This window comes from Hypanus sabinus, chromosome 23, assembly GCF_030144855.1.
Source record: "Hypanus sabinus isolate sHypSab1 chromosome 23, sHypSab1.hap1, whole genome shotgun sequence".
Lineage (NCBI taxonomy): Eukaryota > Metazoa > Chordata > Chondrichthyes > Myliobatiformes > Dasyatidae > Hypanus > Hypanus sabinus.
This window is the reverse complement of record NC_082728.1, coordinates 25,866,017-25,926,964: the sequence shown is the minus strand read 5'-3', so window position 1 is coordinate 25,926,964 and position 60,948 is coordinate 25,866,017. Positions and strand designations below refer to the sequence as shown.

The 60,948-nt window shown below is 41.0% G+C and overlaps 2 protein-coding genes across 6 annotated transcripts; both read right to left on the bottom strand.

Annotated features, from left to right (window-relative positions):
- Positions 1 to 373: 373 nt before the first annotated feature.
- Positions 374 to 23,541, bottom strand: LOC132380055 (large ribosomal subunit protein eL38). Its single transcript, XM_059948559.1, has 6 exons — positions 23,462 to 23,541; positions 16,589 to 16,735; positions 16,410 to 16,446; positions 10,108 to 10,168; positions 2,296 to 2,418; positions 374 to 450 (listed from the first exon to the last, which is right to left on the bottom strand). Exons 3-6 carry the CDS (start codon positions 16,410 to 16,412, stop codon positions 425 to 427), a joined length of 213 nt encoding a protein of 70 aa, XP_059804542.1. The 5' UTR covers positions 16,413 to 16,446; positions 16,589 to 16,735; positions 23,462 to 23,541; the 3' UTR covers positions 374 to 424.
- Positions 23,542 to 31,279: 7,738 nt separating this feature from the next.
- cdc42ep4b (CDC42 effector protein (Rho GTPase binding) 4b) lies at positions 31,280 to 54,249 on the bottom strand. 5 transcript variants are annotated; one of them, XM_059948558.1, is made up of 2 exons: positions 54,112 to 54,249; positions 31,280 to 36,464 (listed from the first exon to the last, which is right to left on the bottom strand). In XM_059948558.1, the coding sequence occupies exon 2, from the start codon at positions 36,229 to 36,231 to the stop codon at positions 35,227 to 35,229; it is 1,005 nt and encodes a 334-aa protein (XP_059804541.1). In that variant the 5' UTR covers positions 36,232 to 36,464; positions 54,112 to 54,249; the 3' UTR covers positions 31,280 to 35,226. The 5 variants fall into 5 exon arrangements, with proteins under 5 accessions (XP_059804541.1, XP_059804537.1, XP_059804536.1 ...); XM_059948554.1 differs by having other exon boundaries at positions 54,003 to 54,158; XM_059948553.1 differs by lacking the exon at positions 54,112 to 54,249 and adding an exon at positions 43,762 to 43,984.
- Positions 54,250 to 60,948: the final 6,699 nt, after the last annotated feature.

Here is a 60,948-nt window from a genome sequence, read left to right as displayed (position 1 = left end):
AATTCTATGGAGGGCATGAAAATATGTATCACTGTACTATTACATTATATGGCAATAAATTATTTCCATTTTAGAACACATTTCTTTGGGCACGAGTATTGGGAACAAGAGGGTATTGATGCCTGTGGAATCCTTTGCGGATATCAAGAACTTGATGTAAAATGTCAGCTACTTTTTTTTTCAAAATAATGTGGCAGTATCTGTGTTCAATCAGGAGTGTGAAATGTAACTTTATGCTTCAGCCCAAAAACACTTGGATGTTGGCCTAAATTATTCACTTAAGAATTTTGATTGGGTTTTGAACACCCACTTAACACAAGTGTTAAATGTATTTTCATAATAAGTGATTAAAAAAAATACAAGCACCACAGGAGCCTTTTGTCATTTTATTTCAATAAAATCTGAACATTGAAATTGTAGCTCTTCACTTGAGTTCTTTGACAGCCAAACCTGGTTTAAAACAAAAACAAAATTAGAAGCTTGAAGAGATGAAAAAAATTAATATTTCACAAAAACATGCAAATATTAATGAATCATTTGACTATAAACACATTAGAGAACATTTCCTACTGCAATGGGGAAATTTAATGTATGTCTAAACTTCAACTCCAAAAAGCCAATCTCACCCTAGCATGTTTGAGTACACAGGGCATTTTTAAAGCAGAACGCACACACTTGTATCTAAAGTAGGGGTCGGCAACTCGCGGCTCTGGAGCCGCATGTGGCTCTTTCATCTCTGTGCTGCGGCTCCCTGTGGCTTTGGAAAATAAATGATGAGTATTTAATTAAATCGTATTTTATGTTAGTTTGTTAGTTTTTGAAATGTAATTCTAAATTTGAAGATTATGGTGATCTTGTACAATCTAAATAAAAAGTTGTGGCGACCCATTTCCTGGCACATCCGAACTGGCTCACAATTAGCCAGCGTTCTGGCCAAGGGAGATAACCTACGGGGGTTTGTGAGTACATATCTTTTGGAGCATCCACGCCCACGGGGGGGGGGGGGCGAGGGTTGAGGGAGGCTTAAAAGCAAGGCTGTTTAGTTCGAATAAAGTTATCTTTGACTGCAGTTTACCGACTCCGAGTCGTTATATTAGCGCTGCGTGTAGCACACCACTACTTGTTTTTTTATCGCTATTAATATACATCACCACTGCCAATGCCTGACACCCGCCAGTGCGCGATTTCTTTTAATTTTTCGATCCAAGGTAGGCTAACTATGGAGTAACCTTCAACCCAACGTCTTTTTTTCAGAGTTCAAAATGTTTTTGTTGCATGCAGAAATGTAATTTCGTTTTCTCTGCAGTTCATCGATTTCATAAATGCAACACATTATAGTTTGTTTATACATAGCATAAAGGCAAAAAAAAACCGTTGTATGCAGTGTTATTTCATTTTAAATGTCAAATTGGTTTTGTGGCTCCCAGTGTTTTCTTTTCTGTGGGAAACGGGTCCAAATGGCTCTTTCAGTGGTAAAGGTTGCTGACCCCTGATCTAAAGTCTTCTAGTAAGATGGTGGCATATTTGATCACAGTGGCTTCTACAGGGTCAACCAAAGGTGTTACTGTCCTTTTAAAACAAGAGTTCCCAATCTGGAGTCGACAGACCTGTTGGTTAATGGCAAGGCTCCATACGTTGGTGCATGGAGAACATGTGCAGTCTAACAGCAAGTGATCATCTGTTCTTGCGTGTGCAATCTCCTGTTGGACATTATTAATGTGGAATGCTGTAAATCCAATTCATCAATTTATTGACGGATGGTATGCACAAATTGATCTTTGCACATTTACTCAAATATGTTGTCTAAACAACAAAATCTGAAATTCATATTCCAAAAGAGCATTACATTTCTTAATTGCACTTAATTCCACAGTAGCGTGACACTGTTACAGCTCGGGGAGTTCTGAAGTTCAGAGTTCAATTCCAGCGCCATTTTCTAAGGAATCTCTGTACGTGCTCCCGGTGGAATGTGAGAGATTTCCCAGGTGCCCAAAGGCGTATCAGGTATGTTAACTGGTCTTGTAAAATTGTCCCACAGTTAGAGTAATCGAGGTTGTGGGGTTGCTGAGGCAGTGTGCCTCAGCCACACTGTGTCACTAAATAAATTGGTTACACTAATTTAACCAACCCTTTTTACTTACAATGCAGTACAAAATGCATGCAGATACAACTAAATGCATACAAATGTATTGCTATTTACACAACAAAGTTTAGCTCTAGCATAGTTTCCAAATGTGACAACCAGCGAGCCTACTCTAGCAGATGCCTAACCTGTACAGTTTACAATTTGCTTACCTGGGGGCAAGGACTGTTTGAGTTTTTCAGCCTTTTCTTTGTCTGTGATGACTAGTGTGTACAGATACCTACTGCACCGTACTTTAAATTTTACATTATCTTTGTTCTTCTTGATTTTCACAGCTACAGAAAAAACAAAATAGGCAAGTTATTTACATAGTTGATAAAAATATTTTTACAGAAACATCATAAGTCTTGGAGTCAAACATGTATGTAGAATACACAAGACAAATGACAAACCTGGCCAAATGGCAGTCCACATCCACAGTAAAAAACCAAAACCTGCAGATGCTAGAAATGTAAAACAACAAGAAAATGCCAGAGACACTCAACAGGCTCGCCAGCACCTGTAGAAAGACAAACCTCATCTCAAGTCACTTTCAGAAAGGTATTGTTTCTCTCTTCAAATGCTGCTTGACCCAAGCCTCTCCGTTACTATTTTTATTGCAAGTAGATGGAAACATCTAATTCAACAGAAATTCTCTGCATAACCAGTTGATTACACATCACATGCCCCTATGAGCTGCAGAACAACCAAATGGCTTACATATCTCAAATTTACTTTCAAGCTCAGCAGCACAATTCTCAACTACCCCGTAGTTCAAAAATCTTAACCCTGGTTACATTAAAATAACTCAGCATCAAGAGGCCTCTGTGAAATTATGGCCTTCTCCAGCAATAAACCTGATTAATCTTAACTGCTGAGTTCTACCATCATTTTGTGTGTATTTATTTATTTATTTCCAGCCTCTGCAGATTCACTCGTGTAATCTTAACTGCACTTCAGTTGCAAGTGCATCGTTCTCTAATCATACTTTATCCCAGCAGTCACACCAGGACCTTTGTGGCAAGACACCTTTCCAATTGGATTCAAATCCTCTTGTACATTGATTATTGCAAAGGACATGTTCACTTTCTCAATACCTTCTATTCATTTATGTTCACAGATTTGGATGGAGAGTGGGGCACACATTCCTTTGAAAACCAACATCTTTTATTGCTTTTCTTGGTTTGGTCAAGTTTATAAGCCATAAGGAAGCAAAACATCCTTTATTAAAAACTAACACAATTGATGTTCATATTTCCCTTCTAGAACTCCAATATTTCATTACAAGATATCTTATAGAAATTTGAAGATGCTATAAAAGAGATTAAGAGACTACTAGACAGGTATATGGAGGAATTTAAGGTGGGGGTTATATGAGAGGCAGGGTTTAAGGGTCGGCACAACATTGTGGGCTGAAGGGCCTGTACTGTGCTGTATTGTTCTATGTGAATTTTGAAAGTTACACCTAACCTACAAAGGACTGCCAGTTAATTCCCAACTGATCATACTATAGCTATACTGTGGATACATTGCAATCTAACCACATTAGAGATCTCCAGAAATCAAGTCCAAAAATCAGCAAATACAAACATTTTAAAAATTAAATGTGAACTTCCAACAATAAAATTGCAGTCATTCACGATTTACTTTGCTATCAACATAAACTGGGACTTCGTAAGATCACAGTAAATTTCAATCTATGGATTGGTAACAAATGGGAACCATTGCACTTAATACTAATTGGCTCTCCACACTGCCAGATGCAATAGGAATATTAATGAGGTTGTATGGTCAATGACACACAAACACAGTGTGGGGGGGGGGGGGGGGGAAATCACAATAAACTTTCCAAGATCCAAGATGGCAGCACAACGCAGCTTGCAGCAACCACTCGGGTGCTGATTATCTGTTATTTGTGAAGTGGGGTGCCGTGCGCAATCATAATTGATTGAAAACAGACATGGAAGCACGGAGAACATCGGGAAATCTCCAGGAAGACCTTCCTTGTTGCTGCTGCTGCTGCTGCTGCTGCTGAGAGGTCCGGGTCTCTGCTGGGAAGAACAGGCGCCCGGTCCTCAAGGTCACGTTGCCGATGGCTGTGCCAACTTAATACGCTCGGCAGAGGATAGAGCTCGGAGAAGCTGTGCCGGAGGGGATGGTCGTTGGCTCGGAGGTTCGACGGCCTCGGAGTCCACTGCAGTCAGGTCACTTTCGGTGTGTGCTGCAACTGCGAGGCTGAGTCAGGCGGCGCTGTGGAAGTCCTAAGTGGGGATATTCCCTTCTGCCGCCGGCGTGGGATGGCGAGTCTGTCGGGACACTGGGGACTTGTGGAAACGGTGTGGTGATTTCCTTTGAACTTATAGTCCTTTAACATCTTTGGACTATTTTTACTGTGCCCATGGTCTGTTTTTTTTAAATCAATTATGGTATTGTTTGCACTGTTGTAACTATATGTTGTACCTATGTGGTTTTCTGCAGGTCTTGTAGCTTTAGTTTTTGGTCTTGTTTTTGTCCGGTGGATTTGGAGCTCCTTTCCAGGGAACAGGCTGAGACGGTAGCGCGATATTAATATGCAGCAGCCTCTCCAGACTCTGGATTGGGGATTGCTATACATTTCTAGTGTAGCCTGTTTTGTCATATGCTTTTGTGATATTATCCTGGAGGAACATGGTCTCATTTTTTAAACTGCATTACATTTGTGGTTTCTAAATGACAATAAACTGAATCTGAATATGCAAAGATGAGATAAAGATGAGGAAAGGTATTCCCCCTTTCTGTCAGACAAACCAGTATCTACACCAGTCAGACTAATAAGGATATATCAAGTACAACTAAAACGTTTTCCCAGGAATAAGTGCAGTGCTCTAAGATGCACCCAAATGATATAAACAGAAAAATGCTGGCTATTTGTCCAGCTAAACCTAGAGAAAAACTTCGTATCACATAAGAATAGTAGCAAGCCATCTAACTTATAACATTCTAGTAGTACTGTAGCGCCTCATTTCCTAGCGTATCCGAACCGACTCACAATTAGATAGCCTACGGGGGTTTGCGAGCACAGAGCTTTGGAGCCTCTTCGCCATGGGGGGCCGGTTGACAGAGGCTTAAAAGTGAGGCTGAAGTTTTCGAATAAAGTTTTTCCTTCGACTGCAGTTACCGACTCCGTGTCGTAATTTTAGCGCTGCTTGTAGCACACCGCTACAATTGGTGACCCCGACGGTCCAAACGATTTTTGGACCAGAAATGACCGACGCCGCCTCTGTTCATGCGGTTTCGTTGAAACTGCCGGGTTTCTGGTCACAGCGCCCGGACCTATGGTTCCAGCAAGCCGAAGCCCAATTCCACGTTCGCCGGATCACCTCAGAAGACACCCGCTACTACTACGTGGTGGGCTCCCTCGACCAGGACACAGCAGCCCAGGTCGCGGAGTTCGTACAGTCGCCCCCGGCAGACGGCAAGTACACGGAATTCAAAGCCCTGCTCCTCAGGACTTTCGGACTCTCACGGCGCGAGCGGGCTGCCCGTTTACTGCACCTGGATGGCTTGGGCGACAGACCTCCATCGGCTTTAATGAATGAGATGTTGTCTCTGGCCAAGGGACACACAGGCCTCATGTTTGAGCAGGCATTCCTGGAGCAGCTGCCCGAGGACATACGCCTGCTGCTGTCCGACGCGGATTTCAGTGACCCCCGGAAGGTGGCAGCCCGGGCGGACTTGCTGTGGAACGCCAAAAAGGTGAGCGGGGCGTCCATCGCACAGATCTCCCAGCCACGCTCCCGGCAGCAAACCAGTCCAGGCCCGGCCGCAGAGCCCACTAACCCCCGGCCCAATGACCACTGGTGCTTCTACCACCAGCGGTGGGGCGCAGAAGCCCGCCGTTGCCGCCCGCCCTGCAAGTTCCCGGGAAACGCCAGGGCCAGCCGCCGCTGATGACTACGGCGGCTGGCCATCGGGATAGCCTCCTGTATGTGTGGGATAGAAGGTCGGGACGCCGGTTTTTGGTCGATACTGGGGCTGAGATCAGCGTTTTACCTCCGACGAGTTACGACACCCGCAGCAGGGCACCGGGTCCCCCCCTGAGGGCCGCGAATGGCAGCACAGTAAGGACCTATGGCACCCGTCAGGTGCAGCTACTGTTCGGCCCCAGCCAGTTCACGTGGGACTTCACACTGGCCGCCGTAGCCCAACCGCTTCTGGGTGCGGACTTTTTGCGAGCTCACAGCCTGCTGGTTGACCTGCCCAGGAAGAGACTGGTACACGCCGAGACCTTTCAGACGTTCTCCCTGGGCGCGGCCCAGTTGCCAGCCCCTCACCTCGGCTCCATCACGCTGTCCGACAACGACTTCACCAGGGTCCTGGCGGAGTTCCCATCGGTTCTGGCACCGCAGTTCACAGCAGCCATGCCCAGGCACGGCGTATAGCACCACATCCCGACACAGGGACCACCCCTCCATGCCCGTGCTCGGCGGCTTCCCCCGGACAAGCTCCGACTGGCGAAGGAGGAGTTCCAGAGAATGGAGGAATTGGGGATCATCCGGCGGTCCGACAGCCCCTGGGCTTCCCCCCTGCACATGGTGCCCAAAGCGACGGGGGGCTGGAGACCGTGTGGCGACTACCGCAGGCTGAACGAGGCTACCACACCGGACCGCTACCCTGTGCCGCACATTCAGGACTTTGCGGCAAACCTGCACGGCGCCAGGATCTTCTCCAAGGTCGACCTTGTCCGAGGGTACCATCAAATCCCGATGCATCCTGACGACGTCCCCAAAACGGCTCTCATCACCCCGTTTGGCCTCTTCGAGTTCCTCCGCATGCCGTTCGGCCTGAAGAATGCCGCACAGACGTTCCAGCGGTTAATGGACGCGGTGGGACGGGACCTGGACTTCGCGTTCATCTATTTGGATGACATCCTCATAGCCAGCGGCAGTCGTCAGGAGCATCTGTCCCACCTCCGTCAACTCTGCGCCCGACTGAGTGAGTACGGTCTTACAATCAACCCTGCCAAATGCCAGTTCGGACTTGATACCATTGACTTCCTGGGCCACAGGATTACTAAAGACGGGGCAGCCCCTCTGCCCGCTAGGGTAGATGCGGTCCGCCACTTCCCCCGACCCACCACGATCAAAGGCCTTCAGGAATTCGTCGGTATGGTCAATTTCTACCGCCGCTTCCTCCCTTCAGCTGCCCGGATCATGCGCCCCCTGTTCGCCCTGATGTCGGGTCCGAGCAAGGACATTACCTGGGACGAGGAGTCCGCCGCCGCTTTCGTTCAAACGAAGGAAGCTTTGGCTGACGCCGCAATGCTAGTACATCCCAGAATGGACACCCCTACCGCCCTCACAGTGGACGCATCAAACACGGCAGTCGGTGGGGTGCTGGAGCAGCTCATCGCAGGTCGCTGGCAACCCCTGGCGTTTTTCAGCAAACACCTGCGGCCACCCGAGCTCAAGTACAGTGCTTTTGACCGGGAACTGTTGGCGCTCTACCTGGCAATCCGGCATTTCAGGTACTTCCTAGAAGGTCGGCCCTTCACCGCGTTCACGGACCACAAACCGCTTACCTTTGCGTTTACGAAAGCATCCGACCCCTGGTCATCCCGCCAGCAACGCCACCTGTCCTACATCTCTGAATACACAACGGATGTCCGGCACGTCTCGGGTAAGGACAATGTCGTGGCGGATGCGCTCTCTCGCCCTACCGTTCATGCCCTTTCCCAAGGGGTAGACTTTGAGGCACTGGCAGAGGCACAGCAGGTAGATGAGGAGATTCCGAGTTACAGGACTGCAGTCTCTGGTTTGCAGCTCCAGGACCTCCCCGTGGGCCCAGGTGAGAGGACCCTACTCTGTGACGTCGCCACCGACCAGCCCCGTCCGGTCGTCCCCGCAGCCTGGCGGCGACGTGTTTTCGACTCCATTCATAACTTGGCGCATCCCTCCATCCGGACAACTGTCCGGCTGGTTTCCAGCAGGTTCGTTTGGCACGGTCTCCGCAAACAGGTCAGTGAATGGGCCAGAACGTGCATGCACTGCCAGACGGCCAAGGTTCAGCGGCACACCAAAGCCCCACCGCAGCAGTTCCATCCCGCCCACCGGCGTTTCGACCACATTCATGTGGATATCGTGGGCCCCCTGCCAGTGTCGCGCGGAGCGCGTTACCTCCTGACTATCGTGGACCGGTTCACAAGATGGCCAGAGGCGGTCCCGCTCACCGACACCATCTCCGAATCTTGCGCCCGAGCCCTGCTCGCCACCTGGATATCCCGCTTTGGTGTACCAGCCCACATTACCTCCGACAGAGGCGCCCAGTTCACCTCCAGCCTGTGGTCAGCTATGGCCAGCCTTTTGGGGACTCAGCTGCACCACACCACTGCCTACCACCCACAGTCGAACGGGCTAGTGGAGCGTTTCCACCGTCACCTGAAGTCGGCCCTCATGACCCGCCTGCGAGGAGCCAACTGGGCGGACGAGCTTCCCTGGGTCCTTCTCGGCATCCGCACAGCGCCCAAGGACGACCTGCACGCCTCGTCGGCCGAGTTGGTATACGGCGCGCCCCTGGCCGTCCCCGGGGAGTTCCTACCAGCCCCGAGGGGGCAAGAGGAAGAACCCGCTGCAGTCCTGGGCAGACTTCGCGAGAAGCTCGGTAACCTGGCCCCCATACCCACTTCACAGCATGGGCGGCACCCGACCTGCGTACCCAAAGACCTACGGAACTGTAAGTTTGTGTTTGTACGAAGGGGCGGGCATCGGCCACCGCTGCAGCGGCCATACGAGGGGCCGTTTACGGTGCTCCGGAACAACGGGTCCACGTTCGTGCTGGACGTTGGGGGGAAGGAGGAGGTTTTCACGGTGGACCGCCTCAAGCCGGCCCATGTGGACCTGGCGCAACCGGCCGAGTTTCCGGCGCCTCGGCGCAGAGGCCGACCTCCCAAGCAGGTTCTGGCCCAGGCTGTGGACATTGGGGGGTGTATCGCCGGTTCTGGGGGGGGGTTATATGGCGGCTCATTTCCTAGCGTATCCGAACCGGCTCACAATTAGATAGCCTACGGGGGTTTGCGAGCACAGAGCTTTGGAGCCTCTTCGCCATGGGGGGCCGGTTGACAGAGGCTTAAAAGTGAGGCTGAAGTTTTCGAATAAAGTTTTTTCCTTCGACTGCAGTTACCGACTCCGTGTCGTAATTTTAGCGCTGCTTGTAGCACACCGCTACAGTACCAAGACCAGCACAATACAGTCACCTTTTTCCATGCTAACATTTTAAAATTAGCTGAGCACCAAATGCCAGTTGCAATGAGAATTCAAAAGTTCTACAGTGCTGTGCATATAGAAATTTTGAAAATCAGTCATAAAGATTTAATTCTAAATTATCAAAAACTTCATCCCCTTGTTTCAGTCACCAAACACTAGAACCTTCCCATTCTCAACATTGCATGAAACTAGAACATTCTCAAAATTGCAGGAAATTCATCTATAGCTTATGCCATCTTCCCTTGCTATTATAACTTCAGTTTAGTTTCAGCTCTAACATCACTTATTTGCAATTCCTCAAAACATTCCACCTAGCCAGGATAATGGTCACAACCATGATCCTTTATTTCACTCATCACATTTTACAACTCCTGTTTGGCCAATTTCCATGGTAGGTCAATAGATTGTTCAGTTCTGGGAGAAAGGAACTGACATGGGTTCAATTCCTCTGTGGATTTTTTCACTTTTTTTCCCATTGTTGAGTGGGTAGCCTCTGTGGGCTCCAATCTCCTCCCACATCCCAAATATCTGCAGTAGATCAATTGGAAACAGAATTATTCCTAGGTGGCGATAATATCTGCTGAGAACTGATGGAATGCGGAGCTGCCACAACTGGGCTAAAAAGCACTGGCCCTGATCTGTCCCAATCAACTACAATCTACTGTATTCTGCTTTTCTTTCACCCTTTTATCACATTTGTTTCCTGGAATTTAATTTTGAATAAATTATTTTAAATTCACTTACATTTTGCATCCTTTCTTCTTGCTGTTAGCAAGAAATCTTTGATTTCACAAATATGACGAGGCTGTTGGAATACAAATAGAAAAATGAATATTGAAGATTTCATGTAAAATGCACCAGTTAGAATAAGGTGCTAAAAGATTTAAAGAATCATCTAGAGTCACTCTCCAGATGCCTATTCAGGACAAAATTTTCATTTCATTTCATTTTTCAATCTTTTTATTGATTTTCAAATAAAGGATATACAAATTAGAGGAGCTTAACAAATAGATAATATAAGACATATAAACAGCAATAATAAAAACAGAAAGTATATGTCAAAATCAAATAGGTAAAATATTATGCTGTTATATATACAATGGTCAAAAAAAAAACAACTCATAGCAATCGTAAAAAAAGAGAAAGGAAAAAAAAAAGAAAAGAAAAAGATTGGGCAGTCCAATTGAGGATAAAATTTAAAAAAGAGAAGGAATCAGTCATCTCCAAACCTTCATGGATAAGGATTTTCCCCCAGAGATAATAAAGAAAAATACATTAATAAAAATAAATTAAATCACTTGAAAACATTGAATAAAGGGTCGCCAGACTTGTTCAAAATTAAAGGATGTATCAAATGTCTGGCTTCTAATTTTCTCCAAGCTTAGACATGACATAATGGAGGAGAGCCAATAAAAAACAGTAGGTGGGTTAGATTCTTCCCAGTGTAGCAAAATAGCTCTCCTAGCCAGTAAAGTTGAAAAAGCTATCACAAGTTGGGCGGAAACAGACATTTTGCTTGCTTCCTCTGGAATAATCCCAAAAATTGCTGTAAGTGGATTAGGTCGGACATCCATATAATAGATAATATTTAGATAAGACTTTAGATAATATTCCAAACACATCCCTCCGAAAATTGTTTAAACTTACACATGACCAAAACATGAGTTAGAGTAGCCACTTCTGCATTACATCTGTCACAAATAGGGCTTATATTAAGAAAAATATGTGCCAATTTATCATTGGACATATGGATCTTATGTACTATCTTAAACTGAATTAAGATATGGCATGCACAGATAGTTGAATTATTAACTAAATAATAAATTTTACTCCATTGATTATCTGAAAGTGAATGCTGAAAGTGAAACCCTATCATTGGGCGACATGCGATCATTCATTAACTGTTTATAAATTATAACTATTAATTGTTTTTGAAAAGGTTTAAACTGAAAAATAATATAAGCCAAATTTAAAGAGCAGGCCGAGGGGTAATTCGGTAAAAAATCATGTAAAAAATTCCTAACCTGTAAATATCTGAAAAAATGTGTATTGGGGATATCATACTTATGACAAAATTTTAAAATCAAATCTTATTATTGTGACATCAGATACTAAATAAAGAATCAGTGATTTGACAAAAAAATTGACCATTATTAAGTTACATAAACCACCAAAACAAACAGCAAACTTTATAGATCTGTGAAAAGCAGTGATGCCATTAATTTTTTTTACCTAACATCTTAAACACAAATCACAGAAAAGTAATCAAGCCAAAAAAATGATAAACCTGTAAATGTACAATTGGTGCAGGAGACTTAATAAAACTCCACAAAGAATTTCTCCAGGAGCTTACGTGTATTGAAAGTGAATGATCCAAGGTGACTGCCAGTGATGAAATGTGTGCTTCAGAAGGTCAATGTTGGTGAAATGTGTGCGGGGAAGGGCAAAGGACAAGCTGACAATTTAAGGCAACTTGAAGTATGTGTCAATTTAGACCACAGAAAGAAGTGAGAAGGATAATCATGGTTTTGGATAAGTTCAATTTATGGAGTGTAGACTATGAAAAGGCAGTTGTTAAGACTGTTTTAAAAATTAGCCCTTGACTTAACAAAAGCATGAATGATGACAGATGATGTGGCTGGGTCTCTGCAGAAAAAGTAAAGGCATGTTTTGATCAAATAGTAAAAAAAAGGCTAAAAGACAAAAACAAAAAGCTGAAAAATCTCAAGATGCACCTGTGGATAAAGAAACTAGATGTTTCAGGCTAAGGACCCCTCCTCAGAAAGTTACAAAATCTTCAAGCTCAAGAAGGTGGATGGAATTTGTGGCAAATGTTTGCCCTATCTTTTCTCAAGACTGGAGAATACTGCAGCTCACTAATAACTAAGACAAGAATGTGTATTGTCAGGGAAGTTGGTAGAAGCAGATGTATAGTCATGTTAAGAGGCACCTGGATAGACACATTAACAGGCTTGGCAAAAATCAAGGGTTCACAACCTTTTTTTTATGCCATAGACCAATACCATTAGCAGAGGGTCCATAAACCCCAGATTGGGAGCCCCTGGTACAAATACAGACCTTGTGTAGACTGATGGGATTAGTTTGTTTGGCATCATTAGCGCAGACATGTGGAGGACCTATTTTGGTTCTACAACTAAAAACTGTACTCATTTGCATACTGGCAGCAGAAAGCCAAGCTACCATCAACAATCACTCGGAAAGCACTGAAAGCTTTCTGTTGGAAAGAAAATGACAAGTGAAATTTAGCACTTTCACATTAATGCCATACCTTCCAGCTGAACTTTTCATTGACCAGTGGCACATTAAAATTTTCTGGTCTCCTTCAATGATCACAGCTTTCAAAATGATAAAAAAAAACAGCTAATCACGAACCCTTGAGCAGCTGCATGGGGCAAGTGACACAGGCAGGAGTCAATCAGGCCAGCTCATCCCATAATATTTTCTCTCACCATATTGTGCCTACTTAGGGGAGAGTTCTGCAAGTGTGCAGCCAGCAAGCTAAATCCAATGTGGATTCAAACCATCTTGAGGCACACGGGACTACAGCATTCACAGTGCGGCTACTCAATGCAGGAAGCAGCAACAGCCACCAGTTGTAGCCTTTGAATGTTTTGGAGGGACCATTCTCCAAAATTTGAACTGAACACAGAGATTCACCTCCATCTTGCATCTGCTCCACAACACCAAAGTACAAACATATCCTGGTCAAGTCCTGTCGACATGTCATTTTTCTTAAAACACCTTTCTCCATTTTTCTGAGCATAATTTTGAGGCTTACCTCAAAATTCTGTTTTCTGTGAGAGCAGAGCTAATCTGATCTAATGGGGAAAAATGGTTGAAGCACCATTCCCCCCTCCCCATTAGATGGAGCAAATGAAATAAATCAACTTCACTTGCCCCATCACTGAAACATTCCCACAAGTTATGGATGTGCTTTCATGGACTCTCAATATTTTTTTTTGTCTTTTGCACATTGATGATTCGTCTGTCCTGATGGGTGCAGTCATTCATTGGTTCCATTGTTTCTTGTTTTTATTATGAATAGCTGCAAAAAAAAATCTCAGGGTTGGATATGGTGACATATGTATAACCAACAATGACAACACTTCAGAACCAAGGTCAACCAAACTCCAGTCCAAATGGGATATGCAAATATCGCATTTGTGCACATAGGTTCTAAAGTTCTAAAATACCACTCTCCAAACCATATGAAATCAGGCCTCGTGCTCAACATCCTCAGCCAACATGCTCCTACTGCAACAGCCGGCCTTCCAGTTTTCTGCAAAAACGTCCCAAATTTTAAAAACACACTCTTTGGTGAAGGCAGACATCAATGAAATTCACTAGTTTAATGGGCAGCAGTCATCCCTACTCTTCTATATGCACCCGAGAGCTGCACGACCTAAAACAGCGATCTTTAGGCATTAGAAAAGTAGCATCCAAGCTGTGTTCACAAAAACCAAATCACATCACTGGATTCCTGAGGCAGAAAGAGAAAGATTCAAGAATATACTCAAAGCTTCCTTCAGTACATGTCCAATGACTCCTGGAAATCTCTGCCCTCCAACCACTTAGAAGGGGAAAAGAAACAAGTCAGGCTGATTTGGGGACACAAGATGTATAATAAGAGTGTGTAAAGGTAGTTAGCAGACAGAAAGGACTTTTGGCCTAACTTGCCTATCCTTTGGTGCTTACTTGATTTGGCCCTCATTAGCCTGCATTTGGCCCAAATCCCTCTTTACCTTTTTATCCATTTTTGTCTAAATGCACTTTAAACATTGTAATTATGCCTCCCTCCACTACTAACACTTCATTCCATATGCCAAACCCTTCAGACCCCATCTCACCCATCTCAAGAAAACAGTGCCAGCCCAACTTCTCATAATAAAGCCCTCCAGTCCAGGCAACAACACAATCTTTTCTTGCTTAATCCTTCCTATAGTATAGCGACCAAACTTTACAATACCCCAAATCAGTCTCACCAATGCCATGTACAGCTGTGATGTGACAACCCAACTGCTGTACTCAATGCCCTGCTGAAAGAATATTCACCACCTTCCCTACCCTGTGTTGCCAAATGAAGGTAACACTGTATTCATAACCTCAATTCTCCCTGATCTGCAACACCCCCTCCCTTGACCCCTTCCATACATGTTCCGCCCTCATTTAACTTTCCTAAATGTTATCTTTATGCTTGTTGTTGAGTGCCATCATCTCATGGCTACCCCATGGATACTGTAGTTGTCCATATGATTTTTGTGGTAATGTACAGAAGTAGATTACCAGGCATTTCCTTCATGCAGATACTGTGGCCACACAGGTTGGGACCTGGCCAGATTCAAACTCAGGACTATCCACCTTGAGGTCCAATGCTGATGCCAGTACACCACCAGTTATCCCAGTTAAATTCCACCTGTGCCATTCCTTGGCCATCTTTCCCTCTTGATCTAGATTCTGTTCAAACTTGAAAAGTTCAAAGTAAATTTATTACTAAGGTACTTGTATATCACCATATCCAACCCAGGGATTTGTTTCCCTGCAGGCATTCACAGTAGAACAAAGAATTATAATAAAATCAATGAAAAATTACACACAAAGACTCACAACCAAAGTTACAAGACTAAAACTGTGCAAATACAAAAATAAGTAATAATGAGAATGAGTCCTTGAATCCATGAAAGCAAGTCCATGGGCTGAGTTCAGGTCAGTACAGCGTTGAGGTGAGTGAAGTTATCTACACTGGTTCAGGAGTATGACGGTTGAAGGATTATAACTGTTCCTGAACCAGGTGGCATGGGACCTCAAGGCTTCTGTACATCCTTCCCGATGACAGCATGAGAAGAGCAGCATATCCTGGATGGAAACTTGGATACCATTCTTCACTGTTCACTTCAGCGCCAACTCTTGTGTCACCTGCAAACTACATCTACATTCTTAACCAACAAGGGACCCAGCAAACACACACACAGCAGGCCTCAAATTAAAACAGCGCTCCAACACCACCCTCTAACTGCAACTAACCACCTCACTCTGGACCAAGTTACCATGCAAAAGTTAATGCACAACTTCACACTGAAGAATGACACTGCTGCAAAAAAAAATCCACCCCACTTGCCGGATCACCTTTTATCTCATTCGTGAAATGACCTGCTCTCATATTAGATTCATTAGCAACCTCAGCAGCCAAAAAACCAGAATGGAAGCACAACATAATCAATTCCTAAGTGTAGCTTAGGGAAGCATGCCATATGCACAAGCCAATCCGAACAGGAGCTATGCAGATATCGACCTTGCATGAACATTACTGTGCAAAGCGTATCAGCACCATTTTAACATATTTTCACTGAGCTTCATTTCCAGCAGGTTCATGGACAGCTTCTCTCCTGCTGTCATATAGATCCTTTGTACACTTCTCAATCTACCTCATACTGGTTTTTGCATCTTTTTAAATCCACCTGCACTGCACTCTCATTAATTATAAAACCATATTCTCCGTTCCCATATTGCCTCTCCATGGTACGACCTCGCTGCCTGAAGAGCTTGTAGCATCTGGCAGTACACGTGACAATTACAAAGCAATTCCAACGCATCTCCAAGAGAACACCACATCTCAAGCTGCTCAGTGGTCGTTTCCTCTATCACCGTCTGAAACTGGAACTTTCGGGAGAAACCTACTCCCTTCATTTTCAATATGCAGAGCCAGTAGGCCTCCATCATGCACTACAACCTTTACATAACAAGACTAACACATACAGAATGCACCCAGCGGGTCAGCGTCAGCTTTTGATTTACAATCCGTAAAAGTGTCAGATGCAAGTTGACAACTGCGTTTTTCAAAGTACGTTATAAAACCTTCCTCGGGAAGAAAGTCGATTTTATTCACGAAAGGCATGATATTATCTACTCTGCTCTCTACATCAGGAAGGCCATGGAACGCATGTCTGACACAGGGGAGTAGAGAACCAAATGGCGATTTAATGCTTTTCTTAAGTTTAGATTATTTGGAGGTAAGGGAGGCGACTTACCATGGTGACGGCGGATCCAGCGGTGGAGGTACGGCACCTGGAAAAGTAAAACAAACCGGACACTGAGTCAATGGCTCCAAGTTATAAACCTGCCGCGACCGGGGTGGCCGCTGCCCCTACCCGGCGCCCTGTGAGTGAGGATGGCCACGGATGAGATCCGCCCGCCGCTGAAGTCCTACCTGAAGCTGAGCGGCGACCGAGAGGAAGACGGAGAGAAGGCCCGCCCTACATCCGGGAATTAACAGCGCGACGACGGCTCCCGCACAGGGTCCAAACGCACGGCGACTCTCACAACGAAAAACTCGATATGAGGATCACTGCCTTGTCTACATATTCAAAGTTAAAATTTCAAGTTAAATTTTTTACCAAAGTACATATATGTCTCCATATACAACCCTGAGATTCGTTTACGTGTGGACATACTCAGAAAATCCAGGAAACATGATAGAAATATGAAAGACTGCACCCAACAAGATGGACACACAACCAATGTGCAAAAGACAACAAACTGTGAAAATACAAATGAAAAATAATGATGATAAAAATATATCAGCAATAAATATCGAGAGCATCATGAGATAAGGCGTCCTTGAAAGTAAGTCCATAAGTTGTGGGAACAATTTAGTGATGGAGCGAGTGAGGTTATCCCCTCTGGTTCAAGCACCTGAGGGGTAATAGTTTTTCCTGAACCTGGTTGTGCAGGTCCTGAGGCTCCTGCACCTACTTCCTGGTGGTGGCAGTGAGAAGTGAGCATTGCCTGTATGGTTGGGGGTCCTTGATGGTGGATGCCACTTTCCTGTGATGATGCTTTGCTCATGATGGACTGGGCTGTGTCCACTACTTTTTATAGAATTTTCCACTCAAGGCCATTGGTGTTTCTGTCCCAGGCCATGATGCAACCAGTCAATATACTTTCCACCACACATCTATATAAGTTTGCCAAAACCTTGCAAACTTCTAAGAAAGTGGAGGTGTTGCTGTGCTTTCTTTGTAATTGCCCTTATCTGCTGGACGCTCTGAAATGATAACAGCAAGGAATTTTAAGTTTCTGGTCCTCTCCACCTCCGAACCCCAGCGAGGACTAGCTCATGTACCTCTGGCCTCCTCCTCCTGAAGACGGTAATCAGCTCTTTGGTCTTGCTGACACTGAGTGAGAGGTTGTTGTTATGGCACCACTCAGCCAGATTTTCAATCCCCCTCCTGTATGCCGATTTGTCACCACTTTTGATTCAGCCAGTGACAGTGGGGTCATCAGCAATCATAAATATAGCATTGGAAGTGCATTTAGACTCACAGAAATGTTATAAGTGAGTAGAACAAGAGGCTAAGCACACGGCCTTGTGGTGCAGCTGTGCTGATGGAGATTGTGGAACTGAATCAACTTTATTACTAATTTCTTCATATACACTAAGAGTAAACATCTTTACAGTACATCTCTGTCTAAGTGTGCAATTTATATTAATTTATAATAAATAGTATGGACAGTCAATATAACATAGAAATACAGTTGTAGCAGCAAGAATCAGAATCAGGTTTATTATCACCGGCATGTGATGTGAAATTTGTTAACTTAGCCGCAGCAGTTCAATGCAATATATAATATAGAAAAAAGTAATAATAATAAATAAGTAAATCAATTACAGTGTACGTATATTGAACAGATTAAAAATCGTTTAATTTCAATCTTATTTACATCTTTCCTGTAGGTAGTTGACCAAAACTGTAGACAATACTCCAAATTAGGCCTCAACGATGTCTTATACCACTTCAACATCACATCCCACCTCCTATACTCAATACTTTGATATATGAAGACCAATGTGCTGAAACCTATCTTCACAACCCTATCAACTTGTGACGCCACTTTCAATGAATTATGGATCTGTATTCCCAGCTCCCTTTGTTCTACCTCACTTCTGAGTGCCCTACTGTTCACCGTGTAGACCTGCCCTGGTTGGTCCAACTGAAGTGCAACACCTCACACTTCTCTGCATTAAATTCCATCTGCCATTTCTCAGGTGATCCATATCCCGCTACAAGCCATGACAGTCTTCCTCAGTGACCAGTACACCCCCACCCCCCCCCCCCCCCATCTCGGTGTCATCTGGACATTTTGCTGATCCAGTTAACCGCATTATCATCCAAATTGTTGTTATAGATGACAAAAAAAAAACAATTTCTCTTCCAGGAACCACTCCCCCTCTACCCCCCCACCCCCCCCCTTTGTGTTTTCCATTATTCCTCAGGCCCCAATACCCATTCTGTTTTCCCTCACCACACTCACAATTTACCCATCACTCACAACTTCCACCTCCTCACCTCCTTCCACTATCTCCTCCTATCAGTTTCCACTTTTTCAGCCCTTTGCCTCTTCACCTAGCCCCTCCCAGCTTCTCACAACATTCCCACATCTCTCACCCTTCAACCTTCCCATTTTCCTCCTTTTACTTTGATTCATCTATCACCTACCTGCTTTTTGCTCCTGCCCCTCCCAAAACTCTTTTATTGTGGCTTCTGCCTTCTTTCTTTCCAATCCTGATTAAGGCTCTTGGCTCGAAGTGTCAACTGTTTTAACCCCTCCATTGATTGTGCTTGACCTGCAGAGTTCCTTCAGCAATTTTGTGTGTTCCTCCAGATTTCAAGCACCTGTAGTCCTTGTGCATCCAGCAAACTGTGTTGCATCCTTTCTTCCTTCAACTGTTCAATCTGCCTTGTTGCATGTGAAGACTCTACTTTCTGTTTTGAAGCAAAATCAATTACCTCTGCACAATGTTTCAGTTTTAGTTGTTAGAATTTTCTTCATGCTTTAGATCAAACATAGATTATTCACTCCATGAAAGACTTAAACATACAAATACATGTCAGTGTTAATTTCATACTACCACTAAAAATTATTTTGCATTCCTTAATGTTATCGCATGCACAAAGGACTTTGGTGTTTGCAAACCTGCCTTGTTAAATATAATAGATAAAAGTGAATTGCACTTTTTATCAGATGACTGTAAAGGTTTTGGGATGCTTAAATTGCTTAATGAATTTGCATACGAATGGGTACCATTGCAAAGCAACTTAAACCTTAAAATGTATGTGTAAATTCCTTACTTATCTTGGCTGGGTGTGTCTCATCATACTTAAATGGAGGTGTAAGTGTCTCATCTTTATTCTGTCCATGTCTCAAAGTGGACATGGATTATGGAGTTATCTGAATAGTTGCAAATGAAGCTATTATTTCTCCCTTCCATTAGAAGGTACATTACAGATGAAGAAACTGAAAGGTGGTTAATTGAGAAGGGTAAGACAATTGGAATCTAACAATCACCCTGACCTTTAGTGTTAGTAAACAAAACAAAATACTGCATGTTAAGAGAAAAGGCCAGAAGTGATCAGCAGTGATCATCACATGAACTTTGTCAGCTCAGAAGAATTTTCTTCAAGCACGTATTTGAGGAAAATACCAGAATGAGTACCTTTAGATCAAATTGCTTGCCGGCTGAAAGAGGAAAAGCCAGCATACTTCTCATTTTCCAAGATTCCCCACACCACCCACTTCTTTGCTCCCCAAAGTCAGCTTGTCGGGCTTGGTTTTCAGTCAGATGTGGTGTGTGCAGAGCTCCCAGCCAGGTAAAGAGCCTGCTCTTGTGGCTGCAACTGTACAGGGATGTCCATTTCCCAGTGATTCGTGGCAAAAAGGGTAAACTTGGTGGGATTACTTCTTTGGTTCCTAGTCTGAAATTATCACAGCATCTTCTGTCCAAAACTGTTATCTATTCCCTTTATCTTGAGAAACTTGGCCAGATCAGTTTGATTCAGCCAAGTGGGCTGTCTGAAATACATGAATATAAAATATAGTCACCTTAAAACATTAACTCTGTTTTCCTCTTTCTACATATACTTCCTGATCCTGTTTTTATTTCATGTTGTCAGCATTGGCTGGATTGCAAAGTGATTACTCATTTTTATGGCATCTTTCACAATCTTAGAAAGAACCACAACATGTTTTCACTAAAACATTATTGAAATGCTTGGAATTTAGCAGCTAATTAAGGCAAGGCAAAATAACTAACAGACATCTGATAATCACTAGATAAAGTGTTTTAACAAGAATTAAGGAATTTGACTAGGTTTGATTCACCCTGAAGACCACATATCCAGTAGTACAACATTCTCTCAGTGATGCATGGAGGTCAGTCTAGAGTTATTGTATATGTCCATCTCTGGTGTGGATCTTGAACCTATTGTCTTCTAATTGACAGGCAGAATCACACTCAAAACTGAAGCAATTTTCTGGGAGTGAATTGGCTGTATTCCCCTCGTATTATCTCCAATTAACTTGGAAGAGGGTAAACTTGTAAAAACTTGGCTGTAGAAATTATGTGTTTATGCTTTGTTTTTCTTATGAATGCTGCTTACATGATGCTATGTGCCTGCAATACTGCTGCAAGAACTTTTTCTCATTGCACCTGTGCAGATATAGCCATAGAAAAGTACAGCAGAGAAATAGCCCCCTCAACATACCAAACCGTTTAAGCTGCCAACATTTTTTTTTACAAAATTGATTAAATCATCTGACTTTTACACTTAACTCTTCCTAGGAAGGATTTCCACATCATGTTTGGCATTTAGCATTCGATGACACATGTTTAAAAGTATATAATCTTCTGTTTTGTTGGCAGCACAATAATCACTATTTGTTTTGATCTTGGCTACCATTCCTGCTACTTAACAGTATTAACCGTTTGCAGGAATATTGTTGCACAAGCACAGATATTCAAATGGAACAAATAGCTTATGTGAAGCCCTGGTCAGCAGTGGTGGATCTAAAATGAGCAGGTTGAAAGGTTAATTTTATTGTCCAAGTCTGCATCTGCAATACAACTCTGATATTTATCTTCTCCAGATAGCAATGAAAAACATTTTTTTAAACTTGCAAAAAAAGAACAGCAACAATAGCATCAAACCCCCAACTCCCTCGCTCGTACATAAAAAACTTAACAGTTCGCCCACACAGAAAAACCAGCAAGAACATCAGGCCCCAAATCTCCAACCCCTCCCTTGCACAAAAACTAACACATCACCCACCTGGAACCCCAATGTGCCAATTGGCAACTAGAAATAAAACACAGAAGACTGGAGGAGAGCAATAATCACATAAAACATAGAATTTTGAAAACATCCTTTTGTCAGAATCGAGGAGAGTGACTGCTCAAAGTCAGTCCTTCTGTGAAGAGCGACTGCCATGTTGCTGACCTTCAGCCTTCCAAATGTCGCCAACGTTGACCGGTGGCCTCCGTGGGGAGCCACCACTAATCTTCTCCACATTCGCCTCGGTGCTTCAATCTTCTTCGATGCTTCAAAGTGGAGTTGATCATGGCCCCACTCCCCATCTCTGGTCTTCTGCATGAGACAGCTTCTGCTCGAGGTCATTTCTAGGTACAGCAGAGATGTAGAGATTTAGATGTACAGTAGGGCGCCAGATCACTCAGTCAGACTCCAACTGCATGTCACAGATTCCAACAGTTTACAAAACACAATCAAAACAAAAAGAATAAGCAGAAGGCATAGAGAAAGTGAAATAATTGAAGAAATTGACAATCTGCATGATGTCGCCAGAGGAATCGCTGTTCGCTGCCACCATCTTGAATGGAAGTTCGCCATGTTTGGGCGCATCTTGGAAAAAATGCTGGTTATTCGATGCAGGAGGATTCACAAGAGAAACTACTATTGTCCTTCTTCAGATTCACATGCATTATTGCCATAAAAATAGTACAACTAGCACATTTTCTAATCAGCGCTGAGACGAACCAGCACCTTAAAAATTATGCCCACCAACATGATTTCGTTTAGCAAAATATGAAAGAATCAGAAAAAGGTTAATTTTAGTGTTTCTCAAATCTTAAACAGACTCTGCTGTATTATATTCTACTGGGACACACCACATTACGTAGATTAGTTTTAGAGAGGCTTTTTTCCTTCTACAAATTACACCTTCTTTGCAGCATCTTTTTGGCACAAAATTCAACTGTACATGTAAAATATATGATCTAGCATATTAGAAAGTAGCTTGCTCGTATGTACCAAAAAACACCCAGAAGTGTATAATTCACTGGGGAATATTGTCTTCCTTGTGGGTTTAAGAGTATTGCATTATAACCTTATAAATGTTTAGAATTAATATTCAATTGCTTCTGTGGAGAGAATTGAAAAGTCAGATGTCAGGGGTATCCGTCAATGAAAACGATTAACTCATTTTTTTTGTTCTCTCTTATCATTGCCTGACATGACAAGCATTCCCAACAGTTCTGACCTGCATTATCGGAGCTTTTATGCACTCTCTTGTTTATATTTTATCCCTCCTTCCCAGAACTTTATCACTGAAACCCTAAGTCAACTCTGACCTCATAGAACACAGAAGAGTACAGCACAGTAGAGCTAACCTTTTAAGTTACAAGTACTCCAGATCTATGTAACCTCTCCCTTCCACATAGCCATCCAGTTTTCTTTCATCCATGTGCTTACCTGTAAGTTTCTTAAACATTCCCAATGTGTCTGTCATTACCACTGCCCCGGTATTGCATTCCATGCACCCACCATTCTGTGTGGGAAAAAAACCTACCTCTAACATTTATAATTTCTTCCAATCATCTTAAAATTATTCCTTGTATTCGCTACTTCTACCCTGGGGGAAAGGTTCAGGCTGTCCACTCTATCTGTGCCTCTTATCATCTTATACACCTCTTGTCTTCCTTTGCTCCAAGGAGAAAAGCCTTAGCTCTCTCAGCCCTTCCTCATAAACTGTGCTCTCAAATGCAGGCAGCACCATCATGGTAAATCTCCTCTGTACCTTTTGTTCTATAGATCCCTGCACATTTCTCTGTAACTTAAAAACCACCTTTTTTTTTGCCTTTCCCAGTTCTGATGAAGATTCTATGATTTGAAAAACCAATTGTTTCTTTCCATGATGCTGACTGACCTGCTGAGTGTTCCTAGCTAATCCCCCCCCCACCCCACAGTTACAGTCACATTGGTGTTAATTTTATATTAGTCCTACTTACCTTCAAACTGGGGCCACCCACATTTATGCAGTTTTGTGGTTAAAGACTCTCCTCCAAAAGATGGTCGATGAATTCTCCTTGTCAGTTTTATTTTGGCATTGCAACAATACTGCAAAGTGGAATGTTGTCATGTAATATTGTTCTCAGATTTCTTTATGTACAGCTGTGCTAAAACATCATTAGTTACAGCAGTATCCCTATTAATGCCTTGCACTTTCTCAGGCTGTGGTACTGAGAGTGGTTTCTCACTTTAAGAAATATGCACTTGTCAACCAGTATATTGCCAGCTGCATGGGAGTGCTGTTCTCAATAAATGGGCACTACAAGGCACAAGGAGCCAGGAATGGCTGGTGAATAATGGTGCTAGGAGACCCTCAACATCAGGGATATGCCCTCTACCATCAGAGAGAAGGTACAGGAGGTTGAAGACCCACACTCAATGATTCAGTATTAGCTTCTTGCCCTGTCATCAGATTTCAGAACTGTTCATCAAAGTGCACAATTATTCTTCAGCTTGCACTATTTATTTAGTAATTAATAGCATCGTGCATCTTTTCAATGTACTGCTATCACAAAACAACAAATTTCACACCATGTAAAACAATGGAAATAAACCCGATTCTGATTTGGGCGGATAAACATGAATGATGGCAATGAGAACTCGTTTGTAAAGACAAAAATAGAATTAACATTTCAAAGATAATGATTCTTTGTGGGCACGGATTGCAATAAATTAATTTAGAAGAAGCATAAGTTGAATGGTACTTAGGAAGAGTTAGTTGGGACCTGAATGATAGGAAGAGGCAAAAGAGCAAATGTATACCTTACAATTACATGGAAAAGTGCAATGAGAGAAAAAATAATTGCTGAAGAAGGAAGACCAAAGCAAGGGTTACAAGACAAATGATCCTTACAGAATGCTGGAAAGGGAGGGAGGAGGAAGATATGTCTGGTGGGGAAAAAATGCATTGAATGTGGTGGCTGACAGGATGGAAAGTGAGGACAAGCAGATCCATATTCTGGCTGGGAGAAAAGCCCTGAGGTCAGAAGTACAGGAAACAGAAGAGACATAGCTGAGAGTCTGCAAACTATGACTGAGGGGGAAAGGCAGACATTGCAGGGCAGTGCTGTGGAAAGTCTTATCCCTAAGACAGATAAGCTAGAGACAGAAATTGGGGAGAATGAAATGGAATCCTTATAAGAAGCAAGATGCAAGGTGTAGTCAAATGTGACTGCACAACGATTGTGATCCTCAGCTAAAAAGCAAAGCACTTGAACACAAGGTTGCTTTTAAGGTCACAAGATGAGGAAAACAAATACAATTTGTTAGGTGGTCCTTTACACATTATCATTACTGAGGAAAACAGGGATAGTAAAGCTTGGTTGCTTTGTTAGTAAATAAGAAATTTCGATTTTGAGATCACAGAGGTTGAAAATCTCAGTGCAGATCAATTTTGTGCCAATAAGTAGTAACAGGGTCATCGAGGAGTAAATAGGGAGACAGATTCTGGACAGCTGTACAGTAATAATAACAGGGTTGTTGTGGTGGGTGATTATATTTTCCCAAATATCGATTGTCATCTCCCTAGAGCAAGGGTTTTAGATGGGGTGGAGTTTGTTAGGTGTGTTCAGGAAGCTTTCTTGACACAGTATGTAGATAAGCCTACAAGACGAGAGGCTGTACTTGATCTGGTACTGGGAAATGAACCTGGTCAGGTTTCACATCTCTCAGTGGGAGAGCATTTTGGAGAGTGATCATAATGCTTTATCACAGCATTGGCCAAGAGATAGGAAAGCGCTTAATTGGAGTAAGGGGAAATATAAGGCTATCAGGGAGGAACATGGAAGCTTAAATTAGAAACAGATGTTCTCAGGAAAATGTACAAAAGAAATGTGGCAAACATTCTGGGGGTGTGTGCATTAAGTTCTGCACAGGTACCTTCCAATAAGACAGGGAAAGGATGGTAAAGTACAGGAACTGTGGTGTACAAAGGCTGTTGTAAATCCAGTCAAGAAGAAGAGCTTTCGAAAGGTTCAAAAAACTAGGTAATGATAGAGATCTAGAAGATTATAAAGCTAGCAGGAAGGAGTTTAAGAAAGAAATTAGGAGAGCCAGAAGGGGCCATGAGAAGGCCTTGGCAGACAGGATTAAGGAAAACCCCAAGGCATTCTACAAGTATGTGAAGAGCAAGAGGATAAGATGTGAGAGAACAGGACCAATCAAGTGTGACAGTGGAAAAGTATGTATGGAACTGGAGGAGATAGCAGAGGTACTTAATGAATACTTTGCTTCAGTATTCACTCTGGAAAAGGTTCTTGGCGATTGTAGAGTTGACTTACAGTGGAACGAAAAGCTTGAACATGTAGATATCAAGGAAGAGAATGTGCTGGAAGTTTTGGAAAGTATCACGTTAGATAAGTCACCATAACCGGATGAGATGTACCCCAGGCTACTATGAGAGGCAAGGGAAGAGATTGCTGAGCCTTTGGCAATGATCTTTGCATCATCAATGGAGAAATAAGTTTGGAGGATCGGAGTGTTACGGGTGTTGTTCTCTTATTCACGAAAGAGAGTAGCGATAGCCCAGGAAATTATAAACCAGCGAGTCTTACTTCAGTGGTTGGTAAGTTGATGGAGAAGATCCTGAGAGGCAGGATTTATGAACATTTGGAGAGGTATAATATGATTAGGAATAGTCAGCATGGCTTTGTCTGCCTTATGAGCCTGACTGAAATTTCTGAGGATGTGACTAAACATATTGATGAAGGTAGAGCCATAGATGTAGTGTACATGGATTTCAGCAAAGCATTTGATAAGGTACCCAATGCAAGGCTTATTGAGAAAGTAAGGAGGCATGGGATCCAAGGGGACATTGTTTTGTGGATCCAGAATTGGCTTGCCCACAGAAGGCAAAGAGTGGTTGTAGACGGGTCATATTCTGCATGGAGGTCGGTCACCAGTGGTGTGCCTCAGGGATCTGTTCTGGGGACTCCTACTCTTCGTGATATTTATAAATGACCTAGATGAGGAAGTGGAGGAATGAGTTATTAAATTTTCTGATGACACAAAAGTTGGGTTTTGGTAGGTCAAATACGATGGCAAAATATAGTATTAATGGTAAGACTCTTGGCGGTGTGGAAGATCAGAGGGATCTTGTGGTCTGAGTCCATAGGACACTCAAAGCTGCTGCACTGGATTACTCTGTGGTTAAGATGGCATATGGTGCAATGGCCTTCATCAATCGTGGAATTGAGTTTAAGAGCTGGGAGGTATTATTGCAAGCTATATAGGACCCTGGTCAGACCCCACTTGGAGAACTGTGCTCAGTTCTGGTCGCCTCACTACAGGAAGGATGTGGAAACCATGGAAAGGGTGCAGAGATTTACAAGGATGTTGCCTGGATTAGGGAGCATGTCTTATGAGAATAGCTTGAGTAATGTCAGCTTTTTCTCTTTAGAGCGATGGAGGATGAGAGGTGAACTGATAGAGGTGTATAAGATGAGAGGCATTGATCGTGTGGATAGTCAGAGGCTTTTTCCCCAAGGCTGAGATGGCGAGCATGAGAGGGCACAGTTTTAAGGTGCTTGGAAGTAGGTACAGAGATGTTGGGGATGTTTTTTAAGCACAGAGTGGTGAGTGCATGGAATGGGCTGCTGGCAACATTGGTGGAGGAGATCTTTGAAGAGACTCTTGGATAGGTACATGGAGTTTCAAAAAATAGGGCTATAGATAACCCTGGGTAATTTCTAAGCTAAGGACATGGTCAGCACAACTTTGTGAGCCAAAGGGCCTGGTATTGTGTTGTAGGTTTTCTACGTTTCTGGATGGATTTCCTCATGGACACTAAACCAACAGAATCTAATGCAATATTGTCCTCTGGATTAGCCTAGTTTTAAACAGAAGGAAGTTCTTGGTTTTGGAATATTTTAGTCAAAAATTTAAGTGTATTCCAAGTTTATACTTGAATGTCAGCCTGGATTTTGGGTTTCAATACTATATATTAGTTTCTCTTTCCACTTTGCATCCATGCTGCTGAGCGTTTCCAGTATTAATTTTTTTTGCATTTGTTTTGAGCTTCAGAGTATGTCCATTGTAGTGCCAGATGCATTTCTATAGAATATAGTTTAAATTCACATCAATTATGTATTTATTCACTGAGCTAACAGGACCATCTAATATTCAATGTCAGTCTTCAGAAAGGATATTGCACCCTCACCAAAGAGACAAAAATGCAATTATAGGCTTCCACCAAAGAGTAAAAATTCTAAGCAAAAACCTGCTAGCGGAACTGAGCAGGAGCTGTGTCGTAGGGAAAGGAATTATCAGCATCAAGTCAGGACCGCAACAGGACTTAAAACTTTTAATTCTACACAAAACAAATGCAAATGTAGATCATATCAATGTTTTGAAAAGCATATCAATGTTTTAAGATCATAGCAAATGATGCCTCAGCCAATTCAATTTAGTTCAAATATTGTCTTCTGGAACTTTGTTCCAAAGTCACAACAATGAAAATATAGAATTGGATTTCTCCATTCTTAGTTACACTCTTACAGATAGGCAAGTATTCAGAAATTCACATACAATTCAAAAGTAGGTATATGAAACACGGTTGTTTATCAACAGATTAAATTTTGGTTATGAACCAAATACATCTTAAGCTAAATCTTTCCACTAGTCCTATTAATATCATTTACTGTAATGTATATCGTTTACTTAAATGCTTGCATTCTTATGCATTTTAAGTATCTTAATTATTCAGAAGCCATTCAAAATATAAATCAAATGGCTCCAACTGGGGCCATGTTATGGTTATGTTTGGTAGTGATGCACCATCAAGAACTCTTGGAGACGGGAGGCAAACGATAGACTTTTATTAGCTGCAAGAAACAACCACACAACATCCTGGAGACTGAGGGGGGAGCAGTGCTTCCAACCACCTTTATACAGGGGTCTGTGAGAGGAGCCACAGGAGCAGTCAGCAGAGGGGCGTGACCAGACAGGTATATGCAGTTCACCACAGCTAGGTCAGCTTGGTGGGCCCTCAATATTTAGGTACAGTTGAGTACATACAAAAGGCAGACTCGAGCAGCAACCTGTATGCAGAATAATCTAGTCCATCAATGTAGATTGCTTTGTATCAGAATTGCACTAAGGAGTTGGTAAATGCAAATTCCATTCAATCATTTTGATATGTAAACTAAGTGGATATTTCATTAAAGGTTAATTAATCTCAAATTCTGCCCACTATTACTTTGGTGTTGCAATAGCTTTGTACATCTGTAAAAGGACTTGAGTGTAATTTAGTCATGATGCCAAGTGCAAATGCTGGTAAGCAAATAGTTTTTGTAGTTGATTTTTCTTCCAAAACTTCTAATAAGCACATTTCATTAACCTACATTATAAAGACTTTGTTTGCACAATGCTTTTAAAACCCAGAATAAAAACTCATGATTCTACAATTTGAAATGAGACTTGTTATTCCTTAAACTGAATACATAAAAATAGGTTTCTCAAAAGCATTCAATGCACAAGAATGTTCCAAAATGCATTAGTTAATTCAAGCTGGAGCCTTGTCAGTGTTTAGGCAAATGGCAATCTGCTTCAGCACAGCTTGGTTCTGCAAACAACAGCATTTTAAATTATCCATTTTCCTTATTGGCAATTACAAAAGCATAAATTTTGACCATGAGGACTTGCCCTTGGACTGAAAATTGTTAACATAAAGGTGGGGGCTAGATCAAAATAAAAGTAATTTTAACGTTGAGTCTGCTGTCTGAAAGTTAAAAGGTATATTACCAGAAGAATTTGTTTTCAATAATGTAATTGGCAAAGTGTTAAATACAAAACTTGTCAGGGAGGAAGCAGCATTCACATTTCACAAAAATGTGTAACAATATTAAGCTTAAACAGCATTTTATCAAAGAGAAGTTAAAAGATTCCAGGTGGTATTTTAAAACAGCAGAGACTGAACTCATGTTTAATAAGAGTAATTTGCATACAAGATAAAGTTAATCCCAAGCAAATGTAGAGAAGCATTAAAACAATCCCCAGACACCCTTCATTTCCACTTTTGCAAAATTCCCCTGGCATTAGTTACAATGTTCTTTTTTACTTCTGGCGTTGATGAAGGGTTGAATATTCTTAAATATTTACTCTGTACCCCTTTTGATATATAACACTTGATTTACTGAAGATTTCTGGCATTTTAAATCAAGAATTCTCTACCTCAGAGATTTCAATACCCTAACTGGATTTTCAAAAGAAAAATCTGCCACTTGCGTATTGCATAGCCCTGCTACAACACATTGTTCTTTGCTGTTTGCTGTCACTGGCAAACTCTGAACGATGTTGGCAATCAGCTTATCTGGCAAATACCGCAGCGTGTACACCTGCATGTCCTGTAGCTCACTGAGCCAATACCGAGTCAGGACGAAGGGTCTCAACAGCGCTTCTCCCTATAGATGCTGCCTGGCCTGCTGTGTTCCACCAGCATTTTGTGTGTGTTGTTGTTTGAATTTCCAGCATCTGCAGATTTCCTTGTGTTTGAAAGTTTAGGAATGGTTTGTTTTAATTTTATTATGAGTAAACTGAACCCATCTTTTTTGAAAAACAATTAAGTGAATGTGGCAGGTGGGTAAAATATTTAAAATAAACAAAATAGTGACGAACAAATAACTGCAGGGACTATGAGTTAATAGGAATAATCAAGCTTATCGTTTTTACAAGAGAATGCTAGTGAATGTGCTAAGTAGATGAAATAATGACAGAGCAGCCAGCCAACAATTTGAGACACAGTACTTGGGTCCTTGTGTAGATATGGTAGTTTCTTGTATAACACACCTGCAGGATGGAGATCAACAACTAAAAATCTCCGCTTTCACACATTGCTGCAGGTCATGACATACTTGGTGAGATATACTGACATATCTACAAGCAGAAATGCAAGTTGCTTGCAACAGCAGTTGCCCAGATTTGAAAGTACAGTTCGAATTAGCTTTAACATAACAAATTAGATGTTAATACATTAGCGCTCTTCGACTTCAGTTTGTTGTAGTTCAAGGGCAATAAATATTCTCCTTAGGAGATACCCTACTAGACTATTCCACCACACTACTGAAATTGTGCCAGAAACACCTTGTCTTCCAGGTCCTCACTCAGATTCATCAGACTATTTGCTCCACAGGGGTGCAGTTGATTCGATCATTGGTACATACAGTGTAGGCATAAATGTTAGGCAATTTAAGTCTCACAAAATCCTAATGCAGATAGGGATTGGCATCAGGAGAAACTAATGATTGTCATGTACCTCCACCTTTCAATCCGAAATACTTAAATGCCAGCATAACTGCTCTCTCCTCTACTTATGATCCCACAAGATGAGCTCTCCTACTTTTTTTTTTAAAAAGGGCTTGCAAGTTTGATTCAAAAACAGCCAGGGTTTCAGTTTGCATGTACTACATCTCCACAGTGCATGAACTTCAACCTCACAGCATGAGCTCAGTCATGAAGTTGGACTTGAGATGAGAATACTATGAAAATAAATCCTCTGTATTACCTTCTTCATTGCCTATGGTTTCAAAATTTGGATCACATCCAAAAGAATTTAAAACCACGACAACTAGAAATTCGAGTTCTATTTTAGCAGATGACCTTGCTGGAAAGTGAATTTCTGAGCATTGGCCAAACTTATCCTGCTCAAATGATGGACGTTTTGGGATTTTTTCTCTCCATTCCTAACGACATGACTTTTATCAGTAATAGGTAAACAAATGGAATTCACTGATGAAAAGTAAAACAATTCACAATAGACAAGATAAAGAAACCAATTTGCTGGCAGTTTATTAACTAAAAAAATAATCAGATGAATCAAATTATTGAATACTGTTACAATGATGTGATAATATGTGAAAATATCAGGTTGTTTTGTGAAGTCAGTGATAGTATTACTCGAGTTTTTATACCAACACATTTCAAAAATAAAACCTTTAAAATGTCAGTTTATTTACATTCATTTTTACATAGAAAATCATACACAGTGAGCAGTCTATGTAGACACTATGTAATACCTCTATTTAAGTATGATTGACAGCATATAGAAGACAGCACTTCATAACTGTAGTTTTGTTTAGCATTAAGATACCTTTAAATATTTGGCACACAATTGGATTAAAATACTACTAGCAAAATAGGTCATGTGCAATTTTAACTTTACAAAATCACTTTAGTGGTATATTTCGAATCATTTGTGCATTACATTCTAGGCCTCATTTGATACCAACGCAAAAACTATTGTCTTTTCTGAATATTTGCTTTTCCTCAATTTTCCCAAATCAAGTTATTGACAGTAAAAATATTCCAACAATATCATTTCTGTTCAACCCCTTTGTTTTTCTGTATTATCAGCAACTGTACCTGGGAGGTCAGCCTGCATATCTAGAGTACAAGAACACAGTCCATTATCCATGCATTAGTATGCTCTGAACAGCACATATTCAAAACATCAAAAAAAATCACAGATACCTACTTGCTGAGTACATTTCAGATCACCAGCGTTTTCACAATTAAAGATGTACAAAACTGAAATTTTTTTAAAAACCGGACAAACCAGCAAACAAAAACACACAAGAACACCATTACAGCCTTTTTGCTGGGATCCTTTGGTCACATTTTCTTTCTCCACAACAAACCACTATATTGTACAATCACATTTGTAGCTGGAAGAACTTTAAAAGAAAGTTTTATGTTCTGCAGCTGGGATCGTAAATTTGCAACTTACGCATAGAACTTTCTAAAAACACAATGAAATGCATTCAGAATAGAGGCTAAATTACACAAAGTATACAATTAGCACTGCATCAAATAATCTGATCTCAGCTCTTGTTAAGAAACAAATTAGTGTCAATATTTGGGAGTTGCCTAAAAGAAGGAACAGTTAACCTTCACATTTCCTATTAAGCATGCAGTTAATGCAACTCTCCAGCTGTAAATACAGCCGCCAGCTTGAATCTGAGCATTGTCTAGCGTGTATTGAACAAAACAATGCGTTGATCAAAATTTTACATTGTACCACTCAAAAGCAGGCCAATGACTAACAAACACACTTGCTTACAAACATTAAAGTAACCGTGCTGCTGCACAGCTTTCTAGTGACCTGCTTCATTCACATTCCAACATTGAGGCCATTACACACTGTATAAAATGGTATAAATATTCAATAAAAAAGATAAAGCAGCATGTTGTGTGCCACCATATCTGGCCATTTAATGAGAATAATCTATTCTCAACCAGGATTGCATTTAACTGTGTTATAGTGAAAGCAGTTGGAAAAAATGCACAAAGCACTCTTCAGACTGCTGCCTTTCGATAACTCAAATTGTGTAGCGTGTCATATAAAGTAATGTTTAATTGGAGAGCTTTTTCAGATGCAGGCTGATTAAAAAAAATCAAATTAACAAGTATTAGGACTCCATTACACTAAGGTAAGGCAAACATTATTGTAGTGCAAAGTAAGTTTAAATAATGATGATATCAATGTTATTTATAGATGAATGGGTTTAGTTCTCCATTTCAATTTATTTAACAAGAAAAACATGTGAACTCTGAGCAGTGCCAAATTAATAAATAACACTGCAATATTTCACCATGCTTGGCAATTAACTGTATGACCAAGTTGCATTACAGGTGGGACTTAAAATATTGCAAAAGGGACGTTTACCCTCAGTTACCAGAAATCAGCCCAAACCACATCAAAAGGACTCCATTAGAAGAGATACACACAAGTGAGTGCAAAGATTACAAAAGGATCAGATATTTGTGTCACCCTGTATGCTTCCCTCCAACCCAGACACCACACTTTAATACAATGTACCAAAAGCAATTTTGGATCTTCTGCCAGCAGTCCACTTGAGCAGTCATCGTGCAACACCAAGCTTGGAGAAGCTCAGGAAATACCACCGGAGCCCGATTTATATATAAGAAATGTCCATTTTTTTTTGACGGAAGCATTGCTTATGTTTTGTTCCACTTCATAATTAAACTGGGACGTGGTGGAGCTAAGACAGGTAGTGATGTTTCCAAATGCTACCACTCCTGAATGGGTTCACAATTAACCCCAAATGTTATAAAAGTGCAAAAAAATTAATATGGTCTATTGAAATTAGTGATAAAGTAGTGGTTAGTGTTCTTCTGTAGAAATAATTTGCTTTCATTACAATCCTTTGACTACGAATGTACCGGGTAGAGGAAACTTAAAATTTCTTTATTTTCATTGCTAGTGTATCTTGCACTGAAAACTTGTTTCAAGATAGACATGTAAATTCAGTATAATGCCTGCAATAATATTTTATAGGTTCCAGATTTGCCATTTAAATGAGAATATCTATATATTGATGCTAAAATTGTACCTACAAAACACTAGAGTTTCTACTTGCAAGTTCATCAGCAATATGCTTCAAGAATGCAGAGGCATAATTTAGATACACATCTTGAAGTTTGCCCATAATCAATCTATTCTATGCACATAAAAAAGTACGTCACCTTTTATCTCAAAGATTTTGTTTGAACTATAGTAAAGAAAGCTGTTAAAACACCCCAAAGTCCTAAATATCAAACATCTTGAAAAATAAATTAAATCTTTAGCCAAACTTATATCCTAAGCAAAAGGAAGTTTTGAAAAATCCCTTCCACTTAATTCCATAAACTGGTATAGTGCTGTGTTGATGCAAAATTCCCAAATCTCTATGGAATGTGCAAAATGTAGCTTTAAGAACTACTTGGTGAAAAGTAATGTTTGGAGATAAATGCAAAAAATTGACGAGTTGGGCATGAAACAACTGTCAGGAAACTAGTCTTAAAAAATGTTAAGAGTTTCAGAGCAGTAAAACAAAAGAACTTATTTCTCATTATTAATGATTAAACAAACTTACATTTATGCAACATCATAAATGTTTCACAGTTAATGAAGCACCGGGAAATATACTCATTTATGGAATGGATGCTGGATCTATACGGATGCTTAATACTGGAACACTTCAGCAGATAATATATTACAATTTTTTTTTTACAGTTAATTTCCTTTGATGGTAAAATTGACCCACTTTCATTTAACTTTGCAAAAATAGTCACAAGCCACCGTGCTTCTGGATGGCAGGTTTCAAGACAGATTTAAATCAAACAGCTGTTGAAAAAAATGAATTACATTATCTTAAAATTTGTAAAAATCTGGCATCCAACAGGTTGGCGACATGTATCCATCCGTACACAGGACTTCATGTGCATATATAAAAGATCTACCCTAAAATTACCAAATGAACAACAGGGAAGCAGAAAGAGGCAACTGAAAGTTTGGGAGCACCCTAAACCAGAATTTCTAAAGGCACGCTACAGAAAAGATCAATAAACTACATCTTTTGGGGCATATCATTTTTGATCACAATATTTACAGTCAACAATGCAAGATCAACAATGGTATGCACTATCTACAAATGGTACCACAAAAATTACTTGCACTACTTGGGATGTGCATTTTATGTAATTTATTCTGATCAACCAAAACAAGCAAAGTCATGAGGAGTACCTGCACATACTGCTAGTTTATGTGGACTGGAGAATTTTGGTTACAGCTTCTATTACAGAAAGAATTTTGAGTCTGTGGTGTAAAAGTCTAGTGCAATCCTGCCATGCTTCATTAACTCAGCAAATGCTAGGTCCGGCAAATTTCATCTTGCTCTTTAAAGTCAATAATTATATTGAAGGCCAATTTTTATACACGGATTTCATCCTCTTCATCCATGAAGGTAAATTCCTCACCTTCATTTTCTTCCTCTTTGAAGGCATCTGTCGATTCACCTGTATTTTTCATGCTATCTGTATTTCCATGACTAACTCCTTCATAAACTGACTGCATCTCTTCTGTTGTCCCAGATGCCAAACTTGACACAGAGCCACTACCTTGAGATATGCAACTACCAGAACCTGGGCTATATGCAACACCTTTAACAGTACTAGGCAAACTAGTTGCTGATTTTGAGGAATCCTCCACAAACTTTTCTGTAGTCATCTTCTTCAAATTTGAATAGTCACTTTCCTTGACTTCTCCCAAACCAAGATCAGTATTATTTTCCCAGGTATCTTTTTCCATAACACTCAAAATGTCACCAAGCATTGAAGGACCAAGATCGACATGGAAGGACATGATGGACTCAGCATGTGTCAGTGGAAACCCACCACTGGACAGAGATGTGGGAAGGTCCGAGATATCTCCAAAATCTCTCTCATCTTGATATTCCATAGACTTACTTTCAACTCCACCAGCAGCCCCATTAACCGGTTTATTTTCAGTGTCTTCATTTGCAAGCTTTTTCAGGGGGCTTGACGAAAGGCTCTTTGCCAATTGATTAGTAGGCTCCACAATCTTATCATTTAGCTGAGGAAGGGATACTGCATTTTTCACAAAAAAAGCAGAATCACTTTGTGTCAGTATATCCTGCTTGTCAACGCGTGTTACAGACTGAGACCGCTTACTGCTGCTTCTGAATTTCCGAGAGAGCAAACCTGGTTTAGGGGTTGCTTCAGCAGGAGCAGCAGCTGTCGCTCCAACCTTGCTAGAGAGGAACGATGTGTCTCCAAAGACATCACCTCCACGACCCACATGCATTGTGTGGCGGAAATCACCGAGAGGTGCACTGATCATATCTGCAGTCAAGTCCACTCGGGAGCGACGCTTAGACTGACTGGAGCTGGCCACTAACTGTTTTAGGATCGGCATTTTCCAAACGTCGGTGATGATTACACAAGTATACTGGAAATTTCCTTTAGATGAGCAAAATAATCTTGTCTTCAACTCTCTTCATACAGCCAGAATCCACACTTGCAGCACAATGCAATCTTGAAACACAAAGTTAAAATTTCTGGAGCAAAATTACAGTTCATGAAGCATCACATTATCTGTTGCAGCCATTCCTTCGCCAATCCTTGCTTCACTGTTCCAACTTAATGCACCTAAAAAGGATAAAGATGATTTTAAAAATTAAAAGTCATAGAATTAGTTATGGACAATGTCTTAAAACAAACTATTGAGTTCATTAAGAAACCTTCTCAAATTCAAAGTAAAATTTAATTTTCTTCTATTTTCCATGCAGTTAAGCAAAAAACAAACAATTGATATTGTTGTATAAACAAAAGTAATAATTTAAGCTAATGGAAAACACAGTCTCAACAAAACCTTCTGAAGTAGAAATACAAAATTAGGTTTTGCAAAACAGTTTTAAAATTACTAATTAATCCTCAATTGAATAGCATGCCTAATTCCAAGTGCTACATTTGAAGAAAAATACCATTATCTTGAACAGAGCAGCTTTACAAATAAGTTCTAATTGCTTGCCACTGGGACGATTGAGGCAGAATTGAACAGAAATATTGAAAATGATGAGTAGGATTAATCAGTAATAAGAAATTATTCAATCACAAGGGGTTAGTAATCAGGAGGCAAATTTATGACAAGAAAGGAAACACGAGAGACTGCAGATGTTGAGATCTAGAGCAAAAGGTAGTGGATTACACAGTAACTGTGGAGGCAAAAGGATAATACCCTATCACGGGACCAGCCAAAACTGGCCCACTGAGTTCCTTCAGCAGCTTTTTTTCTGCTTTAAAGAACAGTAATGAAATTTAGACATGGTTAAAATTTAAAATTTAGTTCTCTTCATTTAAAAAAAAGACACCAGCACAGCCAAATGTAGGTTCCGCAGAACCAAAACACAGAAATGGAGGAAATGTAAAAGACATTCAAGTAGATGGAGCAAATAAGAATAAGGAAGTTTGTACTCAATGTCTTGTAAGTTTGTATTACTTCAGGATCTGACAGATTACGGTTTGCAAGGAGAGTAATTCTCTTTTACGAACATTGTGCTAGTATCCTTCCTGGAAAAAATATTTTTTCACTGTTATTAATAGCAGACAAAAATTCATAAAATAGGCTTGGTACAGGTTCAGAATAGTGCCATTTAGACTGCTTAGCAAAACAGCCGAGATTCAGTTCGTCATACAAATACAAACAAGATCAGTCCAAGAAGCTAACCCAGGTTAAAGTCTATCCAGCTACCTGCCCATCTCAATTCACAAATTCTATCTAAAACAGGTACTGGCTTGAAGAATTGCTGCCCTGAAGTTGACCATAAATGCAGGTAGCCCAGAGCAGAATTGAGAAGACAACAGGCAGAGCTTCAAGGTATGTTTTACAATTCTTGATCAGTTCAACATCCATTATCTGAGAATGTAATGCTTATTACATCACATTCTGTTAGAAGTAATGATCAACAGTTTTGATTTTAACACCAGCCATCAACTGAAAGCCAATAAATCACATTTTACAGACATGTGTATGTAATGTAATCTACATTGAGATAGCCATAAAATCTCATTAACTTTATACATAAAGTATTTCAGGGAGGAACATTACAATGACTGTAAGAGATTGGAAGCTAGCCATTTGTGGCACAACTATCACCCTTCATACTTAACAGTAACTTATACAAGGCCGATGGAATATTCTCCACCTGACAGGGTATCGGTCCATTCCACCAACTCAGGCTGCTCAATGCCAAAGTACACATAATCTAATAGATTTATTCCCTTCTCAGGTATGCCACAGCTACCAAATCCCACTATAATAAATGTAAGGTAATTATTGTAATGTTTATGATACACACGTGCTGCCCTGCATTTTGTGGAACAAATCTAATCCAATCACTGCCCAATTTACCTTCCATTACTTTGTTTGTGATGCTTTTGAATGAAACTTGCTCTCCAAAATAATTCAATTGTTATCAGGAGGAAAGCAGATTGCTAGATCCATACTCTTCACAAAGGAAGGTAGCTGTGGATAGTCAAACATTCCAACTCCTAGGTATCAGGATAGTATCCTGGGCCCAACCAACCTGTTGCTTCAATTACCTACCTTGAACAGAATAGTTGGTATTCAATTCCTTTTACAACTCAGTCAAAGGCAGTTCATGCCTGCATGTTGAAAGGACTGGACAATATGCAGAAAATCACTGACAAACTGCAAGTAGTTGGCCAAGCAATGACCATCACCAACTCAGGTCTAACTACATCCTCTTATAAATACCATCAACAATCTAGGTATCATTAATTAAAACTCAAGGACCGGTCAAATAAATACAACAGAGCTTAGAGACCAACTATTGTGCAGTGAATGATGCGCCTTGCATGAAAAGCCTTTCACCAATTACGGAGTACAAGTCAGAAATGTGATTTCCAACTGACTGGTTAAGTGCAGCTCCAACCATACAAGAAGCTCAACATCTGGGGGTGGGGTAATGGCCTGCTTCAATTTCTATAAAACTGAACAATCACAAGTGGATGCCATTATTCAACTTCAGTTAATTGAAAGCTTTTCCTGCAAGTTGTTCATGATGAGGAGGTACATTTCATTGAAGACTAAGACCATAAGATTATAGGAGCAGAATTTCTTCTCGGATACCATTTTCCTGCCTTCTCCTCATAACTTTTGACACTCTTACTAACCAAGAATCTAACAACCTCTACTTTAAGTATACCCAATGACACTGGCCTCCAAAGCAATCTGTGGCAATGAATTCCACAAATTCACCACTCCCTAGCCAAAGAAATTCCTCATCTGTTCTAAAGAGACGTCCTTCTATTCTGAGGCTGTGCTCTCTGGTCCTAGACTCCCCCTCTTTAAGAACCATCCTCTCCACATACATGGTCTTTCAATATTCCATACGTTTCAATGAGATCCCCTCAAACACTCCTCATATGCTAATGCTTTCATTCACGGCAACATTCTCATGAATCTCCTCTGGACCCATTCCAATTCTGGCACATCCTTTCTTTGATAACAGGCCCAAAACTGCTCACAATACTCCCAAGTGCGGTCTGACCAATACCTTATAAAGCCTCAGCATTACTTATTTGCTTTTATATTCTTACAGTGCATTTGCCTTCTTACCACTGATTCCACCTACAAGTTAACGTTTAGGGAATCCAGCACTAGGACTCCCAGGTCCCTTTGCACCTCTGAATTCTGAATTTTCTTCTTATTTAAAAAAGTCTCCGCCTTTATTCCTTCTACCAAAGTACACCACCATACACTTTCGTACATTTTCTTCATTTGTCACTTCTTTGCCCATTGCCCTAATCTGTCCGAGTCCTTCTGCTGATTACCTGATTCCTCAGCATCACCTGCCCCACCACTTCACTTTGGTGCTTTACAAGGACAGCTGTACTTGCGAATGTTACAATGTTAATCTGTTATGAGTTCAATTATTATAATTTAATTATCGAGCAGGGGTTCCCAACCTGTTCTATGCCATGAACTAATACCATTAAGCAGTTCATGGACCCCAGGTTGGGAATTCTTGATCCAGAAGCTCAAGTTCCAAGATGATTTTCACTTGTCACTTAAAAGAAACTAATTTGAGGGTGTCCTGTTTGCAGACAGCTTCTGTAGATAGGCTAGAATTTTCAACACAGTGGAAGCAACCAGATACAAGACCACTGAAATAAATCCTGACATTGATTTTGTGAAATCAAATGGCCTCAATGCATGGTCTGTTTCATTAACAGGAACCAATGTCCACCATGTTTTCTTTTTGGATCAATTAATTAATACTACAGCCCACTGTCCTAAAGTGTTGCTATAGATAATGGACTAGTTTCTATATTTTACACTATGCATATCAACTTACAGGCTACTTTTCATTTTATTACAAAAAAAATCACTGAATGCTTATTTGCACTTTTACTTTCTATTTATAGAATTGTTTACACAAAATATAGAGGGAACATATTCCATACTTGAATCACTTAACCACATTCAAAAGAGATATCACAAATTTTTATTTTATATATTGCTAACTTGAAATTCGAAGAGTAATTAAAAATTATCATGACAATGGTGTGGAAAAACTCTTGATAAATGTTTAGCAGCTTATGCCTCAAATTTCACCAAAATTGGACAGACCAAACTTAGACCCACTCCAGCTCAGAACCTTGTTAGAGAATAAGGCAAAATGCAAGCCGATTTATTGCACGAGATAAACTGCTACAGAATACAATTCCTTAGAGCACATGCACGTTTTTCATGCTGATTTCTTTTGCCCCGTATTACACAAAAAGCACTGGAGGAACTCAGCAGGTCAGGAAGCATCTATGAAAATGAATAAACAGGACGGAAACCCTTCTTCAGGACTGAAAAAGGGGAAGATGCCAGAATAAAAAGGTGGGGGAGGGGAAGGAGGACAAGCTAGGGGGTGATAAGTGAAGCCTAGTAGGTGGGAAAGGCAAAGGCTTGGCGAAGGAATCTGATGAAAGAGGACTGTGGACCAGGGGAGAAGGTGAGGAGAAGAGAAGAGGTGAGAGAAAGAGTGGAGAAGAGAAGGACTGAGGAATTTTTGTATATCGGAAGGAGAAATTGATATTCATACTGTCATTTGGAGGCTACATGGATGGAATATGAGGTACTGCTCCTCCACCCCGACAGTGACCTTATCGTGGCAAAAGAGGCGGCTATGGATTGACATGTCAGAACAGGAATGGGGATCGGAATTAAAATGGTTGGCCACTGGGAAATTTTGCTTTTGGTGGATGGAGTGGAGGTGCTTGACAAACTTACATCGGGTCTCACCACTGTACAGTAGTACTGGATACAACAGACAACCCTAACAGATTTGCTGAAGTGCTGCCTCAGCTAGAAGGACTGGGGCCCTGAATGGAGGCAAGCGAGGTAGATGGGAAAGTATGGCATACAGTACATGTCCCTTGCAGGGATAACTACAATTGAGTATGTGCCAAGGGGGAGTTTAGTGGGAATGGATGAATGGACAAGAGAATCATGGAGGGAGTTATCCCTGTAGAAAGTGGAGTGCAAGTGGTAAAGGCGTGTCTGTGGTAGGATCTTGTTGAAGATGGCAGAGGGTGCGGAGATTGATGTATTGTATGTGGAGCCCTGTCGGAGGTAGGCGAGGATAGGAAGAACTTTCTCTGTAAGGTAACAGGAAGATGGGGTGAGTGCAGATGTCTGGGAAATGGCAGAAATACGGGTGAGGGCAGCATCAATGGTGGAGGAAGGGAAACCCCATTCTTTGAAGGGGGGACGACGACATCTCTGATGTCCTGGAAAGGAAAGCCTCATCCTGGGAACAGATGGGGGTAGAGATGAGGGAACTGATAATCCACATGTCACAAGTGAAATCTGCCACTACTAACTTGCCTCCCATTCCCATGTAATTTAGATCCTAATCTCCCAATGTATACAGGCTTTCTCATTTTATTTTAGCCAATTACCATCTATGCTCTCCAGTTTCATTGGCAGAAGAGTCAGCAACCTGTTCCTTCTTTACCTTAAAACTCTCTCTTAACAAAGCAGGATTGCTACAAATTGACAATGTTATCAGATTTCATTTCTATAAGAATCGTTTAACAATAATGGATAACAATGTGTTAACTGTAGTGTCACCTGAGCCATTTTTGCAAAACCAGCAATGAATATATGTTGTCTCACAACTCACTGGCTTTATTTAAGAGAGGAGTGCACTCACTTTTCAGTTGGACTCAAAACACAAATCAGAACACACAAGTTTCTCACAACCCATTATAGAACAGAAGAATACAGGAAAAAGCCCTTCAGTCCACTATATCTACAGTGAATATCAACATGAGAAAAATCTACAGAAGCAGGAAATCCAAGCAAAACACAGAAAATGCTGGGGGAACTAAGCAGGCCAGGCAGCATCTATAGAAGAGAAGAGTACAGTCTATGTTTCGGGCCAAAACCCTTCGACAATGACTATGATGTTAATATATAACTATTCTCATTTACCAGCGTGTGGTCCGTTTCTCTTTATCCTTTGCCTGTTTATGTGGTGAAATGCCTCCAAAATTTTCTATCTGCATCTACCACTTCTTGCATTCAAGAAACCCATCAACAGTGTAATAAAACTTACCTCACATACTTAAAAACTTTCTCCTCCTTTTTAACGTTAGCCAATGCCCCCTAGTATTTGATATTTCAACCCAGGAAATATATCTGACTAACAACTGAATATATCCAGTCCGAAGCCTCTAATGCTTGAGACAAAAATCTAAGTGTGTCAAACCTCTCTTTATAGTTTCTGCACATCAATCCAGGCAAATTCCTGGAAAACTACTTCTGGCCACAGACCTCCAGTCAGAGCAACACCCCTCAACTGCCACTCCCAGACTATGACCAAGTCAATTCTAGATTTAAGAACTCACTATGGATCCCATGCAAATTAATCTTACAGAATGGCCAAAGAGGGATGCTGTCAAATTCTTTACTCAATTCCATGTAAACACTTTATTGCTCTGTGGTCATCTTTGTCATATCCTCAAAACAACCAAATTTAAGTGACAAGATCACCCCCCCCCGCAAAAAGCATGCCGATTACTCCTTACAAGTCCATGTTTTTCTAAATGCCAGTAAGTCCTGTCGTTAAGAAATTATTCTCTAATAATTTGTCAAGCATTTGATGCAAGGCACTGAGAGACACAATATTCACAGGGACGAAAATACACTGGGAAAATGCTCACTTTCATTTTCCTTCTACAACACGCTGGCGTTCTATTCAAATACGGTTATAATTTGCTCCCAAAATGTTTTCGTATTTACCTTCTGTCATGGCGGCAACTGAACAAGTGATTCAGCCTTGAAACGTTCAATCTACTAGGAAACAACTTCAGACTCTACTTCAACTTTTTAAAATCATGCCACAATAATATTGTTTAAGATTCCCATTACATTCTCCAACCGATTCGTTCTTTTTGATCCCTTTGGTTTCAGCTCCGATCGACAAACTGCGTCAAACTCAAAATTTCCATGGCGTGGTCACAACTCAAAAGTCAAATTAACCTGCTCTGCCGCAATTCTTACCTGCAAGGATGGTGGGGGAAGATTATGGTAGGCAGACACACAAAAAAAAGACGTACTGGGAAAAACTAAGGAATAAAGCTGAGCAATTGCGGAGAATAAGCTCCAAGCTCGCCTCACTATCCAGACAGGGGCGACAAACTACTGAAATTGCCCAGTAATCGTCCAGTACACGCCTTAACTAACATGAACCGTGACATCATGCTCAGAGTGCACAATCCTCGGACTAAATTAATAAGCTACTATTGCACGAAAATCCGAAGTTTCCAAAGACGATCAAATTTAAAGTAGCGACCTTCCAAATCCAGTCAACGGCAATAACATCCCTAAAGACTGTATTTCAGATATTTGGTTCTGGAATTATACCTCGATCCGCTTCGGTTCCTTCCTTCCTCGGGTTTATTTTCGGTAAGTGGAAAAAAAAAGCTAATACCAAGCTTCTGGGGAAGAAACGGAACCTTGACTCTCGAAATCGTGCGAAGTTTTTGCTTTTACAATGCTTGATTCACAGGACTTCTTCGCGGGCGTCTTCCCGCAGACTTGGTCCGGCAGAATACCCCACCATCTGGGATAGGTGGCGTAGTGCGAGCCAGTCAGAACCACATCCCCGCCCCTTTAACTCACATCTCATCCACGTGGAAAATTGCATTCTCAATGATGAAGCAGTGTAACTGACCAATTTTAAAGAATGCGATATGATACAGTGTTTTTTTTTGTGTTTTGTAGAGAATAAAGCGATTGTAAAACAGGATAGGCCACTAAATCTCAAGATGGATGTAAAATGTCCTATTGTCCTACTGTAACAGTGTCCTGACTACGTCTTGTTTAAATCACTTTATCAAGAATGCTCAGACCAGATTCCCAAAGCTCTCAACTCATTCCTTAACATATATTTGTACAAATTCAACACACAACGTACAAATTCTTCTTTCACAGTCAAAATGCTAGTTACCTTGAATGTTCGAAGGAAGCAGTTTTTAAAATGCTAAAGAGTTTGTATGTGAAGCTAATTCTCTAATGTTTATTCTCTGTCTCTACATTCCAGTCCGGCAACTATCATGTCAAACATCAGCTATGGAAACAGAAACTTAGTTCAATTTTCAGGCACAAGACCCCAAGGAAAAGTGAATTAGTTTCAGTTGCAGGGCAGGAATGTTTTTTAAAAAAATGTCAAGAACAAATTTCTGATGGAAAGTCAGGATGAAGGATCTTGAAATGTAGACCATTTATTTCCTTCTACAGGAGCTGCCTGACACAAGTTCCTCTAGCAGTTTTTTTTTGTTTAGATTCCAGCATTTGCAAACTCATGTCCCTGTCACACAGTTGGACCTTGTTCTCTAAGGGGTATCCCCTTATTTGACTTATTTCACTTCCTGAACTTCTCTGCAACTAAAACTTACTTTTGACAAAATATCTTAGACCTCCAGCCCTGTTGAGTGTTTCTGACATTTCCTGTTTTGATTTCAGATTTCAATAATCTCTGTCACAGAATACAGCACAGAAATTTGGCTCAACATGCCCTTGCCTAAAAGATGACTATCTAAACTAGACCCATTTGCCTCCATTTAGCCGATAACCGAAACCTTTTTTAAAATCCAGGTGCCCTTGCAAATTTATTTTAAATGTTATTATACCTTCTTCCAGACTGGGGTTTCCTCTTGATTTAAAGCCACCATAATCATCCTAGTACTCAAAATAAGAAAGATAATGTGCTGTAATAACTACCACCCCAGTGGTCTTAACTTCAACCACTGTGAAATGCCTTGAGAAGCTGGACATGCCACACATCTATTCCAGCTCTCCAGACACTTTCGACCCATTGTATTTTGCCTACCTCTGAAACAGGGCTATGGTGGTCACCATCTCCCTGGCCCTACATTCATCTCTGGAGCAAGTGGACAGTAAAGAAACTTTACAGACCATTGTTTATTGACTACAGTTCTGCCTTTGATACTAATAAGCTAAGCAAACTTCTCACCAAACTCCAGTCCCTGGGAATTTATGCCTCTCTCTGCAACTGGATCCTTGAATTTCTGATCAGCAAACCACAATCAGTACGGATGGGCAGCAAAGCTTCAGCCACAATTATTCTGGTGCTCCACAAGGTTGCATCCTTAACCTCCTATTCTACTCCATGTATACTCATGACCGCATGGCCAGAATCTGCTCTAAACCCATCTACAATTTTGCAGATGATACCACTGTAGTGGATCACATTTCATAATGATGAGTTGGAATACAGGAAGGAGACAGATTCATGACATGCTGTCATGACAACAACCTTTCCCTCAATGTCAAAAGAGCTTGTCTTTGACTTCAGAAAGTCACACACTCATGTCTGCATCAACCTTGTGAGAGTTTCAAGTTCCTAGGCATGAACAGGTTCATCCATGTTGATGTCACAACCAAGAAAGCTTACCAATGCTTCTACCTTTCCAGGAGGCTAAAGAAAATACAGCATGCCCAAAACAACTTACCAATTTTTACTGAAACACCACAGGAAGCATTCTGACTGGATGAATAACGGCTTGGTCCGCTAACTGCTTTGCATGTGATCATAAGAAACTGTAGAGAGCTGTTGATACAGCTCAGCACATCACAGAAAACAGCCTCCCCTCTATGGACCATCTGTACTTCTCACTGTCTCAGTAAGACAGCCAACATAATGAAAGTCACCACTCACTCCAGACATTCTTTGCCTCTGATCCATTGGGCAGAAGATGCAAAACCTGAAAGCACATGCCACTCAGCTCAAGGACAGCTTCTTTCTACTGTTATCATACGCTTGACTGGACCTCTTGTACAATAAGAATGGCCTCTTGGCTTCACAATCTGCTTTGTTATGATATTCCACTTCATTGTTCATCTACACTGCACTCTTTTGGTAGCTTACATTTGCATTGCCGTTGTTTTACCTTAATGTACCATGTCATGATTTGATCTGTATAAACAATGAGCAAGACAAGTTTTTTTGACTCTTTTTTGGTACATGTGACAATAATAAAAAAAAACAAACCAATGAATTGTCACTTCCTGAACCATACATGATGCTAAAAAAATTAATGAATTTGATAAAGCCTATTGTGAATATTTCCCAGCATGAATCACATAATAAAAAACTAAAATAAGAAAACATAGCTCCTTACACCATCATCCAGGGCAGGCAAAAAAGTATAACTCTTAGTTTGACAAAAAATATACCTACAGATGGAAGAAAAAAAATTGTGAACCCTTTGCAATTACCTGGTTTTATGCATTAATTACTCATAAAATGCAATCTGATCTCCATCTAAGTCACCATAATAGACAAACACAATCTGTCTGAACTATAAAACATAAAACAATTGTACTTTTCACACCTTTATTGAACACATTCTTTAATCATTCACAATCCAGGCTTGAAAATGTATGTGAATCCTTGCAAATACTGGTTTACAAGGGTTTACCTGTAATAATCCTTCAGCAGCAATAACCTCGACCAAATGGTTCCTGCAGCTGTGCAGACTTGCACAACAGTGGGGAGGAATTTTATACCATTCCTCAAACAAAACAGTTTCAGTTTGTCAATATTTCTGGGATACCTTGCATGAACTGCCCTCTTCAGGTCATGACACAGCATCTCAATTGGGTTAAAGCCTGAACTGTGACTTGGCCTTTCCAAAACATGAATTTTCATCTTTTTAAACCATTCTGATGTTGATTTACTCTTGTGTTTTGCATTATCCAACTTCTGTTAAGCTGCAGGTGACTGACTGCTACCCTGACATTCTCCTGTAAAATACCTTGATAAAATTTTGAACTCATCATTCCCGCAACGATTACAAGCTGGCCAGGCACTGTCCCAGAGACGCTGTGGAACAACTAGATGGTCTTTTGCAAACTTGAAATGTGCAGCAAATTTTTTTTTTGGAGAGCAGTGGTTTCCTCCACAGTGTCCTGCCATGAACACCATCCTTGCTCGGTGTTTTTCTTATAGTGGATACATGAACGGAGACTTTAGAAGTTCTAGAGATTTCTGTATGTCTTTTACTGTTATCCATGAGTTCTTTTTCATCTCCTTTAGCATTGCACACCGTGCTCTTGTTGTAATCTTTGCAGGATGTCCACTCCTAGGGCAAGTAGCAATAGTACTAAATTTCCTCCATTTGTAGACAATTTCTCTTGCTGTGGACTGATGAACACTCAAGTCTTTAGGAGAAATTATCCCAGAGGTTCACATACTTTTTTGAAACTAGACTGTGATTGTTTAAATTCAGTATTGAATTTAAAATTCAAAAATTCAGTACAATTGTTTGTGTGTAGTTAGCTTAAGCAGATTGTGTTTGTCTTAAGATGACCATCAGATCACATTTTATGAGTAATTAATGCAGAAAACTAGGTAATTGCAAAGGGTTTTTCTTGCAACTTCATCAGTTAGGTAATAATTTAATGAACAAACATAATCTGTGGAATCTCTTGTGTTAATAATTGCATGACAGTATTGTTCTGAACAAATTCCAAGCAATGGACACTCTTGTCTTTTCATAATACAAATGAGAATTCTGGTCCAAATGCACACCTTGCAATATATTTAATTTCAGTAGGAAAAGTTAACACTCCTTCATCCATCCCCTTAAAAGTTAATGCAAATCTAAAATAGGTTTTGTTTTTTTGCAGAAATAACCATGACATTTTAAAAATATATTCCCATATATACTTTAAAAATGGTATTTATTGCCAACACTATCAACCCTACTTTGTTGTTTGCCTCTCAACAAAGTGAGCTTAACTAGAGAGTATACTAACAAACATACAGCAGCAATATCTTCCACTAATAGCAGGGTAATTTCTCCAGAAATGTAGATAGGAAGATAGCTATAGTCTCCAAAAAAAACCTACAGCAGTGTTCTGAGAATTCCCATTTATCTCCACTGCCTGGCTAGAGATTTAGATCATTTTCAGCCTTAAAAAAATCTTTAAAATGTTAAGTGGACAATACAAGTGGAAATATTATGAATCTAACCCTAAAATTGCTTAAGCTATCACAAAAAAGGCAAATTAAGGAATTGCCCACTTGTCCCTTCATGCCTGTTCTGCTAATTAACATGATCTTGACTAATCTGAATGTATTCTATCTCTACACTTTATTCCTTTCTGCCCTTTTTAACTTTTCTTACTTACTCCACCATTGCCTAGAATATTTCAAAATCTCTGCTTTTGTTCTCTGAGGAAGGGGATTTCCAAAGAATTCATGAAACTTGGGAGACAAAAAAAATCTCAGCACTAAGAGGATTTCTTTATTAGAAAAACAGCGACCCCAGTTCAAATTTCCCTCACAAGCAGAAACACCTTTTATCTGCGTCTGCATCAAATAAGCTGTGCATTTAATTAAATAGGATAAACAGTTGTTTTTCGGGCTGAAAACCTTTATCGGGTCTTTGTCTGATAAAGGGTCTTGGCCCAAGACATCAATTGTTTACTCCCTGCCATAGATGTTGCTTGATTAGTTGAGTTCCTGCAGAATTTTTTTCTTTACTCTAGACCAGTATCTACAGAATCTCATGCCCATCTTCTTAAAGCTTGTGATACTGCTTGCCTGATATCCATAAATGCATCAACAGAAATTTCTTCTAATTCAAATATAAATGGTCCAAAGCTGTTGTATTGGTAAAAACAAAGTACCTAACCAATTCATGATTGCTCATGGCATTTAACTAATAGTTAGCCTGTATGCCATCTTATAGACTGTAACATGTATCTATCTCTACTTATCTTTAACCAAAAATCTCATCTTTGGCAATTCAAAATTCTGGAGGAACTCAGTAGGCCAGACAGCATTTAAGAAGAGGAATATACCGTCGACATTTAGGCACAAACCCTTCATCAGGACTGGAAATTAAGGAAGAAGCCAGAATAAGGTGGTGGGTGAGGGGGAAGATTGGGGGATGAAGTGAGAAACTGGGAGGTGATAGGTTACAGAGGTAATGGAGAAAGAATCCAATCGGAGAGGAGAGAGAGTGGGCTACAGGAGAAGGGCAAGGAGAAGGTGCACCAGAGGGAGGTGATGGGCAGTTAATAAGAAAAAGGATAAGGGAGCCAGAATGGGGAAATTACCAGAAGTTAGAGAACTTAATGTTCATGCCATCAGGTTGAAGGCTATCCATAAAGAATATGAAGCGCCGATCCTCCAACCTGATGGTGGCCTTGTGGCAGCAGACGAGGCCATGGACCAACGTGTCAGAACGGGAATAGGAAGCAGAATTAAAATTGATGACCACCAGGAAAATCTATCTTTTGTAATGAACAGACGCTTGACAAAGTGACCCCCAATCTATGTCAGGTCTCACCAATGTAAGAAGAGGCCACACCAGGAGCACAGTAGACAACCCTGACAGACTTGCAGGTGCAGACTGCTTGGGGCCTTGAATGGTGATGGGGGAGGAGGTAATAGGGATAGGTGCAGCACATATAGTACAGGGTGTGGTGTAGTGTAGTGTAGTGTAGTGGTTTGCGCGATGCTGTTTCACCTTGGGGCAATTCCAACGTCCTCTGTAATAAAGTCTGTATGTCCTTCCCACGTGAGCACGTTTCTTCTCACAGTCCAAAGTAGCACCAGTTAGTAGGTTAATTGTCATTGTAAATTGTCCTGTGACTTGGCTGAGGTTGAATCAGTAGGTTTATGGGTGGCATGGCTCAGTGGGCAACAAGGGCCTGTTACACATTATATATCTAAATAAATAAAAATAACAAGTGTCCCACTTTCAGGGGTAGTTGCCAGCAAGGAGCTCTGCGGGGAGGAATGACTTGACAAGGGAGTTGCATCGAGAGCGATCCATGTGGAAAGTGGGGGGTGGGGGGTGGAGGAAGGAAGGGGGCGAAAAGATGTGTTTAGTAGTGGCAGGATTCCATTTAAGGTGGTGGGAGATAGAGAATGAAGTGCTGGATGGGGAGGCTCTTGGGATGGTTGGTAAGGACAAGCAGAACTCTATCCTGTTATGACAGAAGATGAGGGGAGAGTGGATGTTTGAAAAACTGGAGGAGATGTGGGTGAGCGCAGCTTTAACAGTAGAGGAAGAAAACCCTAGTTCTTTGAAGGAGGACATCTCAGGTGCTCTGGAATGGAAAGCCCTATCCTGAAGACAGATGTGGCAGGGATAAAGGAACTGAGAGAAGGGAATAGCATTTTTTTGAAGTGACACGGTCGGAAATGCTATAGTAAATATAGCTGTGAGAGTCAGTAGATTTATAAAGATATCAGTCGACAGTCTGTCTCCAGAGACAGAGAAAGGGGAGAGAGGTGTATGGAAGGACCAAGTAAATTTGAGGGCAATGTAAAAGGGTGGAAATTGCAGGCAAAGTTGAAGAAATTGACATGTGGGTGCACCGAGAGGTATTGATGCAGACATCAGCGTAGTGCAGTAAGAGCTGAGCAGTATTGCCAGTGCAGGCTTGGAACATGGATTCTCCTTGGGCCCGTGGCTACATCTTCGGTTTGGAGAAAGTGGTACCAGCCAAAAAAGAAATTATTCAGGGTGAGGACCAGAGGTGAACTGGTTACATTAGTGGAGAACTTTAAGGCCTTCCAGTTGGGAGTAAGATTCAGGTTTGCTTTTTTTTAATATATTAAATTCATTTTTGATTATCCCAGTTGTTTCCTAGCATCCTTTTATTCTACCGTCTGAAATGAAGTTCACCATTTTTGATTTCTAAATCTTAATTGGGAACATGTCCCACTCACCCAACATCCTTGCAATTGTTACCCACACTAACTCCCATCAAGCACTTAACTCACTCTAAAATTTTCATCCTTTTTCAAATCCCTCCATGATCTGGTCCCCAACTCTTCAATTGACATAAACTGAAATATGTTTAAACAAAAGGATCTTTATTCATAACAATTCATAAGAATAAACCAATTCTTTCCATTCATAGTTAATGCTTTCTGTACTGTTCTATTATGTTCATGCACATCAGTAGCCTTGCTGCCACTCATGGGACATTGGATCATTTGAGCTCCATGATATTACTATGAACGCCACTCTTCAATTAACTGACCCTAACCACTGGAATTCCTTCCCTTGAAGATGTTCCTACATACCACTCCCTTTGACCAAGCAATTGGTCACCTGACTAAACTTCACACTGAGAACAATGTTTGAGAATGCTGTGAAATACCTTGGTAGCTTATCCTATATTAAAACATAAATGAAGAAATGCAAATTGTTTATGCAGTGTGAACTCGGTCTGGAGAGTGCCCAGATGGATGCTGGTGAAGTGCAAATTAGCCTTGTGTATGGCAAGAATGAGGATACCAGGATGTCATAATGGAGGTAATTAGCATATAAACTGGTGATTAGGGGCAGGTAGGTGTCAATGAAAGATTTTTAAATTTGTAAGGACGTAGGTGCACAGCAAAACTTTGAATTCTGCAAGATGGGTAAAGATAGGTAACACACACAAAATGCTGGAGGAACTCAGCAGGGCTGGCAGCATATATGGAAACAAAGTACATACAACATTTTGGGCCAAGACCCTTTGAGTGGGTTGAGCTAACAATCAAGTCCAGGTCCTTTATCACAGCAAAGACACGTTTGAAGTATTTATGCATCACAATTTGAATCCTTATTGCGTAAAGGCAAGAACAGACTCAATGAGGGATTTGCAATTGCAATCTTGAAACTGATAAAAATTGAAACACACAGCAGATTGAGACTGCTTCATCTACTATTGAAGAAAATTAATTATTTTTCAAATTGAGATTCACTGAGTATTTTAAAAAATGTTAACATACAAAAATACTTAAAACCCTTTGTTATTGGTGTCACTTATTGTCATTCCAGATTAACATATTAATAATTCTGGTTGCATGTTATCAACAAATCTGAAGGTTAAAATATACATTTATTCTAAATGTTCCTCAAAATGTAGCATAAAATGTCAACATTTCTTTATAACTCTGCAACTTATCAGTTTTATTCCAGTTCACTCTAATCTGCGCTCAAAAATAACACTGCTCCTGGTTCAATAGCTGATTTATCAGCCTTTGCTACTAAAAAGAACATCAAAAAGGCAGTGAAGGCAGAAAAGCCATAGATGTAATGCTTGACTTCAGTTCTTCAACTCATCCTAAAACACTCATATTTGGAAAGAGAGGAGAGCAGGCTTCTCTTTTACACCTGACGAAGGGTCTCGGCCTGAAACGTTGACAGTGCTTCTCCCTATAGATGCTGCCTGGCCTGCTGTGTTCCACCAGCATTTTGTGTGTGGTGTTGTTCCCTTTTACACCCCATCGTCAGACAAGTTGAGCGTCTTGCAGCAAGATCATACTTAACTCTGCACTAATGAGCTGCCATTACCCAAGGAATGACATTGATATTATAGCCCTGACTCATTTACATTGAAATACAGTACATGGAACTTGCTTTTACAGGTCAAACAACTGCACATGATCTTACCCTTTGCAGAACTAAATCACAAACCATAACACTATAGTACTCCAAGTCACTGTTGTAAACAATTCAACAACTCTGACATGAAAAAGGAAATGACCTTTATAAAACATTACTTGAGGTACAACTGGAATAGTTGTACCACACTTTAGTTAGATGAGAAGGATTTGGAGTGGGTGCAGAAAAGATGCGGATAACCTGGGGTTCGGGGGTGTGTGTGATAGAGAACACAACCAGGTGGTGTGGGATTAATATGTGCAAAGAACCAAAGGGATAACGAGACATCTTGAAAAATAGACAGATTGCTGCATCCAGAAGGGAGCTATATCGGTAAAGGAAGAATTGTAGGGTCACGGAAAGACGGCAGGGATTGAGTTGGAAGGACTTGAGGTCGAATGGTCTTCTTCGGTACTGTAATTACTCTGTAAATTTGAAAGCCTTCAACTATTCGAATCTTAAATTCTCGAATGTCCATCCCATACCTTTTTTACTAACAAAGCTCGCTTTAAAATTCAAAATTCTTAAAACGTTTCGGGCAATCACCTTGATATGTGGCTTTATTGCTGTGAAAAACTGTGCACCAGGTACGTTAAAAAGGCACGATACTGGTTGTTGTAATCCATGTGGCAGCCTTATTAACATATTCCTTTGTCCCCTTTAGTGTCTAGGTAAATTAAACCGCCCTACGATTTTAAATTATTCATTCGTTTACTCCAAGCATAATAACTGTTTAGTGAAACATGTCATTGTCATAGAATATCATAAAAAGTCAGTTACACGATTGTGCAATTTAAACTGAACTCGTATCACATACTGCGATAACAATAGAGAACAGTGCGAGGGAAAAATAGATAATCGATCAGAGGCATTTTCTCTGCTTCACTATTCGCATTTTAGACGTTTTCAAGATGCCTTAATGAATTGATTGGAACAATAGGGGAACCCTCGTCGGGAATGCGCCTGTAAGGTTGTTTCAGGAGGTGTCAGTCTCGTTGTCCCGAAGTGTCCAAATGGAGAGAGTCAGGGAAGCTCGCCGACCTGAAAAGGGTGCGACGGGGACGGTGGGATGCGGGCTCTCGTTGCGTGCGTCTTGCGGACAAGCGACCGTTCCCACCCGCCTGCCCAGCCCAACTACAGTGTCCATCCCCCTTCACGAAAACGGCGAAAATTAGAACTCACTGGGAACCAAGAAGAAGTCGCTCCGCCCGGGTAACCAACGCCCGCCGGTTTGAAGCCGCAGAAAGGGTGAACGCCCAGCGAGAGCAGGAATAATAGACACAATGCTAACCTGAAAGGAAATTCTGCACTGATCGTGCAGTCAGAGCCAGCTCGTTGTTATTATTTCCCCCCTCCACTCCCGGTCCTCGTTTTTTTTTGTTTCTTGAACATTAACTAAGGGATTGGAACTGTCCGGGGATTCACATGTTGTCCAATCGCCGCTTGTGGCGTCATCGCGGTCGCGTCACTACGAGCCACAGGACCAATGGCCAAGCTGCGATAGCAAGGCCCGCCCATCCGCAGCCTGAAGTTTGCCCCGGGACTGTAGAGTGCGAGGTAAATGGGTGGAGTGGTCGTTGTGCTAACAAGGACACTGTGCCTTTATTCAGAAACGGAATGGGTCCGGCACAAAGGTCTTCAATCTGAAACGTTAACTGTATCCCTTCTTCCAGGCGCTGCCCGACCCGCGGAGTGTTTCTTGCGTCCTCTTTTGTGGCAGATGAGAGTCAGTCAGCATGGAAACAGGAAGGGTCATGACTTGAAATATCCACCGTCCAGTTCACACCTCTTATGCTGCCCGAACCGCTGAATTCCACCAGCCATTTGCAATTTGTTACAGCCCTTTTGAGCTCTCATCTCGTGTCATCAAACGCCCAACCCTTATCTCTAATTTTATTTCTCAAATCTCCATCAATTCCACTCATCTAGGGGCAATTTATAGTGTGGTCAGCTCTCAACCCGAGGTGGTCTGTTTAATTAGTACAGTGCTAACTGAATTGATGCTATTTTTCTGCTCTCATACCGAATGACATTTCATCAAGTTTGACGTCATTTTCTATTGATTTTTCTCCTCAGTCCATCTCTTGTCCTTCCTTGATTTCTCCACATCCCTTTTTTGGAGGGAATTCCAGTAATAGATATCTACTAATAAATCCAGTTAAAAATTAATAAACATGAGGAAGATCCTAAGCAACACAGAAAATGCTGGAGGAACTCAGCAAGTTGGGCAGCATCTTTAATCATATAACAATTACAGCACAGAAAAAGGCCATCTCGGCCCTTCTAGTCCATGCCGACCTTCACCCAGACCATAACCAGCCATTCCTTTCCTGTCCATATACGTATCCAATTTTTTTTAAATGACAATTTCGAACCTGCGTCTTCCACTTCTACTGGAAGCTCATTCCACACAGCTACCAATCTCTGAGTAAAGAAATTCCCCCTCGTGTTACCCCTCAACTTTTACTCTCAACTCAGATCCTCTTGTTTGAATCTTCCCTACTCTCAATGGAAAAAGCCTATCCACGTCAACTCTATGTATCCCCCTCATAATTTTAAATACCTCTATCAAGTCCCCCCTCAACCTTCTACGCTCCAAAGAAAAAAGCCCTAACTTGTTCAACCTTTCTCTGTAACTTAGATGCTGAAACCCAGGTAACATTCTAGTAAATCTCCTCTGTACTCTATTTTGTTGACACCTTTCCTATAATTCAGTGACCAGAACTGTACACAATACTCCAAATTTGGCCTCACCAATGCCTTGTACAATTTTAACATTACATCTCAACTCCTATACTCAATGCTCTGATTTATAAAGGCCAGCATACCAAAAGCTTTCTTCACTACCCTATCCACATGAGATTCCACATTCAGGGAACTATGCACCATTATTCCTAGATCACTCTGTTCTACTGCATTCCTCAATTATCTTGGAAATGAATAAACAAACAAGGTTTTGGGCTGAGACCCTTCTTCAGGTCTTTGGATTGTCTGAATTGTCTACTACAAGATCATTCTTTTTCCTGTAAAGATTATTCCACTTCCCATTCCATTGTCCTAGTTTCTCTGTCACTGACGTTGCGAAGATTCACACTCGTTTTTGATAGGTCAAAAGCACAGATGTGAACTCAGCTGAAATCTATGAAAATAGAGCAGAAAATGCTAGCAATAGACAGTAGGTCAGTTAAATGTGTTAACTTTGTTTTTCTCTCTCCTCGTCCTGAGAGTGTTTTTGGGAAGAGTAAGGTAGAATATGATTGTTTACCATGTCAAAGTGGTGAAAAGAAACAACTATTCAACCAATAAAAAAACAAAACAACTTGTTGATACTGGAAATTTGAAGTAACAAAAGTAATCTCTGATGTTAGAAATGTTTCAGGTTGATGACTTGAGCAGAACTATTAAAAGTTAGAAACCAAAATTGTTTTAAGTTAGGGAGAAAGAGTAAATATGTGGAGAAGGGCAGATCTATGAGAGGGTTGAAACCAAGAGAGGTTGAATGATGCAAATGTTGGTGGCAGTGGTTGAGAAATGTCACTGAAGCTGAGCAGAGAAACAAGAGTAATGAAGAAGTAAGAAAGAAATTTGGCTAGTTCAATGAATTTAATAAGTGAATCCATTGATTTGATCACCTTTAATTAGGATTCTGATAAATTGCAAGTGCTTGACAATTAGGATCAATATTCTAGGTTAGAAATTAGTGATACTTCTATGTCTTTTGAATGAGGCTGAGGGCATGACAGGATGAGCTCAGCTTTGATGTCCACTTTATGACTGACTGGTTTGCTTCTTCTCACAGCCAAAGCTCAGACATGCATAATAATCAAGTTGCACAGAGCAACAAGTCTAAGCTGAGGTGAAAAAAAACCATAATATTATTCTGATTGAATATTTATTGTTGGAAGGATGAGGAAGGAAAATTTGCAAAACGAAAATTAAACTGTATCAAAACAGGTAGACAACAATTCTTCCTTCATCAGCAACATCCTTCATCATCATAACACACACAAATGCTGGAGGAACTCAGCTATAAAGGAAGTATCAATGGAAATGAATAAACAGTTGACATTTCAGGCCAAGACCCTTCCTCAGGACTGGAAAGGAAGGCCGAAGAAGCCAGAATAAAAAGGTGGGGGGGGGGGGAGGGAAGGAGGACAACTATAAGGTGATAGGTAAGCAACAGACGTAAAATAGGCCAGGCAGCAGTCCTGATGACATTTTCTGAAACATAGACTGTTAACTTTTTTCCATAGATACTGCCTGGCTGGCTGAGCTCCTCCAGCATTTTGTGTGTTGCGTTGGATTTCCAGCATCTGCAGATTTTCTTATGTAGATGATGGGTGAAACCAGGTGGATAGGAAAGACAAATAGCTGGAGAGGAAGGAATCTGATAGGAGAGGAGCGAGGACCATAAGAGAAAGGGAAAGAGGAGAGGACCTAGGGATGGTGATAGGCAGGTGAGTAGAGTTAAAAGACCACAGTGGGGAATAGAAGAAGAGGGGAGGGGAAGGAAAACATTTTTTTTACAGGAAAGGGAAATCGATATTCTTGCCATCATGTTGGAGGCTACCAGAATATAAGGTGCTGTTCCTCCACCCTGAGGGTGGCCATATCTTGGCATAAGAGGAGGCCATGGGCCAACATGGTGGAACGGGAATTGGAATTAAAATGTTTGGCCACCAGAAGGTTCTGCTTTTGGCAGATGGAGCAGAGGTGATCAATGAATATGTCCCCCAATTTATGTTGGGTCTCACCAATGTAGAGGAGGCTGCATCAGGAGCATCGGACAAAATAGACAACCCCAACAGATTTGCAGGTGGAAGTCTCACCTGGAAGGACTGTTTGGGGCTCTGAAAGGAGGTGAGGGAGGAGATAAATGGGCAGGTATAGTACTTTGGCCACTTGCAGGGATAAGTGCTGGGAGGAAGATTAGTGGGCAGAGATGAATGGATAAGGAAGTTATTCAGGGAGTAATTCCTGTGGAAGGCAGGGGGGAGAGGTAAAGATGTTTGGTGGTAGGATCCCTTTAGAGGTGGCAGAAGATGCAGAGGTTGATGTGTTGGATGTGGACGCTCGTGGGGTGGTTGGTAAGGACAAAAGGAACTCTATCATTGTGAAGATGGCAGGAAGATGGGGTGAGTGTGTATATTTGGGAAATGGAGGAGATGCGGTTGTGGGTAGCATCAATAATGGAGGAAGGGAAACCTTGTTCTTTGAAGAAGGAGGTCATCTCTGATCTCCTGAAAAGGAAAGCCGCATCCAGGGAACAGTTGGGAGGTGAAGGAATAGAGAAAAGGGAATAGGGTTTTTACAGGAGACAGTGGGAAGCGGTATAGTCAAGATAATTATGGGAATCAGTGGGTTTATAAAAATGTCAGTCAACAGTTTGTCTCCAGAGACGGAGACAAAGAGATCAAGAAATGGGAGGAAGGTGTCTGAAATGGACCAAGTGAACCATGTGGAAGTTAGATGGAAAGTTGATGAATTTGATGAGCTCAGCATGGGTGCATGAAGCAGCACCAATGTAGTCGTCAATGTAGTGGAGGAAGAGCTGGGGAGCATTACCAGGGAAGGCTGGGAACATGGACTGTTCTACATAGCCAACAAAGAGGCAGGCAGAGCTGGGGCCCATGTGGGTGCCCATGGCAATGTCTCAGGTCTTGAGAAAGTAGGACAAGCTGAAGGAAAAATTGTTGAGGGTGAGGACCAGTTCTGCCAGAGGATGGTGGTGGTGGAGGGGATCTGGTTGGTTCTTTTGTTGAGAAAGAAACAGTGAACTTTAAGGCCTTCTTGATATATAAGTGTATAGGGACTGGACATCCTTCATCATTGGTTTAATCTCAATAGAAATCAATGTGTGAGGAGTTCCCTGAAATACTTTATGAGCAGTATAAGGGAGTTGTAGTGCTTGGAGAGAAATTGACACGATGATTTTCATTGTATTCTTGAGATTTAATTGTGCAGATTCGATTTAACACAATTAGCAGATAAATGCATACCTCAGAGATCTTGGAATCCAGATGTTGTTCTCATGTAGAATGAGCATAATTAAACTGAGGTTTAATATCATCAATTAGATGGACATTTAGGTAATATTAATGTGGAAGTTTTACAAATATAAACTTAAATTCCAGTTGGTGATATCTTCAGCATAACCGGCACTGAGCTTATGTTGTGTTGAGTTATAATAAACAAATCATTTAAAACTATATTGCTGATAGAACTATCACAAAACTGAGGTTAAGAATCTAAAATAATTACTACAGTTTTCCACATTCTTTTTTATCAGCAAATTACAGTTTCATTGATCCACGTGGCATAGTAGTGAATTTGAGATTCAGTTTGAGTTTCAATAATTTATGAAGTTAGACTTTGGAGGAACATGTAACAGTTTTTACCTCAGTAAAATGTCAATGTTTTCAAAGTAAAATACCAATTACTGGAGGCATGTCGGTGTCTGAAAAACATTAACAGGGAGGTTATTGTATGTTATGAAGTAATATTTGTCACTAATGTTTTTCTACAACTCGAATGCACACCTCAAATAATTATCAAGACAGAAGATGACTGTAGTATCACCAGAGTGTTGCTGTTTTTTGCTTATAAGATGTCAGGTGAGATACTAACTTGAGATTTGATCTGCAAAACGTAGATTTTATCTAAGATGGAATGTTTCAATAAATATATTTGAAAATGTATATGAAATAAACTGAAGTAAAAGTAGACTTAAGATCATAAGAGATAGGAACAGAATTAGGCCATTCAGCCCATCAAGTCTGCTCCACCATTTGATCTTGACTGATTTATTTTCCCTCTTGACTCTATTATCCTGCCTTCTCTTCATAACCTTTGATGTCCTTACTAATCAAAAATCTATCTGCCTCCACTTCAAATATACCCAGCGGCTTGGTCTCCACCAGCAACTGTGGCAATGATTTCACCAACCTCTGTCTGAAATAATTCCTCCTCATTTCATATCTAAAGGGATGTCCTTGTACTCTGAGGCTGCGGATTCTTGTCCAAGACTGTTCCACTATTCGCTATTGGAACTATTCTCACCATGTCCACTCTCTCTAGCCCTTTCAATATTTGGTCAGTTTCAATGAGAATCTCCTCACTTTTCTGAACTCCAGTGAGGACCAGAGCCTTCAACTGCTCAATATATGTTAACCCTTTCAAACCTGAGATTATTCTTGTAAACCTCCAATGGACCCTTTCCAATGCCAGCACAGCCATTCTTAGATATCCCATTCTTGGGATGTAATGTTAAAATTGTACAAGACATTGGTGAGGCTGAATTTGGAGTATTGTGTACAGTTCTGGTCACCAAATTATAGGAAAGATATCAACAAAATAGAGAGAGTACAGAGAAGATTTACTAGAATGTTACCTGGGTTCCAGCACCTAAGTTACAGGGAAAGGTTGAACAAGTTAGGTCTTTATTCTTTGGAGCATAGAAGGTTGAGGGGGGACTTGATAGAGGTGTTTAAAATTATGAGGGGGATAGATAGCAGTGACGTGGATAGGCTTTTTCCATTGAGAGTAGGGGAGATTCAAACAAAAGGGCATGAGTTGAGAGTTAAGGGGCAAAAGTTTAAGGGTAACACGAGGGGGAATTTCTTTACTCAGAGAGCGGTAGCTGTGTGGAACAAGCTTCCAGTAGAAGTGGTAGAGGCAGGCTCAGTATTGTCATTTGAAGTAAAAATGGATAGGTATATGGACAGGAAAGGAATGGAGGGTGATGGGCTGGGTGCAGGTCGGTGGGACTAGGTGAGAGTAAGCGTTTGGCACGGACTAGAAGGGCCGAGATGGCCTGTTTCCATGCTGTAATTGTTATATGGTTATATGATGACCAAAACCGCTCATAATAATTCAAACGTTGACTGACCAATACATTAGAAAGCCTCAACATTACATCTTTGCTTTTATTTTTAGTCTTTTTGAAATGAATGCTAAATTTCATTTGCTTTCCTTACAACTGACTCAACCTGCAAACTAACCTTCAGGGAATCCTGCACTAGGACTCTCAAGGTCATTGCACCTCTGATTTCTGAGTTTGCTCCCTGATTAGAAAATAGTCTACGCCTTTACATCTTCTACCAAAGTGCGTGACCATGTGCTTCGCTAC

Bases quoted from the DNA above. Each gene is read 5' to 3' on its own strand.
- LOC132380055 (XM_059948559.1), bottom strand. The intron at 2,419-10,107 runs GTAAGTGAATTT...TTTTTTCTGTAG, and splicing joins AAGAAGAAAGGATGCAAAAT to CTGTGAAAATCAAGAAGAAC. The intron at 451-2,295 runs GTAAGCAAATTG...GTTTTAAACCAG, and splicing joins CAAACAGTCCTTGCCCCCAG to GTTTGGCTGTCAAAGAACTC.
- cdc42ep4b (XM_059948558.1), bottom strand. From the start codon at position 36,231: ATGCCGATCCTAAAACAGTTAGTGGCCAGCTCCAGTCAGTCTAAGCGT.